At 38.8% G+C, this 72,089-nt stretch overlaps 1 protein-coding gene across 1 annotated transcript; it reads right to left on the bottom strand.

Annotated features, from left to right (window-relative positions):
- Nucleotides 1-30,687: 30,687 nt before the first annotated feature.
- Nucleotides 30,688-45,708, bottom strand: RAP2C (RAP2C, member of RAS oncogene family). Its single transcript, XM_011988808.1, has 4 exons — nucleotides 45,488-45,708; nucleotides 44,578-45,387; nucleotides 41,689-42,001; nucleotides 30,688-33,231 (listed from the first exon to the last, which is right to left on the bottom strand). Exons 2-3 carry the CDS (start codon nucleotides 44,848-44,850, stop codon nucleotides 41,723-41,725), a joined length of 552 nt encoding a protein of 183 aa, XP_011844198.1. The 5' UTR covers nucleotides 44,851-45,387; nucleotides 45,488-45,708; the 3' UTR covers nucleotides 30,688-33,231; nucleotides 41,689-41,722.
- Nucleotides 45,709-72,089: the final 26,381 nt, after the last annotated feature.

Genomic DNA, 72,089 nt, shown 5'->3' with positions numbered 1-72,089 from the left:
TTAAGATACTTCACTGATATTTTAGCTAAAGAGCAAGAGCAGTATGGATTCACTGCATGTGTCTGGGCTGGGCTGCCCATGGAGTCATTTGACTTGAGACTCCTGGGATTGACTATGCTGGGGGTGCCTATATTTGAAGGAAGTCAGTCTTGCCTCCCTTCAGATTCCAGGGATTGAATTTCAAAAAGCTGTGAAGGAAGGGATAGCAATTTATTAGTTCCTTTTCACAGCTTGAAAATTGTCTGTGGTCCCTGTACAGGCAATCCAGGTTCACAGAGGTACAGTGAAACTTTGCAGGAGAAGGGATGTTGCGGGGCACATTGCACTGCTGAGAAAAGCCAACCAAACAGCGTATATCCAACTGACTGTATACCAAGATCTCAACTTTGAATCATGAAGCATAGTACATTGTCTCTTATTTGCCCTCCAACCCTGGCTTCCTCAAACCCCGATCCCAAAGTCAGTATGCGGCTTTGTTCTGCAAGTCATGGATGCCCTCAATTGGCAAAACACAGCTAGGTCTTTGAGAGCAGATACAGTGGAATCCACCAGATGGTGATATTTCCAAACAAGGTGATGTGGAGCATGACTTTGAACCGTCTGGGAGGTCTGAAGTGTTTACTGATGCCAAACTAAAAGAACATTTCAGATGCTGGTTCAACAGTCAAAGGGCACCTCTAAAACCCATGTAGATGATGGGTCTATGCAGATGAAAGGAACAATCTGGTACAGGCTGTTTAACAACAGAGATCAATCATTCATTCTCTAGACAAGGAACCCTTTAGTTGGCCAAGGACTAAACCCACACTCCCTGAGGGCCCCCAGTACTTAATGTCTTGGAGAAAGAGATACATGACTAAAAACTAGGGCTGATGTCAGAGGTTGCAGCAAGAAAGCAAGTTCCAACATCTATCCTAAGATCAGCCCAGATGAGGCCCCACGTCCCGCATGATCTATATCAGCGGTTGGCAAACTTTCAGAAAAGGCAGGCCACAGCTTTATTTAGCCCCTCTAATTTAAGGTTGTGCATGCCAGGAATAATTTGAGCATTTGAGGTCTCCCGACTCAACCCTTCACATATGTACAGGAAATATGATTTCTTAAGTATTCAAGGACTTTCTTTTAAAATTCAACTGCAAAGGCGATCTGGCCAATTTTGTGTGATCCCTGCCTTGACTTTTTCTTGCAGAATGTCCTCATGGATGCTTCACCTGCCTTGACAAAATGTAGCCCCCAGCAGCCACCTTCCCCCTGGCCTATGCCACACTGCCCTGCAATTTCCCAGGGATTAGAGGATTTATTTTCAAAGGCCAAGCCCCTGGTATTCTCTTTTCCATGGCCCCCAAGGCCCTTGTCTATCAATTGTAGAGCACATGCAGTCCTTCCCTGTAGGCAGCCTCAATTCCCACTAGGAATGTTGTGCAGCAATCTGAACTCCTCAGCCCTAGCAGAGACCACTGAAGCACCTAGGTTCTCTCACCCTCTTCCTTGTTGTTTTAGCACTCTTCCACAGGCTAATTTACTCAATCTCCATGCCACTGCTTAAATGTCACTGCTGCATAAATGTCTTGCCTGATTCGCTGAACTAGATTTCCCTTTTATCTAGACTCCTAATCCCCTTTATAGCACTAATCACAATTCTAAACTTAAAATTGTTTAAATATGGTTTCATGTCCTGTGTACAGGACTTTAAGATTCATGAGGACAGGGGAAATGTCTATTTTATTTGCCATTATATCTCCAGTAGGTAACAAAATTAATAATTATAATATTTACTAATAACAAGCACTTGCCTGTGCCAGGCATTGTTCTATGTGTTTACATGTATTAATTTATTTAACCTTCACAACAATCCTATGAGGTGTGCCGTATTACTATCATTTCTTGGAAGGCAAAGAAATTAAAATATAGAGAGGTTAAATAACTCTCCTAAGGTCACGTAACTAGGAGGTAATTGAACTGGGATTTGTACTAAAGTAATAGGTCTTCAGAATCCATATCTTTAGTCACTATACTCTAGTGCTTTTCCCTGGGATTAATACATGAATGTGAATAAGGGAAATAAAATTACCACCTCTAACATATTCCCCAGCTATGATCAGAAATACTGCTCTTCTTGGACCTCAGAATGGCCTTTGGTGTTGGAAGCTGGAAGTCATACCAAGGAAGTACATATTGATTGGCAATCTCAGTTCAGAGGGGTCCACCAAGTAGAACTGCTTTCTGACAGGCTAGTGAGAGAACACCTTGGGCTCATCTTTCTTTTTATCACATATTGAAAACCACATCCTTAAAAGTCAAACAAGGATTAAGGCAAGATCTGATCTATAAGACAAGACAGAAAAGGCTGAACTATACTGGATTATTTGGGATTAAGCTCAGTTATGAGCAATGGAAAATCCACAAATAACAAAAGTTTTCATCTCTTTCATGTTCAATAACTTCCAAGGCCATCAGTCCAGGACTGGGGCATGGTGTTTCACAGTGACAGGGGTTGTGGATAAAGACATAGGCCAGGGAGCAGGAAAACAAAAGATTGGAGCTCAGTCAGAGGTCTGGACTAGTTCTACAGAATGAAAAGTCAGCAACAAAGAGAGAGCAACCAAAACCCTGGGAGTAGGAGACCAAGTCCCTTCTCTCTTGTTGCTCTGCCACATATAGCGTTCATTCCCAACGTCATCTTGTGGTCCAAGATGACATGTAGAGCTCCAGCAATTTTTTCTTCTATTCTGGTCAGCAGGAATGAGGAAGGAAAGAAGAATGGCATGCCGTTCTATCTTTAAGGACACTTTCCAAAAGTTGTGTATACCAGTTTTACTTATAGCCCATTTGTCAGAACTTAATCATAGGGCCACATATACCTGCAAAGAAAGCTGTGAAATGTAGTCTTTATTCAAGGTGGCCACATCCCTTGCTTAAAATTGAAGTTTTATTATTAAGGAATAAGGGGAGATCTGATATTGTGCAACAACTGGTGATCTCAGCCATAAATATAATAGATTCTAGACAAGGAAAACTCCAAGGAATACAAAGGGGCAAAAGACATATCTGGTTAAGGAATCAAGGAGAAACTCCATAGAGGAGTGTATGATGAAAATGGGCTTTGAAGCATGTAAATAATTTTGCTAAGGCAGATGAGTTGTAAGAAGGACATTTTAGATAGACATAAGAGCAAGAACAAAGGTATAGAGATTGAAATGAACAGAACTAGTTGTCTTGTTTGACTGGAGAGCTTAAGATCCAAGTTGAGGAGCAGTGGCAGGCAAGGCTGTAATGGAAGGATGGAGTCACTTGGAGAAGGGTTTGAATGTCAGAGCAAAAAGTTTGTGTTTAATTTTCTGGTCAAGGAGGAATAACTAAAGGATTTTGTGCAAAGTAACTATGTACTTTGAAATCTACTGTAGCAAGAGTGTTACAACTTTTGAGCAGAGGAGGAATGAGATCTGAAAACTATTATACAGCAAAAATATGTAGTTTACAGTAGAGGGAGCAGAGAGACACAGTGAGGTTGTTGTAATAGCTAAATGATAACACAGGTCTGAATCAAGCAGTGACAGTGAGGGTGAAGAGAAAGAGACGAATACAAGACGTATTGGAGAGACGGAATCTACTGAAATTCACTATTGATTGTGGAGTGAAGAATGAGTCAGATGATCCTGAGTTTTTGAATCTAAGTGGCTGGAAGGAAAATGGACTATTCATTACAACAGGGAACACAAGAAAAGAAAAGTTAGGAATGGGCATAGAAGGGAGATGGAGAGTTCTGTTTGAAGTCTGAGTTTGAACCACCTTTAGGGTATCTAAATGGAGATACATATCAGAAAGTAAGATATGAGGATCCAGAACATATAACAGAGAGTTGGACTACAGATACATTGAGCATAGAAGCAATAACAGAAGCCCTTGGACAGATGAGATTTCAGAATTTGAAAGTATAAAGAGAGAAAAAAAATAGGCCAATGTCATGAGGTTTTCAAAGAAAGAGCATTTCGAGAAGGAGGGGAAGAACGGTCAATAACATCAACTGCTATAGGGAATTCAAGAAAGATGAAGACTGAGAAAGAACATTAGAGGTAACTAGTGAAACTGAACTGAACTATCTTGGGTGGTAAGGCATTGTAAGAAGCATTGGGGAGGGGTGGGTGACTAGCAAAGCTAGGCAAAAAGCAGATAGACCCAGATTGCAAGGTATCAAGTGATAGTGAATGATAGGGAAGTTGAGGTGCTGGTTGTAGACCACACTTTGAGTGTTTGGTGTGTGAGTAGGGGTGGGCAACAGATGTGCTCACATTCAAGACAGCATAGGATGTCAGTACTGGAAGGGCCCTTAGAAATTGCATCTAATTTCCAACTGAACAGTATTAAGAACAAAATCTATATTCACAGAGAGAAACCTAAACACTTCAGCCCTTGGCTGTTACTAACCAAGGACAAGCCTTTCTTTGGCCCCATAGGAACTCATGTGAACAGGACTTTCAAAACACTCTTTAATCAGGGAGTATTTCTGAAGATTCAAAGTTTGACACCAGGGAACAAATTATCGGTCTTCGCTGAGGAGATACAATATCCCCTCTGGGGACACTGATAGAGAGAGATGTTCCAGTTACAGAAAACAGTATCCAGAATCCCAAGACAGACAGGATTGTTGGTGCCTACTAGGCCTTGCAAACTGGAAAGTGGGCCTAGTCCACTGGCTTCTTTAACTTACCAGGGGGCTCCCTCAGATCAGTCCTCAGATATCAAGGATGTAGTCAAGGATGGAGACCTCTGTGGATTTCCAGAAAGCACTTTCAGTTAGTTCATGGCAGAAGACCTAGAGACCAGGCAAGAGCTTTGTTCTTTATACATGTTCCTTTCTGATCACCTCCAAAGGAAAAAATCAGGCTCCAAGGCCCTGCAGATCATGGTAGAAGGCCACATATTATAGGAGGAAATAAAGACCACACATAAGAAAAAAGCAATGTAATTTTTAAAAAATTAAAAAATGTTCCACCTACCTGATTTTTTAAAAGTCAGAAGTGGAGACATAGAACCACTACTATTCAATAAATTCAACAAACACAAAAATACCTTAGGTCATCTCAAACAGAAACTCAGTAACCAATAAGCAATGACTCCTCATTTCCCTCTCATCTCACCTCCTGGTAACCTCTAATCTACTTTCTATTTCTATGAATTGACCTATATTAAATATTTCACACACATCGCATTATATAATATATGGCATTTTGTACCTGGCTTCTTTCACTTAGCGTAATATTTTCAAGTTTCATCTACGGGGAAGAAGGTGAAATGGGCATGGGAGTTGGTGATCACAGAATGAGGAAAAGGATTAGCCAGACCCTAGGGAAGATGGAAACAGATTGATGAAGACAGAGATTTTAAATTATGCACAGGGACAGGGAAAGGGGAGACTGGAGGAAATTCCATCTTAGAGCTGTGAGAGGGTTTAGGTCTATGAAGAGGGTGGACAAAGATAAAGTGCCAGTCCCAGACTTAGCAAAGATGTATCACAGTAATCACGTTGCCTTTGAAATGCTCACTTGCTCTGCAACAATCCAGGGACCATCATTTTCCCACTGGAACATAGTTGTGTATTTATTTTCAAACTGAAAGTTTATTTTTGAAATAAAAGTTCATTTACCCATGAAATCCTGAAGGCTTTACATATTTATGAAGGAATGTCTTGGTTTGTAGAGATATCCTTTAGAATCTTAGGGGTGTCAGTTTTTTAGCTTTAAGTTTAGCTGTTTATTATTGAAAAGTTTATTTCCTAAAACAACAATGAGACACCACTGCATATCTGTTAGAATGGCTAAAACCCAAAACATTGATAACAACAAATGCTGACTGGAATGTGGAACAACAGGGACCCTCATTCATTGCTGGTGGGAATGCAAAATGGTACAGCCACTTCAGAAGATAGTTTGGCATTTTTTTGCAAAGCTAAACACATTATTACCACACAATCCAGCAATCACACTTTTGGTATTTACCCCAATTAGTTGGAAAATGATATCCACACAAAAACCTAAACACAAATATCTACAGAAGCTTTATTCATAATTGCCAAAACTTGGAAGCAACCAAAATATCCTTCAATAGGTAAATGAATAAACAAACTGTGGTGCATTGATACAATGAGATATTATTAAATGATAGAAAGAAATAAATTATCCAGCCACAAAAGACATGGAGGAACCTTAAATGCATAGTGCTAAGCGAAAGAAGCCTGTCTGAAAAGGCTATATACTATATGATTCCAACTTCATGACATTCTGGAAAAGGCAAAACTGTGGAGACAGTAAAAGGTCAGTGCTTGCCAGGGGTCCTGGGAGAGGGAAGGAAGAGTGAGCAGGTGAGGTACAGGGGACATTTAGGGCAGTGAAGCTATTCTGTATGATACTGTACCTGACATTATGCATAGGTCATATGTATGACACTGTATATGACATTATGTATTATGCATGTCATATGTATGACACTGTACATGACATGTATTATGCATATGTCATATGTGTGATATGCATATATTAGCATTATGCATATGTCATATTTGTGATACTGTACATGACATTATACATTATGCATATGTCATGACATTTAGGGCAGTGAAGCTATTCCATATGATACTGTACATGCCGTTATGCATATGTCATAACTGGTAGAACTGCACAACACAAAGAGTGAACCATAAAGTGAACTATGGACTCTTGTTAATAATAATGTATTAATATTTGTTCATCAATTGTAACAAATTTACCACATTAATACAAGTTAATAAAAGGTGAAACTCTGTGCCTAGTCAGAAGGTGGAGGGGTAGGGAAAGGGAATATAAGGGAACTCTTTGTACTTTCTGCTCATTTTTTCTGTAAACCTAACTACTCTAAAAATAAAGTCTATTAATTAAAAGAGAAGGGTAGATAAAAAGGCAATAAAAAGGCCATGTACCCCCTAAAAATTTATTTCCCCTTTAATTATCTTGTGGTTATTGCTATTTATTATCCCTATAAGGATACAACCTAGACTAAAAATCTGGATTTGATTTGTAATAAGAAAAACACACTCAAAACAAAGACATAAATTTTTATTTCCAGTTCAAACTTTAAAAATTATGAACCCAGGTAGCTTAAATCTCTCCAAAAACAAAGATCATCTCAAATCCTTGGAATGTCACTAAGTCTTATACCACTTAGCTTGTCAATTCTTCTATCAGGTAGCCAGATGTTTCCATTTGAATGGAATCTTTGCAATAACCCCTCTTTGTGGGGATTTATTCTATTAACTGGAAGCTTGTCCCTAGAGCAATGACACTCTTTTATACTTGCTAACTCTATTCGTTTCCAAAACAAATATAGGTTTAGGGGTGCCCAAACAAATTACCACAAACTGATTGACTTAAAACAACAGAAATGTATTCTCTCACAATTCTGGACACTAGATATCTAAAAGTAAGGTATCATCAGCAGGACCACGCTCCCTTTGTGACTCTGGGTAGAATATTTCCTTGTTTCTTTGCAGCTTCTGGTGGTGACCATCAATTCTTGGCATTTCTTGGCTTAAGCTGCATCACCTAAATCTCAACCTCTGCCATGGCATTTTCCCTGTGTGGCTCACTTTGTCTCTTCTCTTCTTATAAGGAAATCAGTCATGTTGGATTATGGGCCTGCTCTACCCTGTTATGACCTCATTTTAATATGATTATATCTGCAACAAATGTATTTCCAAATAAGGTCACATTCTGAGGTACTGGCGGTTAGGGCTTCAATATATTTCTTAGGGGGACACAATTTAACTAATCACACTAACAGAATAATGAGGTCCCATTGTAAGCATGTTTTGGCCTTGGTTCTAAAGTAAGGGCTTCTCAAAAAAAATGACAGCTTTTACTTAGTATAGCTGTGGGACTCCAGAAAGACCAAAAGTCCAACTCTTTCTACCATGCCTAATCATGTTTCCTCAGTTACCAGGCTGAACAATTATTACAGCATTTTTTACCTAGGCCAGGAGCTCTGAAGAGGTTGCCATTACCAGCCTCACTGGGCAGGAGTGTGCAGTTCCTTGAAGTCCTTGAGCCTGCCAGCCCATACCACATTCCTACCAACCAAAAGTAGGCCTCTAACCCCCTAAATGTTTCACAGCTTTGTTTCCGAAGTTCTTACTCTAATTGTTCTTCCCCACTTACTTCTGACTCTTTCTGCTTCTGATCTCATTATTCCTTTTACTGATGGTTGTTTTACCTGCCCTTTGGACCAGATGTTCAGCACCATTTCTCAGCCTTCACCAATGTGTTTCTTTCTGGGCTCCAAATTGAACTCTGCTGAAGACTTTTTGTAGTCACACATTGTGGGTAAATACTCACATATTCATTTATATGCAAGCACAGCCATCCACAGAAAGCACTCCCAGCAGGTCATACCACTCTCGTGAACCACAGCCAAATATCAAGTCATGATTTCTAAGATTCTAGGCCATCCCTAATGCTACCAGAAAATTTTGACCTTTTGCTCTGGGAATGTACTACTGTATTTATTTTCAAACCTTAAAGTGTATTTTTTAAAGGTTTATCATGTGACCCAGCAATCCCATTATTGGGTATATACCCAAATCGATATAAATTATTCTATCATAAAAACACATGCACACATATGCTCACTGCAGCACTATTCACAATAGCAAAGACATGGAATCAACGCGAATGCCCATTAATGATGGATTGGATTAAAAAAAATGTGGTACATATACACCATGGAATACTATGCAGCCATAAAAAGGAACAAGATCATGTCCTTTGCAGGGACATGGATGGAGCTGGAAGCCATTATTCTCAGCAAACTAATGCAGGAACGAAAAACCAAACACCACATGTTCTCATTTATAAGTGGGAGCTGAACAATGAGAACACATGGACACACAGAGGGGAACAACATACATTGGGACCTGTCAGAGGGTGGGGTGCGGGGAGGGAAAGCATTAGGAAAAATAGCTAATGGATGCTGGGCTTAATACCTAGATGATAGGCTCTTAGGTGCAGCAAACCACCATGGCACACATTTACCTATGTAACAAACCTGCACATCCTGCACATGTACCCCAGAACTTAAAAATAAAAATAGGGCTGGGCATGGTGGCTTATGCCTGTAATCACAGCACTTTGGAAGGCCAGGGTGGGCAGATCACGAGGTCAGGAGATTGAGACCATCCTGGCTAACACAGTGAAACCCCATCTCTACTAAAAATACAAAACATTAGCTGGATGTGGGGTGGGCGCCTGTAGTCCCAGCTACTCGGGAGGCTAAGGCAGGAGAATGGCATGAACCCGGGAGGCGGAGCTTGCAGTGAGCTGAGATCGTGCCACTGTACTCTAGCCTGGGCAACAGAGCAAGACTCCACCTAAAAAAAAGAAATTAGTAAAAAAACAAAAGAATGGTGTATTTGCCCTTGGAATTCTGAAGGTTTCACATATTTATGAAGGAATATCTTCGGTTGCAGGATCTTAGCAGTGTCAAGCTTCTGCCTTCACGGCTTCCCTGGAAAACCCTAGGAAAGATCCCCAATAGCCTCCTGATTACTGTGTTAAATACGTTTTGGTTTTCAGGCCTCATCCTACTTGACTTCTCAATGCCATTCAACACTATTGACCACTCTTCATTTCTCAAAAATCTGCCCTCTCTTGACTTTGAGAAATAACATCTGCTACCTTCTCCAACTTCAATAAACCACTGCTTCACAGTCTCCTCTGATCTCTCTTCTTCTGGCCATCCTTCAAGGATTAGAAATTTCTCAGGCTCTCTCCTTGGCTTTTGGTTCTCATGCTACACACTCTCTGTGGGTGATCCCACTTACTACCATGGCTTCAGTTATATGTTAGTGATTTCCAAATCTGCATCTCCAGCCTCAGCTTCTTTTCTGAGTTCCAGACCTGTTTATCCAGTTACTAACTGGGCAATCCTGCTGGGTAATCTATGAGCTCCTCAAACTCAAGATATCCAAACAAATCTCACTGATTGCCTCTATTGCTTATGTCAATGAAAACCCCATTAGTCTAGATTTGTCTTCCTTTGTTTCTGCTCTAGTCTACAAGTTCTGCCTCTCTTAACTGACCATCTCTCTGTACTCACCATCTTTACTCTTGTCTGAGTCTTCATTATACTTTGTCTGGAACATTTTAATAGCCTCCTGTGTGATTTGCCTCCCACACCAAACCATTCTCCACCCAGCACCCAGAGTGAAAATATCATAGCATGAAACTGGCTGTTTCACCGGCTCTCCACTGCCTACAGGGTAAAGTTCAGTTTCCTTAGCAAAGCATTCAAGAGATGGCCTTTTGGACTTTGAACCTCATCTTTTGGTTTGGTTTGTTCCACCACTTCCTCAGAGCTTCAGTCATATCAGACTACTTATAGGACCCCAATGTGCATAACGGTTGCATGCCTTTACTTAAACTTTTCTCTCTGCCTGGAATATCCTCCTTCTCAACTCACAACTACTTAGGAAAAGGCTAAGGGCCAGATCTTCTGTTTGAAGATGAGATAAGAGAGGCAAACCTATGCGAGGGCTTACTTACTCTTGGGGGAAGTTCCAGCCGACTCGCTGTTGGTAAATTGCACCTTTTACATCTGGGCTCTGGAGCCCTATGGCGTGGTGACCCTGGATCCCTTCCAGGAGCTGCAGGGCAAAGACAACTTCTGTGGTGAACTCTTCTGGATGTGTGTCAGTTCCGGGTGAGGCTGCAAGGCTGCCAAGTTCTCAGGCTGGATCTCCCGCTGGCAGGCTGACAGTTTCTCCGTGCCCCAGGTGCCAGCATTATGAAGGCTTCTGCTGGGGGTTGCAGTTCCCCACAGCTCCACAGACAGCTAGACCTTCCCTTGTCTTACGGCCTGATTCAAAACAGATGGGTGGATGGGACCATTCTCATCCCTATTGGCTCCTAGGCACGGCACTCCACCTGCAAAAGTGCTGTTGTTTCTCTAAATAACTTATAGGATAACTTCTCTCTCTCCCTCTCTCTCAGCATTTATTCAATCAACCAGTATTTATTGACTAACACTTATACAGTAGGCATTCTACTAAATACTGAGGACGTAGCAATGTACAAAACAAGCAAAAAAGCACTGCCTTCTTTCAGTCTGCAGTCCAGTATGTGAGACAGACATTAAATAGAAAAACCTACAAATATTTATTTAATGACAGTTAAGAAGGAAAAAGTGCAATAAAGGAAAAAGGCAGGGTTCTATGAAAGAACTGGGTCTTTACAGCCTGATTTGTGGAAGAAATGACATTCCTCAAATGAGCACAAAGTAATGGTTTTTCTTGACCTTTTAAGTTTTTCTCCTCTATTTGTATGATTTTTTAAATACATTAAAGCTATTTTTTTTTTTTTGAGATGGAGTTTCACTCTTGTTGCCCAGGCTGGAGTTCAATGGTGCGATCTCAGCTCACTGCAAACTTCACCTCCCAGGTTCAAGCAATTCTCCTGCCTCAGCCTCCCGAGTAGCTGAGATTAAAGGCACCTGCCACCATGCCCAGCTAATTTTTTTTGCATTTTTAGTAAAGATCGTGTTTCACCATGTTGGCCAGGCTGTCTCGAACTCCTGACCTCAAGTGTTCCACCTGCCTTGGCCTCCCAAATTGCTGGGATTACAGGCGTGAAGTTATTCTTTTTACCATTATGTTATTAAGTATTTTAAGGACTCGTTCCTCACCCTGCTTAGACTGCAACATCCCACACCAGGCTGCCCCTCCATGGACACCATTCTCACTCAGGAATGAACAACCTCTTTACCCTGTTCAAGCTCTGGCCCCACACCATGCTGAGCTACTCCCATGTGTGGACAGTCTGACCCCCCTGCTCAGACTCTGACCCCCTGTACCTGCTTGGCATCTGTATTAGTTCATTCTCACACTTCTAATAAAGACATACCGGAGACTGGGCAATTTATAAAGGAAAGAGGTTTAACTGACTCACAGTTCAGGTTGGCTGGAGAGGCCTTAGGAAACACAATCATACTGGAAGGGGAAGCAAACACATCATTCTTCACATGGCAGCAGGAGAGAGAATGAGAGCCAAGTGAAGGGGGAAGCCCCTTATAAAACCATCAGATCTTGTGAGAACTCACTCACTATCATGAGAATAGCATGAGGGTAACTGCCCCCATGATTCAATTACTTCTCACCAGGTCCTTCCCATGACACATGAGGATTATGGGAACTACAATTCAAGATGAGATTTGGGTGGGGACACAACCAAAACATATTAGCATCTGACTCTGCACACCATGCTGGGGCTCTGCAGGGACACCATTCTCACTGTGCTCAATCTCTGACTCCTCCCTCCAAACTGCCTTTCCATATACCTTGCTCCAGACCTCATGATGGCCTGGGCACTGAATTATTCAGGAAGAGAAGGACAAGGAAGGGAAGAGGAACAAGTAGAATTCTACCCATTTAACAGGCTCCAACCACTCTGCTGCCTTTAGTTTCTGAGGCCACCATACCTCTCACCCAGGATTACCTGAGTTACTTCAAAAAGCTCCACCTTTTAAAAGAGTCATTTTAAATGTCATCTCTTTATGAAGCATTTTCTTCTCAATCTATCCACATGGCATGGACTACACTGGAGGCAAGAAAGACAAAGAGAAGCTGATGGATATAGAATACACGATGGAGGTAAAACTGACAGGACCATTTGATGGATTGTGAGAGGGAAAGAGAAGAATCAAGAATGATAGGTCTTGGCTTAAGCAACTGGGTGGTGCCAATAACTGAGACAGGGAAGACTGGGAAAGAGAAAGGTTGGGGTGGAAGGGGGAAGTCTAGAATTCTATTTTAGCAAGGATGAATTTTGAGTTCTATCAATCAGATATCCAAATTGAGAATGTTAAGTAGGCAACTGGATATAAATCTTTGAAATTTACTCCATTTTAAAATTTCTGTCATACCTGCCTTGCTAATCCTCAATCCTGGACAAACACAGTTATGTCTCTTTTTAAAAATTTGTTCCCTTTATGGGGTTCATGAACCCTCTGAATTTGTGTAAGAATTTTGTGTAAGAACTCTCTGAATTTGTGTAAGGATTTTCCATATATGCATGCATGTACAATTATATGGATAGACAATTCATCATAGTTATCACATTTGCAAAAAATCCAGGATGTAAAAAAAAAGTTTTAGAACAATTGCATTCAATGGCACTGACACATATTAAAAACAAGCCAGAACAATAATTAGTCTCATTGTAAATTCATGTTATTCAAGCTTAGCTGGTTTCTTAATGTTATTTAGTGATTTTTTTTTTTTTTTTTTTTTTTTTTTTTTTTTTTTTTTTTACTGCTTACTCCTGTTAAAAGTTCAGGTGTTGGAGATATTTGAAGATAAAAATATAGGTTTTTTTGAGACAGGGTCTCACTCTGTCACCCAGGCTGGAGTGAAGTAGCACAATCATGTCTCAGTGCAACCTCTGCCTCTTGGGCATGAGCAATCCTCCCACCTTGGCCTCCCAAAGGGCTAAGATTATAGGCATGAACCACTGTGCCACCTATACAATTATACTGAAGTTGATTCTTTGACTTATAGATGTTTCTCAAGGTATGCTGAATATTCAGCTAGACAGAGTAGAGCAGAAAAAGCATGGAATCAACTGACCCAAGTTCTAGTTCCATATCTGCCTAAAACTCAGGGTGTGTGTTTGGGCAAGTCATCTAACTACCTCTAAGCCTCACTTTCCTCATCTGCAAATAAATATAATAATATCTCACAAGGTTTTTAAAGGTCAAAATTGTAACCAATATTTATGAAAGCATTTAGTGCATATCTAAACTTTAAACCACACGCTGAAAATGAGAAATGTCTTAATTTTTGATGGTGTGGTTTGAGGAACTGCTAGACTGTTTTACCTGGGCAGTTTTTAGAATCTACTAATGCACTGCCCACCTCACTCATCAAAATCAAAATTTCCCCTTTTACAACAGGTTGAGAAGAAGGGTCACCAGAGTGAAGGCCTGGAAGCAATAGAAAGTGGACTGAAAATTCATAACTAGCAATTGATTCAATGTGTTTTGGTGTAAACATACTCCTGGAAATATTTTTGATCTTTAGCTGTAAATCTCTAGGCACTAAGCTGGGGCAAACAGGGAGGGGTTCTCCTTGGATAAATGATGAAATCCAGGATGTGTCTTTTTGACCCTCTCATGCCCTCCCCACCCCCACACTCCATCCCTGCCCTCAGTGTCCCCTACTGGCAGAATCAGAATATATCTCACCCTCCAGAAATGTGGGAATGTGGAACAGCCTGAGGGCCGAAAGAGGCAGAGAGAAGGCAAGCAATCGTTCCTGCCAATTTCCCTTCCCTTTACCTCTTGCCCAAAAGAAGTCATGTCTTTACCTGGTTCTCTCTCTGTCTGTCAACTTCCTTTCTGCCAGGGAGCTTTGCAGTTTCTTAAGAAACTTTTGAAGACCCATAATCTTTCCAGGCCCAAATGAAGGAATTTTTTCATGGTGTTATTCTAGGTAATGTGACAAGCAGTATGTGGAAGCCGGGCTTTCTCAGCACATTGAAAATTCAGCCTGATATTTGCTGTCTTTCTTTCCTGCTTCAATGATGAGTCTTGGTGACAGAAAGAGAGCTATAAGTCTGGAAAGTCCTAGTCAAACCTTCTCTTCCCAGAATTATGTCACTAAGTTAGTTGACTTAGCTAATGAATAAATATTGAAGCACCACTGGCTTCTTGTTGAATCCTTGCAGTTGATAATTATTCAAAAATAGCTAATATTAAGTAGTGCCATGTATCAAATGTCATTGAGATTACGGTGTATTGCAATGGTGCTCAATGCAGGGTGCACAATGGAGTCTACTTGGAGGGTAAATTATTGGAATCAAGTGACACCCAACCCTAGCAAGTATGATTCATTTGGTCAGGGTTGGGGGATAAGTGAGGTGGGCAGTGCATTAGTAGATTCTAAAAACTGCCCAGGTAAAACAGTCTAGCAGTTCCTCAAACTATTAAATATAGAGTTATTATATGACCTGGCATGCCAGTCCTAGGTATATGCCCAAGAGAAGTGAAAACATATGTTCACATACAATATTGTACACGAGTGGTTTATAGCAATGTTATTCACAACAATCAAAAGATGAAAGCAGCCCAAAATCTATCAATGGCTGAAGGGATAAACAAAATAAGTACATACATACAATGGAGTATTATTTGGCAATAAAAAGGAATGAAATACTGATACATACTGCAACTTGGATGAACCTTGAAGACATTATGCTAAATGAAAGAAGCCAGTCACAAAAAGTCTGGATATTATGATTCCATTCACATGAAAGCCCAGAATAGGGAAATCTATAGGGATAGCCAGGAGATTAGTGGTTGCTTAGGGCTGACTGTGGAGGATGGGGGATATCAGGGTGATAGCTAGTGGGTATGATATTCCTTTTTGAGGTGATGAAACATTCTAAAATTAACTGCAGTGAGGAATGCACCTATCTGTGACTATATTAAAGCCATTGAATTGTACACCCAAATTGTACGGTGTGGATTATATCCCAATGGATTTGATTTAAAGAGAGAAAAAAATACTCCCCAGATGATTTTAATGTGCAGCTGAGTTTGAGAACCACTGATGTAGTTGAAAGAGCATGCACTTGAAGTTAGACAGATTGGAACAAAATGACTGTGTCATTAGGTGACCCAGCTGTGGCTTTCTGAGCCTCATTTTCCTCATCTGGAGAATGAGGATAATAATTACTGTCTCATAGGCTTTAGAAAGAGGATTTGGTGTGGAAAACAAATGAAAGTATGTGTAGAGTCTGACACTTAGCAAGCCGGTACTCTACCAAAGGAAGCTATTGCCATCATTGTTTTTCTTTTCTGCCTGAAGGCTCACAGGGCCAGCATTAGAAATATGCGTCCTCACTGCACTGACCCGGGAGAAGGTGATCTGGAGTAGAGGGGACCAGGCCAAATGCATTATCTGCATGCAGACTCAATAAATGTCCTCTGTGCTCATAACAATTTTTTTGGCCCCATCACAAAGCCCACATTCTTCCCATGAGTAAGACTGCAGTGTCATTGTTCTCTAAGGAAATGTGATTGCTTTTGTGTGTGTGTGGTTTTTTTTTGTTTGTTTGTTTGTTTGTTTGTTTGTTTTGCCATTAAAACTTATGGAAGACCAAACACAGGTCCGCAGTGGGATCTTACTGGTAGGCCCTTGCCTTTCATAATATATTTGTCATCAAATTCTATCAAATCTACTGCTATAATACGCCTCTCAAATCCAGCCACTTGTATCCATTTCCACTGCAACTACCCTAGACCAGGCCTCTAGCATCTCTTACCTAATAATTCTGATCTTCTTTAACTGCCTCTACCCCTTTTCCCCTCCAAATCCTTCTCCGCACTGCAGCCAGAGTGATTTTTGTAAAATGCCAATTTGATCAAATCTCTCATTTAAAGACCTTAAAATGGCTTAAAATCTTTCAATGATCCCCTATAGCTCTAAGAGTCCAACATCTTTCTAACCCTCCAGCCTTCTCTCTTACTACTCTTTGTCTCCTAAATATCTTTTGAAATTGGCCATTTCTTTGTTGCTCTACACCGTGAGTCCAATCTGCCATCATACTCAATCAGGGCTCTTGAACAGCTTGCAAACAGTTTTTCCTAGCTTCAGCCGTGCCCCCTTTGAATCCACCTTCCACACAGCAGCCAGCTCGACTCCTTTGCTTAAACCCTTTTTATGTCTCCCAATTTGCCTAAAAACAAAGATCAAGCTTCTTATCAGGGCTATAAGACCTTCCATGATTTGACCCTGCTGACTTACCCCCTTCATGCATAATTACTCAGTTTTCCGTACACATTACTTCTTCCTATCCACAGACCTTTGCAAACATTCTTGCTTTCTGGAATTTCCTGCCTCTGTCCTTGCACGTCCAAGTCCACTACATCCTTCAAGGCCTAGTTCAAATAATACTGTATTCAGGAACTCTCCCCCAACTTCCCCAAGGAACAGTTCTTCCTGGCTTTTAGACATCTCATTTTGCATTATCTTTGTCTCATCACTTTCTCATTTAGTTTATCATCATGTCTAGTATGGATCTCTCTGCCTCAAATCTAAGATTGTTGAGATTTAACCACAAATTTTGTTTGAGCCACAAATAACTGAGTCTTAAACAAAAAAAAACAGAGGATCTGGGCAATACCTGAAGGTATTGATTGGGGGGGATATGGCTATGCAAGTGTGAGGAGTAACAAGCTTAAATATATAAACTCCTTGGATTACTAAAATAGATTAGAATCATCTCGGCTAGGTGGTCCAATGTGTGAATTTAGATCGGCGGGGAGTTAAATCAAAATGAGAGAAGTTGTAATAGAGTTGAAAAACAAAATCAAGATCGGTGGCAAGGAACTAGATCTAACAAGAAACGTGTTAGAAGGATGTGCTGGGCGTGTACCACTGAATGTGCATATGTATACATAAATGTGCACATGCATGCTTTTTTATAGGTATGAGTGATTACATATATACGTGAGTTTAAGTGTATGAATGCATAGCTCTACACGAACAGACATGTATGTATCTGGATATGGTTATGAATATTTTAAATGTGGTTTTATATGTGTGCATAGTTGGGGAGCAGGGAGGGTCCTAGCTTGAGCCTAAGCTCTGTCAATTGCTGACATTCACACATGCCTGGGCATGGCTGGGAAACTGGTGGGGCAGGCCTGTCAGAAATATATTTGTATCGAAGGACTAAGGATCCTCCTGGGAGATAATTTATCCTGGAAAAAGAAAGAGGTATACAAACTTGGCCCAGTTAGAAAGCTTTAGTCACTAGAGGGGAGGGACATTTCTGAGTAGAGCACAGTGGCTGTCACTTGAGTTTGTCTACAGACTTAGCACCATAGATTCAATGTCTGAGCCTTATGGGTATGTAAGAAGTTGTAGTCAATAAAAACAAAAAGAGTTGTTTTACAAAAAATATTTTGTCATTAGGCACATGCATGACTGCTTTGGGACTGTACTAATTCATTCATTTCTTTCAGTCAACAAATATATTTATCTAACACCTGCTCTGTACCAGATACTATGCTAAACATTGGGGATGAAGCAGTAAACAAAGTGACAGCTTACATTTGAGTGTAGCCCCCAAAAGAGAGGCATTTTCTGCCACATCCTCCCAATTATCATATACCTGGACATCTACAGGCAGAGTTGCAGCTAGTCTATACTGTATCTGTACAAATTAGAAAATGGCACTTGCTCTAGGCAGCCCCAAATCTTGGAGAGGGGACAATGCACTCTCTGAGCAGGTGAATTAGAAATAGGTATCCATCTTCTCCTCTAGGACAGATTCAACTCCACAGGCATACTGCATGACAGGGGAACACGTAATGAAATTGACAACTCCTTGTCCTCTCAGAGAGGCATCTCTTGTGCAGTGTGCAATCTGCACAACAGTCCATGGTGACTGTGGCTGCAAGTCTTCAAGGTGTCAACAGTTGCTCTGGGCACAAGATAGTGATGCCCAGCACTAATTTTGGTGGGTATCTTAGAAAAGCTACTACTAAGGGAAACTATTATTACTCCATAGAAGTAACAGCAGTTTCTACTGTGAATTGCAGAAGCCAGCAGAGGCAGCTGATATCCAGTTGATGTGGTACCATGCCTTCCAAATGCAGCATTACACAGCCTAAGTGTCAGCTCTGCTTAGAAAATATAGCAATGCTTAGATCACATAAGAGCACCTAGAGGATATAAGCTGGAGCACAATAATGGGAGAAAGAAAACACAAAAGCCATGTACTTATTCTGACACTACACATTCATGATCATGTGTGAGAACCCCCCTAAAAACACCCAGAGAAAATTTATTGTGGTACAAACTCTTCAGGGGGATAAAGGAGAAGGCAAGAACTAGGAAAGTGTGTGTGTGTGTGTGTGTGAGAGAGAGAGAGAGCGCACATGCATGTGTGCAAACATGTGTGTGCACAGGCAGACCAGGGGCTTCTCTTTGCATTTCGCATAAAGGGTAGAGCCCAAAATGTGTAGCTACAGCTTTCCAGCCTCTCCAAGAGGAGGGGTAGTTTTCCCTTGAGTAAAATAAAATCCATTTGTTCAGCTATGCAGAGAGTTTTCCTCAATACTGGTTGAACGATTGAATTTAGATCCACAGGACTCAAAGTACTATTGATAGCAATATTAGGATATTTATATCTAGAATCTTAAGGCTTTGTTTAGATTTATGCGAGTTCTTTGTATAATAAGAATATCAACCATTTAAAGAACTGCTGTAAATATTCACGGTTTTTCCTAATGTGTTGCTTTTTATTAACAGACTCTTTTCTGATTTTAAAAGCAGTATATGCTAGCCTGAAGAGTATGTAAAATTTATAAAGAAGGAAATAAAAATTAGCCATAGCCCCACCATCTACACACACACACACACACACACACACACACACAAATACTATGTAAATAGTTGTTATACTACATTTTTTATTTTCATTATTTTATATATATATGAATAGTTTTGATCAGCAGTTGGTTGATTCCACAGATGCAGAACCCATGGATATGCAATCCATGGTTACGGAGGGCTGGTTGTATATATACATATATATAATCCATATCCACGGATTATGCTGCTATATACAATTTTGCGTTCTGATTTTCACTTAACCTTATATATATATACAATCAGCCCTCCATTTCCATGGGTTCCATATCCATGTGTTCTGCATCTGCAGAATCAACCAACCGCTGGTCAAAACTATTCCAAAAATATATATAAAAAACAATAAAATAATACAAATACAATATATAGTATAACAACTATTTACATAGCATTTTCCTTGTGTTAGGTATGATAAGTAATCTAGAGGCAACTTAAACTGTACGGGAGGATATGTATAGGTTATATGCAAATACTATACCATTTTATATCAGGGATTTGTCCATCACAGATTTTGGTATCCACGGGGGTACTGATAGCAATCCCCTAAAGATACTGGGGGACATGTGTGTGTGTGTGTGTGTGTGTGTGTGTGTGTGTGTATCCGCTAATATTGTGATGTTTTTCCCTGCATACACACACACGCACATTAGGATTATGCCTCTATATACAATTTTGTGTTCTGATTTTCACTTAACCTTTTATCGAGAACATTTCTCCGTGTCAAATTGTATATTCTTTTTTTTTTTTTTGAGACAGAGTCTCGCCCTGTCACCCAGGCTGGAATGTAGTGGCACAATCTCGGCTCACCGCAACCTCCACCTCCAGGGTTCAAATGATTCTCCTGCCTCAGCCTCCCCAGTAGCTGGGATTACAGGCACCCGCCACCAAACCTGGCTAATTTTTGTATCTTTAGTAGAGACGGGGTTTCACTATGTTGGTTAGGCTGGTCTTGAACTCCTGACCTTGTGATCCACCCACCTCGGCCTCCCAAAGTGCTGGGATTACAGGTGTGAGCCACCGTGCCCGGCTGTCATATTGTATATTCTATAAAATATATTTAATAAATGGCTGCATAGTATTTCATTTTATGAATATGCCATAAAGATTTTCTTTTGCTATTATAAATAACATTTCAATAAACATCCTCAAATATACATGTTTATGAGTGTCTTTGCTTAGTTACTATTACATATTATTGGAAGTGGAATTATTCGGTCGAGTTGATGAACATTTAAAAGATTCCAGATACATATCACTAAAGTGTCCTCTATTTAAGGTTAAGCTAATTTACACTCAATGTACAGTCTTAGCAGTAGTGTATAAGTACTCTTTTTACCCCATGTCTGTTAATAATGAGGATTATCTTTTTATAAATATCTTTATTAATTTCACTTATAACAATATGTATGTTTTAGTTTCAAATAGTATGGCTGTCTAGGAATTTGGACATATTTCTGCAGGCAGAAAATAGTTAAAACTGCTGGATAAAGTATATGCATATTATGCTATGTACAGTGTATATATACATACATAGATAGTGTATATATGATATGTGTGGAGAAAGAGAGAGAGAATATTGTTAAAAGTGTCAAAAAGCTAATGAGATGGAAATTACCAGGCACGGATCTAAATGAAGGCAGCAACCCAAAGAAATAAGCCAAGACCTGAAATTTTTCCCTAAGGACATTTGCCAAAACAGCCTAATTTGAGCTTTGCTCTTTTGTGTCTATGTGATTTATCCAGAGATGGGGACAGAACATAAAGCTCAGGGCTCTACCAAGATGGGGAAACTAATTAGGAGTCCCTACCACCATAAATCTAGTGTCCTAAAGGAATATGTTCTTAGTGTAAAGGTGAACCAGAAATAAATACATATCCTCAGGAAAATGTAAGGAAAGTTTCTTTGTTGCCTATCACAGCTAGTTGGTGGGAAAAGGCGAATAACCATTCCTGGTAAATTATAACCACAATTTAGTTATTGTGTGGGTTTATTGCCCCAAATTTACATTACAAGTGAGAACATGTGGTATTTGGTTTTCTGTTCCTGCATTAATTCATTTAGGATAATGGCCTCCAACTGTATTCATGTTGTTGCAAAGGACTTGATTTCCTTTTTTACGGCTGCATAGTATTTCATGTATGTACCACATCTATGAAAATATCTTTGAATCTTGAGGATAAAATACAATTTTCAAACAGAGACTTTGCCACCAGCAGACATACAATATAATAAATGATAAAGGATGTATACTACAGGCAGAAAATGATTTTTGATAGAACATCTGAATACCAAGAAAGGTTGATAAGCAAAGAAAATGACAAATATGCAGGGATAAGGAAACATTAACTATATAAAACAATAGTATCTTGTGGAGTTTTTTAAAAATAAGGGAAGTTAAGTACACAATAATGAAATAATATTTCGCTGTTGTATTATTTGCATATTTTTGTTACCAGCAAGCTTGAACAATTTTTGTATGTAGCCATATATATCTTTTCTATGAAATATTTTCTTTGTCTAATTTTCTCTTGAGTTTTAAAGTTTTTCTTCTCAATTTGTATGAGTTTTAAAAGATAGATTAAAGCTATCAATCCCTCATTTATCATATTTGTTACAATATTCTTCCAAGTTTTAAAAATCTAGTACAATCTAAAAATCTTTTGTTATGTCATCCATTGCTTTTAAACTAAAAAGGTTTTCATTATTAGCAGATCTGATGAACAGTCCTTTTGTTTTTTTTTTCTATTGTTTCTGTTCAGTTCTTCACATTCCCTTTTTTAGATCCTTCTGGATTCTATACTGATACATATTGTGAGATGAAGCTCTAAAGAAGCCATGTTTGCTTATTTTTGCTTGCAAGCATAATTTCACAAATACCCTGACTCTGTGATAATGCGCATCTCTCTGGAAAGATGCTTTGAAGACAAAACAGGATAGAGCACATGGTCCCCCACTTCTCTTGCCTGAGACCTATATTCCTTAAAACATGAATGACCTTAGTCCTTGCCTTTTCAGCACGGAAGATAACATCTGACTGGGTTAGTGATTATGCCTCTGTATTGATAACCATGTGTATTCTTTCTTTCTTTATTTTTTTCAGACGGTGTTTAGCTCTGTCACCCAGGCTGCAGTGCAGTGGTGTGATCTCGGCTCACTGCAACCTCTGCCTCCTGGGTTCAAACCATTCTTCTGCCTCAGCCTCCCAAGTAGCTGGGACTACCGGTGCACACCACCACACCCGGCTAATTATCTGTATTTTTAGTAGAGATGGGGTTTCACCATGTTGGCCAGGCTGGTCTTGAACTCCTGACATCAAATGATCCACCTGCCTTGGCCTCCCAAAGTGCTGGGATTACAGGCATGAGCCACTGTGCCCGGCCCCAGATGTACTCTTATACCCAAACAGTCATATGATTGGAATGTAACTTCTGAGCAAGTTTAACCCCTACAACCTGTATATAAGCAATAGGCTGAAATACAGTATTTAGGCCTTGGTCTATAGTCCTCCAGAAGACTAAATAAGACTAACTTCATTAATAGGCTTGACTTTTTTCTTTAGTCAACAATAGTTATCTAATTATGCAAGCACTATTTGTAGTATAATTTCATACTTCCCCACATATGTTAATATCTTCTTATAATGTATTACATTGTATGAACAAGAAATCTTTGGGGGGATGATCCTTCTGTTTCACTGATTTATCTGTTCATTCTTACAGTTGTGTCAACCTGTTTTAATTACTATAGCTTTGTAGTATATTTTCATGAATGCTAAGGCTAAGGCTTTGTGCTTCCCATTACTCTTAGTTTTCCAAATAATTTGAAAATCAAGATGAACAGTAAATTGGTTTTCAGAAGTATGTTGATTGATTTGATCTTGAGGCCATCTAATTAAATGTTAATAGATCATCAAATAGATAAAATACAAGGTAATTAATATGCCTTCACAGAGTGTGACAGAACCAGAATAAAACATTATATCTAATTTACCTGTCTTAGGATACCCAGAAGAACATGAGACTTGGGGCAGACAAAAATGGCCTTTCCTTCCTTATGCTAACTTTTAGGATCATAATAAACTCTAAAAGAAACAAATGTGCTATTGTGAAGCTAGTACAGTGTACATGATCCTGATCTTAGGTGGAGGAAGGCCCTGAGGTAGCTAAGTGCAGAACTACCCATGTGGAGAGGTGCTGTTTCTTGAGTCAAAGAAGGTCTTTTAGGTGTAGCCTTGTCTTCTTTATGGTATATTTCTATAATGTCCATCATGGGGTTTCCTAACGAGACACATTTAGAGAACAAGGCACAATAGGATGAAATCCTATGCTAGACAGTGTAGATGCATACTATAGGATGACTATCCTCTACAAGGTGGGTGATCTCTACACTCAATTTTATAACACTGCTATATATTATTTTCTAACAGCAAATAAATAAATATATCAGAGTCAGAATTATTTGCCAAAGGCAATGCATATATTAGTTTCTAAAGCCTCCATGGAAACCTTAATAGGAGGCTGAAGCCCTTAAGTTTGTTTACATCAATGAAAGATACTTAAGCACATCCAAATAAAATATGGAAAAATACTCACTCACTCAGTAACAGACTAAGAAGCATCTTGATTTGTTGGAAGGAAGGGAAAGGGAAAGCGGGACTGGAATTTACCCATAAATGTGCAAGGTTTGCAGCAATAAGAGATCCTGATATTAGCTTCACTTGACTTTGGCTACAGCCCCACTTGAGGCTGATGGAAGAAAAAAAATCTTTATCATCCTATTCCAACCCCCATCTTCAGGCACAGAGCCAGAGGCAGAGAGGACTAGAAATTTGGCGTGGCTGACTTTTCCACACTGGGTGTGGATTTGGTGTTGATGTAAATTGGGAGGCTGACATCCACCCTTCTTAAATAGAAACGGTGTTTGGGTCTGCTTTAAGAGTGCCACTCCATGAATGGGCAGAAGACAGAGGCTTGTCCTTGAGATAATTAGGGAAAGTACCCACCGCACCTCCCCACCTGTCACATGCAGTTCGCCATGCTCCAAGCTGAAATTACACACCCCTTTCACCCATTAACTTCCTTTTGCAGTACGAAAGGTCTACTGATAGTATTATCATCTACCCAGCTGAGTTCAGTTCAAAAATCTTTATTGATCATCTATTTTGTGCTGGATACTGAGATAACTAGTAAATTACACATTAACCTTTCTCTTTTAGAGCTTACAATCTAGAAAAGGAGACAGACAAGCAATTTCAGTGTATGAGTAGAATAGGAGATAGGCAAAGAAGAGGAAGGAAGTTTCATATGGAGGAAAGACACTAAGCAAAATCTTGAGAGTGTATGCAAGAAGCTATGAACTCATGTGATAGTCAAAGGGAAAGTGTGAGGATAGAAGCAGTGGAAAACAGAGACGAACAAGTAGTCAGGGGCCAAGTCATTCTAAGAAGTCTGGACCAAGCCTGATAGTGATAATGAGACACTGGGGAGCTTTTGACTGGGGAGAGTCAGGATTATATTGACATTTGTAAAAGATCACTGTGGCTGTTTCATAAAGAAAATACTAGACTGGATCAAGAGTTAAAGCAAAAATACTTATTTAGAATCTAGATTATTTAGGCCTGTCCAGTTACCCAAGCTAGAAATTGCTTACTTTATACTTCCCCCTTTTCATCATAGCCAATAATCACATCAAGTTCTCCCAGTTCTACTGCCAAAATTCATTTAATCACTCAGCGTTTATTGAACTCTTCTATGCATCCAATGCCATGATAGGTGAAAAATAATTCATTTTTCTCCTGAGAGGCTGATTGTCTTGTGGGAGTGGAAAACATGTAAACAGGTAATTTTGAAATAATATAATAAGTATTTACTGGGTGCTCTCCAAGCTGGAAGTGTAGAGAAAGATGGTGGGGGGGGGGTGAGAGATAGAGAGAGAGAGAGAGAGAGAGAGAGAGAGAGAGAGATTCTCTGTGAGGAGAATGAGAGAGAAAAATAAGGGATCCATGGAGATGAAGTATGAGTTATAAAGATGAGTAAGAATTCCCTAAGGGGAGGAAGTTGGGAAGAGGGTATTGCATGTGATGGGAATAGCTCACGCAGAGGCATGGAAACATGATTGAGTAGGGCTTGGTTTAGGAACCAGCAAGAAGTTTGGAGTCGCTGAAACTGGAGCTTAGGTTATGAGAGTTAGCATAAAAGGTGAGGTTGGAGAGATAGGCCAAGTTGGAATGCGAAAGCCCTCATGTGATGAGGTGAATCCTGGAGAGTCATGAGAGATTTTTAAGCTTAAGAATGTGATTGATCAGATTTCAGACTTGACTCCATATCTTAGGCCACTATAATTTATTATCATCTCTTCATTCTCCCTAATTGTGCCCTATGAAAGCTCTTGCTCTTTCTTATTTATATGATTGCAGTGGTCTCCTTACAGATATCCCTGCCCCAGGTAAACCCCTCCAAACTATCCTTCACTTTTGTGTCTTTCTAAAACCCCAATCTGCTCCTACCACTCTGCTGCAGCAGGCCAGTGACTCCCCATCGTTGCCAGGAGAAATCCTCAAAGGCTCAATATGGCATGCAAGACCCTCATGTTCCAGCCTGTGCTGCTTTGTACCCTCATCTCCCATCTCTCTTTCTCACTCTTATTCTAGTCAGCCCCTCTTGACATCCCTGCTAACTCCAGGTCTTCCAAACCTGCCAGGCACACTCAGGACTCCACGCCTTTCCTGAGTCTCCTCTCTCAAAATCTATCTGGAGATGTTCTTACTGCAAATTGCTCCTTAATCTTCAAGAATCAGCCCACAAGGCAAGTTCCTCTGACCTTGCCTTGACTCCTACAGGAAAAATAAATCCCTTTCCTTCTCTGAGCTCCCTGACATATGGCACATGCTGATATTAGCGCATACATCACATTGTCTCATAATTGTTGCTTAAAAGTTTGTGTCTTAGGCGAGAATATAAGTTCTACCAGAGGATGAGGCCATATCACATTCCTCCTATAAACTCAGCTCATAGCACCGTGCCTGGCACATACTTAGAAGCTTGGCAAATGTTAAAGACATTGATCTTCTTGTCCCATTTTTGTCTGGAATCTAGAATCTTCCTCACTAAGCAACTACTTCCTGTCCAAGGGAAGTCACTGTTTTTTGGGCTAGGTTTCCATCGCTAGGTCACTGCAATTATTCTCTTTAACCTGTCGGACAGCAAAAGGCCTGTAGCTGAGACATTTTTTGAGTTAGAGAGCACGGGCCTCATTCTCCATGCCATAGCTTCCAGAGGGACTCAAGCACCCAACACAGTCTCAGCTTGCAACCAGGCAACATGATAAAGCCTGTGTTTGTCTTTTAAATGTCCACCCCTTCCATTCACCTCTGTATATTTTGGGGCCCAAGCAAAGGACCAAGAACATTCTCAGAGCTATCGTGGGGCATGGCATAACGTCTATACTTCAGCTGAGATTTTTCTAAGGATAGCCACACATATGTCCCAAAGAGGGATTACAAAAAAACAGGGGAAACTATGTCTGCTAGTATCCGGGCTTCCTATGGCTCCCTCTTAAATGGAGGAACAATAAACCCCCAAACTGGGGTTAGTTGAAGGGTCAGAGCCCTCAGAAATCCTTCTATTTCTCAATTGTGGATTTAACATCCACCCACTTTCAAACTCCAAGTAAAGTTCAGCAAGGGCTCTAAGCCACCCCCCACACCATTCCCTCAACTTTTAACACTTACAGCAGCTGGTAGGAACTTCAAACTACTAAGCCCAGGGCACTCCCTGGAGCTTACAGCATGAGTAAGAACGTATCTAGTGCCTCAGGAGCCAATTCCTGGAGGGCTTTCTGGGGCACCCAGGAGTCTCTGGTTACTTGGCAGACTGCACAGGCTACTCATATTGAAGCACACATGTAGGGCTAACATTTTGGGGGATAACCTTAGGTCGGTTTAAGGGCAGCCTGAAAATGTCTCTAATTATTGCTGTCAAAAGAGTTGAAGACTGACTTTGGGAGGCCAAGGCAGGCGGATCACCTGTGGTCAGGAGTTCGAGACCAGCCTGGCCAACAGTGAGACCTTGTTCCTACTAAAAATACAAAAATTAGCCGAGTGTGGTGGCAGGTGACTGTAATCCCAGCTACTTGGGAGGCTGAGGCAGGGGAATCGCTTGAACCCGTGAGGCGGAGGGTCCAGTGAGCCGAGATCACGCCACTGAACTCCAGCCTGAGCGACAGAGCAAGACTCTGTCAAAAAAAAAAAAAGTTGGAAACTGAGTCTTGGGGCCTGTGGGAAGCAGAGTAAGAAAATTTTACTTCCAATAGCTTTAGTGCTCATAAAACTATCCATGATTCATATAGAAAAAATGGAAGGGACAGGGTAGGAGTTTAGTTACATGAGCGTACACATTAGTTTGTGGGTACAATGAGGGAATGGGGCAGAGACAAAGGAAAAGCAGAGGAATTGACTGCAGGGAAATAGGTGGGGGATCACCCGAAATTTTGGAAGGTTTGAAGAACAGGTATTATTGCCTCACTAAGGGGACATACTTAAGATGTTTTAGGAATCCACTATAAACATTTCTCTGATTTGCCTAAGAATGAAGTAGGAACAGGTCCGGGTAAAAGCTTCAGGATCTACTGGAGAGGAAACCCAGGCATGGATAGCAAATACCCTTTCTTTGATTGTATTCTTGTCCCTATAGTCTTAGGGAATTTAGTTTTAGACTCAAGGCCCTCTAGTCCATATTCACAGTGTGACTGTATGGACCATCTCTCTATAGTATACATTTTCCCTGGAAGTGAGTTTAGAAACAACTATTATAAACAAAAACAGGAAGCAAAACAAACAAGCAAATAACAATTTAGCACTGCAGAGGATGGGGGAGAGAAAATGCACTTCCCACACTACCTAAATGTTATAAATTTAAAAAGACCAGCAGAAAATGGCAAGGTTAGGATTTTCTAAACAGCAAACACCAACTGCTTTACTCATTCTGTTACTATAACTTCATTAAATATTTATTGAACACTATAAAGTACCACAGATAAGCACTAAGGATGAAGAGGTGACTTAAGCAAAGTCCTTACCTTCAAGGAATTCACAATCTATGGGAGAACACTCATAAATTATAACACCATACCAGGACCATTGAGCTTGGGAGTGGGATGACCTCACCCATTGAGACCAATGCTTTTAAGCACAGGGATATGGCTCTGTGCTGACAAAAGATGAGTTGAAGATCAGCTGCACTTCTGGTTCTCCATTCAAACTGTAAGTTTAGGTAGAAAAGGGGTGCAGCTGAGCTTTGCGATTGATTCAGAATACAGCTGCTAAATCTAACTACAGTTCTTTTGGCACTGCTTACCAGGTTGGATTCTGCCTGGTGGTCAAAGACTGCCAAATCCTAGATTTAAGACATTGCCTTTCCAAAGAAAAATAGCTATAACGAAAATAGCTTATGACTTACATAAATTTTAGTAATATAACACACACATTACCTTTAAAAAGGATGCTAGTATTTTGTTACATATGGACCATCACACTGACTTAAAATAGTTACTTCCTGCTGTCTTTTATCTTGTTTCCATAAGCTTTATAATTTTAATAGTACCCATCTGACTCTACCTAATGATACATTTTTTTGAAAACTTCTCCAAAAGAAACTTTCTCAACATTTTAATCATTTGGCCTTACCTTTATGAACTTAAGGCACAACTTTCCTGAGCCTTGGTTTCATCAACTATAAAATGGGAACAATAAACTCCAAAACACCAGCTAGCGGTAAAGTTCAAATGAGATTAATATGTGTACAAGCTGAAGTTTAACTGAAAAATGGTCTCTACTTTAAATCTAAATGAGAAATCTTATAGCCTTGAAGCTTGACCCCAAGATGCTATAACCTGGAAAAGTGTTAAGACTAGGTCAATCTTTTCCCAGGAAAAGAATGGCATGAAGAGGACAATGGGGAAGAGATAAAGGTAGTCGGCTCTGACAGAGTCCCTTACTGATATTCAATGCTGATTTGGCTCATCAGGCTAGTTTTCCTTAGCTCTTACCTTCCTCCGTCCTCTCACCCTGTTACTCACTTGGTTAAACACGTTGACCTTGCTGGATGAAGGGATACCACTCCTTTAGTGGAAAAAAGGTGGAAGGCCCTGAAATCCTGAGTGCCTTCATTTTAGAAAAAAATTATGTATTGACTGCAAGGACAGCATCTAAGGCAGCACATATGGAGTGTCTGGAGCCCAATTGAAGGCTAATAATTGATGATGATAAACAATAAGATATTTTCTATGATACAGGTACATAAAACTACCCATTCATTTACAAATATTTTAAAAATGAGTCCACGTACATTCGGATAGACAGAACTGCCCAACTTCAAAGAAAAGATTGATAATGATTTTTAAAAATTAAGGTTAAAAAATCTATTTAACAATTTAAAAAATATTGAATTGGACAGCGAATTAAAGTGATTGTCAAAATGTTTCACTGGATAAAACAAAATAATTGTGTTAGATTTCCTTAACATTTTCAAATTTAATTATATTGCTTAATATTGTCTGAAATCTGGGCTGGACATGGTGGCTCGCCCCTGTAATTCAAGCACTTTGGAAGGCCAAAGCAGGAGGATTGTTTAAGCCCAGGAGTTTGAGGCCAGCCTGGGCAACATAGTGAGATGCCCCCATCTCTACAAAAAAATGGAAAAATTAGCTGGGCATGGTGGCAAGCATCTGTAGTCCCAGTTTCTCAAGAGGCTGGGGCAGGTGGATCACTTGATCCTAGAAGTTCGAGGTTGAAGTGAGCTATGATCGTGCCACTGCACTCCAGCCTGAGTGACAGAGCAAGACTGCCTCCAAAAAAATATATTGTCTGAAATATTTTATACATGGACAATTCCCAGTGAACAAATTTGTTGTTTGGCCACTTTCTGCATGTAGATCAGGTTATATACATCATTCATTTTTAGCCATTGTCTATAATTTCTGACTTATTTACAAATTATTCAAATTGATTACATATTATATTTTAGGGCATATCATTCTCAGTTTTCCCCAAAAATATGCCAGAATGGTAATTAAGGAAACAGGCAAATGAATGTTTAACTTTGTTTAAACATGTACTGCAATACACATGATCATTTTGATAAAAAGCAATGACTTTCAGTTTTGAGAAAGATTTATAAGTTAGCAAATCCAGAACATGAAGCAATACACCAAATAATTAAAGAAACCAACCTCAGTAATACAGATGTCTATTTTATTAAAAAAGTTACAAACAGGTGGACTGCAGGGTCGTCTTACAAAATGACAAGAATGAAATCTATTGGAAAAATTTTACTGTTACAAATCTTTATAGGTAATTGTTCAATGTTTGTACTTGTTATTTGAGATTTTACCTTTCACTGATAAAGTTACAGTACATTAGATCCATGATAATAGGTTACATTATTTTATTTGCAGAGCCCTACTGCAGTGATTTGAACAACTCCTAAACAGATGCCATAGTAAAGACAAGACATATATTGCATTTAATATTAATTTATTATCCTAATAAGCAACATGCAATCTATTGAGGAAGCTAAAATAACTTTTGGTCCCTTTTCTTAAAATGTGCTGGAGAAACCACCTTTAAAATCACTTTCCCCTGATTCCTGTGATTCTAAGTGAATTCAAGTCAAATTTGCTGCTGAGGTCAATGACAATGAACACTGTAATTGAGAGCGAGAGAGAGAGAGAGAGAGAGAAACAAGAACACAATCTATAGGAAAGAAACACTACAAAAAAACCAAAATCTCTAGAAAATTTAAATCATGATGAATTATTTGATTCCTTTAGAATTTCACAAAGCCACAAAGCTAATAACAATGATCCATGATCACTTAACCTACTTTTAAATGAGTGTTTGGTTTTAAGTTTGGTATTAAAGTGCAAACTTAAATTAAGTATTCATCTCAAGCAGTTCATAAATAAGGAACAATGTTTCAATTGCCTCTATCTTTACAATCTCACCATAAAATTCAAAATTTAAGAATAAGAGTTCACTTTGAGGGAATTTGCTCAGGAATCAAATGCAACACGATTTAAAAAAAGGAAATCAAAGTTTAATCAATTTCTACTCAATAATTAATGGTCATGCTGACCAATAAATCACATGAATGTAGATACCACTTTATTTGAACATCACACACAATATAAATTTAAAATTGCCACACCCTTTCATAAACCATCACTGCATATATTAGAGCTTTCCTTGACAAAGTTATTGAGCTATCATTATAGATCAAAAGTATAGTTTTGGTTTGGTTTTGTTTTATTTTATTTAGAAGCATGTTCAAATGACTAAAGCTGGGCTCCTAAAATCGAGAACTTTGGTGCAGTAGATGAGCTGCAGTTACTAACTTCTGCAAATGAAAAGCACACAACTAAAACCAAATAAAAACCCAACAATAAAATACTGTCAAACTTATACAATTTAAAAATCATTGCTAGAAAAAGCCCTCATTGTCACGATGTTAAAACTGAACCAAAATATTACTCTTCATAAGTTTCCTTTCTGATTCTATACCTGCGTTACTGTTAAAATGTTCAAGTATTCAGACAAAATGTGCTGATTAGGTAAACAACATGGAAGGCAATGGCTATTAGAAAGCACATTTGCAAAAATAAAAAATAGCCCAGAGACTTGGCGCTATTCTCCCTCCTGTTACACAGATTTTGTCTCTACTACGAACATGCTTCTTGAGAAATAACTAAAAAGCAATTGTGATAGTGCAAGAAAACTTTAACAAATATTGCTTTAAACTATTATTCAGAAAGACAACTATTAAGAACTAGAAAGTGTATATGATTTTATTTGAATTCAATTTTACATGTGCAGAAGTCTATTAGATGTCAATTACAAGCCTGATAGGCAAAGATGAGCTATCTCTGTTTAGGTATACAATTAATTTACCATGGATACAATATCCCTTTTCAAAGGCATTGCTAAATAGGTCATAACTAAATTTAGAACTTCACAGAAAGGAAAATGTTACTGCCGCAATTCAATGCTGTAAATGAGATTAACACATGTGAAAACCTAATGGAATTGAATGCTTAACTCTTCAACTAAATGCTCTACAGTCAATTTCAAATATCAATTGTAACTTTCAGAACATGTTAATTACAAAAAAAAAAAACCAAACAAAACAAAACACACACATCACAAACTGCACTTGAAGAAAAGGGATATTCCATCCATACAGGTAAAATGTGATCTTTAGTTTCTTTTTACAACACTGCCACACGTAAACAAAGTCTCAAAGTATTAACCAATAATTTTAAAGGAGAAAGATTTTACAAATAGGATGAAGCACTGGTACGAGGTAATATACAGAAGTAACCATTTGTTTAAGGCTCAATTTTTTCTCCATTATAACTTTCTTTTAAAAGGCATTGAGTAGGTAATACTGAGTTTGAGTATTTAATAAATACAAGTCGAGAAACTGATTAAAGAAATCAATTAAAATATTAAAAATTAACCCTTGCATATTAGCCATCAATAAGAACTTAGAAAGCTATAAAAGGACTGATTGATAAAGAATAGATTTTAAACGTATGGTAAACGTGCTAAGCATTCCTGTTTAAGGTCGATGGATCTTGAAGGCCAAAGACCTTACACACTTAAATAGATGTATGGCAACATGCTGTAATAGAGACAGGTTTACCAAGGCTCAGTTCTGCAACCCAGGTTGTAAAGTTCTCCAAAGCAGCATCTGTGCAAATTTCCTCTGAGTTTTATCTGCAATTAAGATAAACACGTCATAAAAATGTAGAAATATATAGTTTAAAAAGAGAACACTGACAACAGATCTATATACACAGAGAAGTGGTAACAAAAAAAAAAAAAACAAACACAGAAGTGATGCACTGGATATAATGTACTTTGTGTGTGCATGTGTGTAGCTATCCTAGCTTATTTTTATAATATTATTATGCTTTGTACTTGTATTATACTTATGCAATATTAAAAATGTCCTTACTGGTTTAAATGATCTTACAGTATAAAAGTTGTTGCAAATGCTGCTTCTACTTTGAACTTGATCGCTTCACATTTTAACTGGAAATGGTATTGTTATCAAATGCATGTTAATTATGAGTTAATTGGCAGTATGTTAGACTTTTCCCAAATCTAGTGTTTTTAGAGATTAAAATGAGAAAATGTCATTCAGGCCGGGCACAGTGGTTCATGTCTGTAATTCCAGTACTCTGGGAGGCCAAGGTGGGAGGACTGCAGAAAGAAAAGAAAAGAAAGAGAAAAAAGGAAGGAAGGAAGGAAGGAAGGAAGGAAGGAAGGAAGGAAGGAAGGAAGGAAAGAAGGAAGGAAAGAAGGGAGGGAGGGAGGAAGGGAATACAATTCAATCGAGGTCTAGATATTGAGCACCTACTAGGTGCCTAGGTTAGGTCAGATGCTAGGTGATAGCAGCAGTTCACATTTTCCACTTGGGTCTTCCGTTTTTGGGGGACATCCTCCCAACCACAGGATCTTCTTTTATGACTGGAATTCCTCATTCCCTGCTCTTATAGCTCACAGATTTCTGCCCTTCCAGCTAATACTAGGGAAAAAAAAAAATCTATCGTTCAGACAGACAGAGCGTCCTTCAATTGTGCTGAATCACCAAATAGCTTCTAGGGGAGTAGAGTTATGTTTGTTTTCGAATGCATGAGATAAAAAATGTTATCATAAAGCCAGAAACAAAAGTAGAACAGCAACTATGAAAGAATGCCAAGGGAAACCAGTTTATAATCATTTAAGGGCTCTACCAATGTTTATAAATGCATAATTTTAATTTCATTTGACAGCTACACTTGTATTAGTGTTCAAAGTGCCTGACATAGTGCTTTATTAGCAGCTATATCATAAAAATGATTATTATTAAAGGACATCACTCTGCTCATTATTGAAATTCTGCTACCTAAACACATTAGGAAAAAACAGAACAAAAATCTTCCTCTTTAGAAACTATTATAGAAACATTTTTCCAATTAAAAGACATTTTGCATTAAATTGTTAATTAGGACACCAGTTATTTAAGCTTGGGCATATCCGGTTTCCTCATCATTGAAAAACGGATAAAAATACTTTCTTCACAGGGTTGCTGTAAATTTGTTTTCCTTTTCCAACTATGTTATAAATTTCTAGAAGACCAGGATTGTACTTTTGATATCTAGACTAAGGACCTTTATATTTTTTAGCCTAGCTGGAATTTCTATACCTACTTGAACACAACAGTATTTCATTACATATGCAGTATCCATAATGAATAAAAAGTATTCATTATGAATACTTTTTTGTAATTTAGACAAGACTTCCTTCAATTAGTTTGAATTAATGAATTTGCTATAAATTTTCATTTCCCTTTTTAAATCAAACAATTATAAAGATGTTGGGATTTTCAAAAATGATTATTTCTCTTAAATATTGAAGACCTGTTCAAGCATTCTCTAAAATCAAATTGAGAAAGTAGTTATTTCTAGCCAAAATATTAATAATCAAATCATTTTACTAACCATAATCTATATTGAATAAAACGTGATATATTAATCACCTCCCACCCTCTAAAAACCTGGGTAACATTTGGTCTATCCACATACACAGGATGACAATACTCCTGTGAAATCAAGAGATATAGATAAATCCTGAGTTAGGCTCAATAATATTAATATTAGGCATACCTTTAAGCAAACAAAGTATTAATACTAGCTACTTTTCAAGAGAGTAATAAATTATAATTATCTGCAGTAAAAAATCCTGAAGTAAAATGCTTGCATTAAACAAAAACAACAGTCTCTTTCAGATTAGAATTTCAAGTGCAAATGTTCTTGCTTCACAGTGACAGCAAAATTTTCAATATACTAACACTCTCATGTATGTAAAAATAAATCGCTGAAGGTTTAAAGGCAGCTGGTCAAATCAGTACTTTTTAACTTGCAGGATATCACATCCAAGCACGTTGCAAAGGTATAACTTGCGGCTTTCAAGACAGAACCCAAGTTATCCTCGACCTCGCTCTCAAGTTTCCAGCAAGACACTCAACAAATCTTAACTCTGGAAGCTTCTATTCAAACTCTTACTTGTTTGGTTCTACTTTTTTAGCTTTTTACTAATGCAATATTATAGGAAAGTACAAAACAAAACAAAAAACACACACTAATCCAAATCTTTTGCTCAGGAAATTATGAAATAAATAGGGTCTGTCAAGTGGGGTAAATTGGTATATGAGAGTACCAAACATAGAACAAAAAGGAATAAAGATCATTATTTATGTCAGCCTGAAGAAAAAAAGGGGATTTTTGATTCAAAACTAGCACATCATTTCACATGGCAGCAGAATGCCTGGTATGTTAACAAAGGCTCCTGAAAGGCTTAGCAGTTTATGAACGTCTTTTTAGCTTAACTGGACTTAACTTATCTAAATACAATGGTATTTACTAGCACTGTCTCTCTCTCTCTCACACACACACAAATATTAGCGTGTAATCATAATCACTTTTAATTTTTTTCTAGTTTTAGGCATATGATATTCTTGGGATTTAACCAAAATACTTTTTTTGAAAACGAATTTCCTTTCATGTTTAATTATCATTTCATATACAAGTTAAAAGTTAGTTGTATTAGCAAAACATCAGACTGGAATTATAATTTTCATAAATCATTATTTTAATAATAATGTTAATCATCAAAAGTGCTATTTTAATAAATCATTAAATTATTTTAATAATAATTTTAATCTCAGAGACAGGATCTTGCTCTGTCATCCAGGTTGGAGTGCAGTAGTGCAATCATAGCTTACTGAAACCTGGAATTCCTGGGCTCAAGAGATCCTCCTACCCCAGCCTCTTGAACAGCTAGGACTACAGGCACACACCACCACACCCAGCTAATTTTTTTATTTTATTTTTTGTAGAGTCGGGGGTCTCATTGCATAGCCCAGGCTGGTCTTGAACTCCTGGCCTCAAGTGATTCTTCCACCTTGGCCTCCCAAAGTGCTGGGATGAGAGGTATGAGCCACTGCATCTGGCCTTAGGCTGGAATTCCTCTGATACAGGTTATGTTTTTGTTAAATATCTTTTGTTTTGTTTCTCTATCCTAATGTGCATAGTACTCATGAAGCTTACTGGAGTTGGAATGGGAGGACTAGGTCTTTAAACGTGTTCACTGTCACCCATTAAACACAGAGAGCAAAGGCGGAACCTATGGCATAGAATCCTTGAATGGAGATGGAATCACACATGAAGGAAAGCAAGCTCAAAAAATGTTTATGGTGAACCCAGGGTAGAAGGGATGGGATTAGCTATTTTTATGTACTAGATCTAAAATCTCTGAATGTTTAAATTAATATGATGAGTTCAATTCTGAGATCTCAAATATTATAACCAAGTCCAGTGATAATAAACAGCAGTGTGAGCCCAATGATCCAATTCCAGTTGCTAGCTTTGAATTAGACCAGGTAAGTTAGTACACCCCTCAACTCTAAATTGCTTTTTCTGAAGTTGATATTCCTAAGATTGGCTAATCAAAAGAACTTGGGAGTATGTTTTTGATTGGATACGTTTTTCTAACAGCTGACAGGACTTAAGTTTTTCTTACTGATACTATCTTCTGAATTGTAGAATTCTGCTGAGAAGTAATCCCACGGGGACAATCTTTTCTGTAGTATGGCTAGAACACTTCCTTGGTGGCAATTCTCCAACTCCATGATGCAATTTTTGTTACTTCTACCGATGGTTCATTCTAAGCCAGAGAGGTAATGGAGTAAAACTCATTGGCTCATATGCATTTTATTCTGCAATAAAAGCCTAATCTTGAGGTTAAAAGGAAGTAATTAAAGAGGGAACAGATATACAAAGAGTCATTCTAATCACCACACACCTCCAGATCTACAGCAGGTCTAACTAGGCACCTGTCCACTCTCAAGTCTCAAACCATGAACCAACCCTACGAATTCAGTGAAGGTCTGGGAGAATTAGGGGTAGCAGAAAGGGCAAGGTGGCTTTGTTTTTCCCTTTTACCCAAGGTTCGCTGAGGGCCTTTATGGTACATACCACCCCCAAAGCATGCTTCTTCCTCCATTCAACTCCTCTGCTCCACTTTGACTCACCATGTGAACTGGATGACAGATGAGCATTTTAAATAAGCCATTTTCCCCATTCAAAGTGACATGCAAATAGAGCAGTGGGAAAAAAAGAAGTATCTAACAAAACTATAACTTCTACAACAGAATTCCACCCCAGCGTTTTACAGATATTATTAATATTTACCTTGTATAGGAAATTATAAGTACATGATGTGATTTGAGGATTTTTCTCCTCACATTTGCTAAAGCCCCAGCATACCATAAAAAATTAAAAACTAAAATTAAAAGCTAAAAAAATTAAAAACCATTCTGATTCTACTTTTTTTATTTTAAAAAAACATGAAAATGTTAATCAATTCCACTGTATTTAGGAATAGTAAGTCTACCTAGACTAAAATGATGTTCGAATATGGTTTAGCCTTTCAGTAGCCTTTGTTAGCATCTCAGGCATTCTGCTGCCATGTAAAATGATGTGCTAGTCTTGAACCGAGAACCCCCTTTTTCTTCAGGCTGAAATACATAATGAACTGGGGCTGACATAAATAGTGATCTTTGTCCTTTCAGTTTGCTTCCCTGTGTTTGGTACTCTTATGCACCATTTACTCTAGTTGGGAGGACCTGTTCCATAGTACACTGAGAAAAATGGTATAAAATCTTACAGGAGACCTTCAAACCACAGTGAATAACACCCTTTGCCCCCATTTTCTTTCTTTATCACTTTCATCAATACTGGACTGACATAAAGGAATCCTTGAAAAATCATCTTTAAAACATTCTATTTGCCAAAAGGATATATCAAGCTGTCACATTTAAGAGACATCTTTACTGCACTTCCCCCCTTCCTATTAGGGAATCAACAGAATATTTTAGGATATGATTATGCTCCTTCTTGATATTCTTTCTGTTTGAAAGTCAACACTGACACCCCCCACCGCCACCACCAATCCCCTCAAGTCCTACCCATCTTCAAAGCCTGATTCAAATGCTATTGCTCCCAATATCGCTAACTCAGTGGCTCTTAACTAAGGGCAATTTTTGTCCCAAGGGGGCATCTGGCAATTTCTGGAGATATTCTTGTCATAATGGGGGATTAGGAAGATGCTACTCTCATCTAGTGGGTAAAAGCTAGGGATGCTGCTAAACATCTGACAACGCACGTGACAGCCCCAAACAGCAAAGATCCCAGAATGTTAAGAAACTCTGTTCTAATTGGTTGTGATCTCCCGTTTCCCTGAACTCCCACAGGACAGTGATTTACTTCTTTTATAGTATTACGAGATTATTATTAACAAAACATTGATCTTTCTCCACAAAAAGATACCAAAACAGTGAACTGCCAATAATTTATACTAGCACAGAAGAGCTATGACATAGTGAATGAAACCAGAACAGGGAGACAATGCTGACCTGAGTTTCCATTATACTGCTGCCATACAGCAAAAGAAGTCCCTTCAAAGCACTTGATCATACGCTCCTCAGATCAGTAAAGAAATCAGGATGATGGCAGTGTATAAGGAATCTGGTTATGCTTCCAAACTTACACTAAAATTACTAATGGGAGGGTAAAAGGTGAGGAAACAATCCTGGGAGCCATGCAGATAAACAGGTGTTAGGGAAGAGACTAGTGACCCAAATTGAAAGGTGTTAAGACATAAATGTGAGGAATTATCAGAAGCAATTCTTAGAGCATTAATAAATTTTCCCTCTCAGTCAAAAAACAACCAATTAACAACAGTAACAGTGTTTCTGACTTACATCCTATTATTTCTAACTTGGACAAGGTACTCTTCTAAATATTAGGGACAAACATTTCTCAAATCACCTTTACCTGTCAAAATTTGATATTCAATTTAGATCTGGGTCTAACAGATTTCAAAGCTCCATGACTCAAGCTATAGTATTCAAAATCCACCATCTATTTTCTTTTCTTTTCAGGTAAATGGTGAACAAGGACAACCACAAATTTTACTAGCCTCAGATTAGAGATTCCCATACATGGGAATCAGTTCAATTTTATTTGATGTCAGAAAAAAACAACAACAACCCTGCATATAGTGCACTTTGTTCTAAAAGATCTTGGTCAGGGAGTTCCCCTTAGTATTTTTAGAAATTCAGCTTATTGGATATTTTATTTCAAGGCTAACATCTTCATTTATATATTCTGCTTACAAAAACAAGCAAAAACCTACACACTATAAAAAACCCACTACTATAAAAATGAATAATTATAGGTATTAATAATTTCCATTTTTAGTATGTTAATTAACCAAAAATATATAGTTGGCTTGAGATACTAAAAAAAAATCTATGTACTCATTCCTGTAGGTAACCAAATAGGTTAAATATAATTCAGATCACAAAAAGTTACCAAATGAAATAAACTCAGAAATGATTCAGAAGAAAAGAGGTTCAAAAATAGCTTTAGAAATTATTCACCTGCCAATTTGGCTGAGACAGCTGGCTCTTGACATGTGTGAGACCAATTTTATTCAGTTAACCTTCTATAGCTGTCTACACTAATGATGGAAGGAAAACTGAGAACATTTCGTGGGAGTTGATTAATTTTTAAAAAGATGATAAAACTAACACAAAATGTGTATGGACACTTACATCATCTGCCCAGTAAGTGTCAGATAGAAAAATAGAGCAAAACAGTAAAGATGCAATCACCCCACAGAACTTGTTCAAATGTGAAGCTGGCTTACAATTTAAGGAGAGAGATTACAGCAGCAAGAATATGGGACTTGATCCATAAGCCTCTCTCCTCCTCAAAAGACTATAATGCAAGTGCGATGCTATCAACCAAACATAAGCTGGACTATGGTCTGAAAAGTGACTTTATAAAATAATAGATGTAGCTAGACATAAGAAAATAAATGAGTTTTCACCATATTCTGGTATGTGAAAGAATGATGAGTGAAAGCATTTTAAATAAAGCATTGTTGTCATCCTTCATTTTTAAAGATGACATTATCTGACAGGAGACCTTGTCTGAAAAGATAAATTAGGGACCGTTAGTCTTTTCTCCAGGGAGCATACACAAAGCCAGACCCTTGATTAGGAATCATTGCTCCAATCTGAAATGCCTGTTGCCATTTGCAACACTGCCTCCTAGACTCGAGGTCAGCCTTGGCTCAGGAAGATCAATTTCATTCCTGATACTGCTAGGCTAGTCTGGCATTTGCTGCGGTTTCTCAGTCATTCACAATATTGGCTGTTCTATCTTATCATCTAAGTGTTACTGTCTAAGTGAGACTATTTGCTCAATTACAATCTAGACTAAAAGATCATGACATGAATAATCTTGTTTTAAATGCTTCGTAGGTTTTACATAACCTTACTTTTAAAAAAAGTATGAGTTTAAAAAAAAACTCATTCATTTAAAAAACTTGTAAGTTATTTAACTCAGTGAAAGGCCTGAAGGTTTGTTACTGTTCCTATTAATCTCATAATTTATTAAACTGAATAAATTTTTTTTAATGCATGAAACTGTTCCTTCTAACACATCACAGATAATTCAACCAGATTATCATTTGGACTGTATATTTATAATGAAGTCAGGGTACACTGTGGCACTACAATTTGTTATTATCAGAGGTCACGTAAGTCCCTCAAGTGTTAGGTACAGATGAATTTGATTAAATAATTGTACTGTTAATCAAGCACTTGGTGATTAGTAAACTAGTGATTTTAATTGCAGCAATTTGCTTGCTCAGGACATAAAAACATAAAAGTATAGAAAATACCACAAAACTTCTGAAATTATTACTGAGTGCTCTCCTGTGCATTTTGGATGCTAAATCAGAAGAACAGGGAAAAAGTGTGTTATGGTTTAACTCAACCCAAAGAAATGTTACCAATAAAGCAGAGAAGGAAGAACAATAACTCACTTAAAATCTTGGTGATGGGAATATAAGCAATTTTTTACCTACGCTTTGCTTATCTGCATTTAAAAAAATTTTCTTCATTGAATGTTGACTATTTTGTGTGATGGAAAATGTTATTTTAAAAATAAAGAAATTTAAGACAGTGCCATGTGTATTAACACCAACCAGCTTTTTGTTATACTTGATCAAAAAACAAAACACTACCTGATTCACACCGTTCCATCAAAAACTAACCTGCTCGGTATGGCCATGATTGAGGTTATCTTTTTTACTGGACGACGCAAGTTGTACAACACTGATCTTGCTTCTCGGGCAGGGATGAATAGTTCATTTGCCTGACGATCTCAGCAAAAAGTTCATCCACCATTGATTTACTTTTTGCCGATGTCTCCATGAAAGGACAGCCCCATTCTTGAGCCAGAGCTCTGCCTTCTGAAGACATAACCTCTCTTTCTGGTTCCAGATCCACTTTATTTCCTACTAGGATTAGTGGGACTTTTTCATATCTCTTCACTCTGACAATTTGATCTCTCATTGGCTTGATATCCTATTCAAGCAATCACAAAGAGAAAGAAAAACATTATGCTGTTTGTACAACCATAACAGAAATATTACAGTATTACAAAAAGTCATACCTCAGTGAGTATACAAAGCTGAATCCAAAATGAAATCACACCTAAACAGAGAAAACGTCACCATTTTGTCCACAGGACTAAGAACTAGATAATTTTCACAGACCCTACCTGCTGGGTTTGTCAGGAATATAAAACATGGGTTGCACACTAACCTTGACTCATATAATCACTTTTACCCACCTCCAGTCTATACTGATTTAAAAAGCAAGTTTCCAAATGATTAATCCATTCGTACATAAGGATGTTTGGCCATCTCCCTAAACCTGCCTGCTTGTCATCACTCCTTGTAACACCTGTTATCCTAGCACAGGATTGCAGCATCTATGCATTCCTAGCCATGTAGCAAGAGGGCTTGAGTGAAAGTGTTTTAAGTGGGAACAAAAACCACTCTGTAATGCCTAGAAGAAAAGCGTTACAACCAGATGGATACACTTAAATGTTTTATTTTAAACTGAATGGTATGCATTTATTCCAGTAAAATCAAACACCTTAAAATACACTTAAATTCGCTAGGAACTACTATAACAGTTAGTAACTCCTGGGAAGGACAGTGCAAGGGGAGTCTGGGTGGGAAGAAGACAGTTTTGTTTTGTTTTGTTTTTTTTGTTTTCTTTCTTTCTTTCTTTTTTTTGCCTGTGTTTGTTTTTACTGCTTGATTGTTCTCCCATGCGTATTACTTTTTCCAAGTAGTTACAACGAATTACAAAACATAAGATCGTTAGCAATCCTCCAGTAGCATCAATTTTGGGAGGTGGGAGTAAGTATTGATTTAAGACAATATTATAGATTTAATTATAAAAATCACCATTTTTTGTAATATTTCATAATTTTAAAAGTTTGCCTTAAATAGAAAATGTATGTTTAATTGGAAGTCACAGTAAGCACAGAATATTCACATGTGGGTCTATGGGAAAGCAAGGGACTGTGAAAATCTATAAAAATATAGTTATTTGATATTTACATCAATTTGGTTTGATCATGTATCAACTCAGTCTTCTAGGTTACGCTTATTTCCCGTTGTCTTTATGGAAACATAAATTCAGCTGAAAATCCAAACTTATGGCATTTGGGCTCAAAGGAGTTTACATCTCCACTGAAATAATGGCACAGTTTTTCACTCCCAATTCATGTCTACAACAGAAATGGATATAACAGAAATCTTATGAAACACCCTTCAAAAGACTCTCAGCCTCCAGAGAGTAAGCTGATAGAATAACAAATCTCCTGAGGATCCTTTAGGGAAAAAAATGCCTGTCAGACAGCACCTTCAGTACTTTGGTACTTTCTGGGGGAAAATGCTTTTATGATACTATTGTTTGGGAATTTACGCCCACATAAAGTGAATTTAGTTTGGTCTCAATAGCTTTGATTTATTTCCCCAGAATTTATCATCTTAAAAAAAAAAAATCTCTGAAGTTGTTCTATCAGGTTACTGGGAAAGTTCACTATAGTACTTTAATTTAAAATACTAAAGAAAGTGGAATTAGCACATTGTATTGGATAAAGCACTTAAGGTCTCTTAAGTAAGCTACATTAAGTGCATACCTTTAAATGCAGAAAAAATATATCCATTTCCTAAATCAATGGAGGTCAATATAATGGGTCAATATGAGGTTATTTATTTTCAAGGAATAAATAGAAACATACATCGCATCTCCTAAGATAACGTTAAACCTTCAGTCTGTTTCCCAGTGAAGGACAAGACAGATTTTCTAAGAGATTGGACCACATCCAGTTTGGCCACCCAGCCGGAGTAAGAAATCTGCACTTGTTCAGTGTTCCCAGACCCACGTATTTTCTGTAAATACAGGCAGTTACCAGAAACAATTTGGATCAACTACAGAAAAGGAGTCATCCCTGATTTTTGTTGGTTATTAATTCTAGGTACTAGTCTTTTCTATTAGTAACTTTCCTTCCTACTACACGCCCCAAGTAATTAAGTAAAATGCCTAGAAGGCAGGTCTTGAGTTCTTCATTTTGCAACACTAAGATTTATGAATCTAGTTGAGAAACTTGAGAGAGAAGGGGAGGGCGGCGGGAGGGGGTGTTGCGGGGTGGGAGGGGAAGGTGTGGGTGGGACAGACAGGACTTATCTGTGCAACAGATAATCGGCTCCAAATAATTTTTTCCAAGTGCTCTATTTACCCGAGATTATTCGTTAGATGTTTTGTTGAATGAGTTAATCAATACTTGTTGAATTGAGCAAGCAACTTCAGAAGGTTATATTCCAGGCGAAATATACACAGACATTTTTTTCACTTTTCTTTCACTTAAAAATAGCTTTAAAATATTTGTTGACGCTTGTTACTTTACTACGCTCTATAGAAACAACCCGATAGTCTTCCATGCCTGGAGTAACCTCAAAAATGCGTCATGTCTAACTTTCAAAAGCAAAACACAGTCATTAATGCACGTTTCAAGCAACCCAGAAGTCGATGTCGGATTACCACACCCCCTTCTAACAAATTACGAGACTTGGTTTGGTTACCTGAAAAGACTGTTGATTAACCAGGCTATAAACCAGGATGAAACCCTGGCCGTTTTTGATGTAGAGATCTCTCATGGAGGCAAACTGCTCAGTTCCTGCGGTGTCCAGAATTTCCAGCACGGAGGGGGAAGAGTCCACTTCGATCTCTTTGCGGTAGAAATCTTCAATGGTGGGGTCATATTTCTCAATGAAAGTCCCAGTGACAAACTGCACAGTAAGGGCAGATTTGCCAACCCCTCCGCTCCCTAACACCACTACCTTGTATTCCCTCATGAGTCTCACCTTCACCAACTCCTACCAGAGGGGGGGAAAGATCACCCCGCTAGCTGTGGCGCGGCTAGACTAGGCGGAAGGTGGGCGGAAATCTGCGAACTGGGGAGGAGAGTGCAGAGGAGCAGAGGGCCCAACCGGGGAAGAAGAGGAAGTTACAGGAGGGGGAGGGGAAAGAGCGTAGAGTCAGGGAGGGTGGGGAAGGGATGGTAATGCCCTTCCTATAGGAACTGCGGCCCGAGCAGGGGGCGTGGGGAGGAGGGCGAGTCTGGGAAAAGCCCGGCTAGGGTGGCGAGGAGGCGCGTGCTCCCGGGAAGGAAAGGGTGGGGGCCGCGACGAGGGGACCCCGCGGCGAGGCGGACGTCAGAGTAGCCCGCAGCCCGGGGCTGCCCGCAACCCTCCCCCGCCCTTCACACAAAGGGGCCCGGGGACCCCGCTTCCAGCTCGCGCAGCCCAGCCGGCCCAGGCCTGCGGGCTCCGTTCCAGTTACTGCTGCCCGGGCGGGTTTCTGGGCCCCGGCTCCCGCGGGGGTCGTCCGGCCTGTGAAGGGGAGAAGGATGCACATTACCCGGCTGACCCCCGCCCCGAACCTGCGGCGCCGGCCGCCGGCTCCCACCCGGATCAGGCTACCGCCGCTTACCCCGCCGTCCGCACCCGCCCGGCCGCCGGGGAGGCTCTGTCAGGCCAAGGCCATGGCCACCCGCTGGCTCCTCTGTCTCTCCGCTGCCCCAGCGCTGCTGCTCGCGGCGGGGAAAGGGGCGGGGGCCGTCCGGCGGCGGCCGCAGGGACTCCAGGCGAACCCACCTCTTTTTTTTCTCACCCACCCCCCACCCCCCCAGCACACACCCGGAAGGGTTTCCCTGACACACTGGCTGAGGTGCCCCAGTTCCCCGAGACTGGACGGGATCACTTCCGGTGGGGAAAGTCCCACCTCTTCGGGGCGAGCCGGGTGGCTCTGGGGCCGCGCCCTGCTGAGCGAGCGCGCCGGCCAGGGACGGTTTCGGGTCGGGACTCCGGCCTCGGGAACAGGCCTCTGGGAACCTGCGGCGTCAGTCCTTACTCGCCCGCGGCTGCCGCGGATGCCGCGGACCATCCCACCCCCAAACCCTAGAAGCGCCTCCGCCCCGCAGCCTCCAGCCGCCCGGCTCTAGGACTTCAGCCGCTCCCTGGCCGGTGCGGGACTGCGGGCTAATAATCTAGCGACCGGGAGAACGCCAAACATCCCTGGACTAGAAGTTACAGGGGTAATCAAACAGCCCAGAAAGTTTATTCTCCTTGCTGGTATTCCTTCCACTTGCTATTTTGCTGAGAGATGCATGCAAACTACCCTTAGACTTCGGACGCAGTGCGTTTTACTTAGCCGTGCCTGACAAACACACACAGTACTTTTACCGTGTGGTAGACCCGCCTTGACTTTAACAGCGAATACTAAAGTCACTTAAAAAAAAAATCACAAGACTCGAAAACAGCAGCATTAGAAGTAGACTTTATGGTACTCTGCTCAGCTATGTTCTCATTTGATTCCAACCACTACACGGCAGAAAAGGTAACCAATATTCAGGAAAGATTTGATTGGAAACGGTTTAGACCTAAAGAGTAATTTATTTTAATCGTTGATTATCTGTATGTATAACAATTTGCTTGGCTGGCTCTTACATGCTGAAGTTTTGTTTTTAAAGGCCATCCTTTGTAGTCTTTGAAATTCAAAAGCAAGTAGTAACTCTGGTGTTAGATTCTAAGTTTCTATTTTTAGATAAAATTGTTACTTCCGACTATATTTCCCTTTGCTAGCTTTCTATTTGTAAACTTTGTGTCGAATCCACAGATCCCCGGGGCCAGGAGTCTAGGCTGTATTTTAGGTATGTCACTTTCTTTTCAGTTCAAGCATGTACCCAGAAACCTGCGAGACTCAGTGGCCAGCCTAGCAAAAATGACTCCAAATTCCCTTACTTGCAAGCCCTAAATGGTCAAACTCTATAAAAAGAGATTTATTACTCAGCCTAAATTGTTAAACATTAGAACACAGACGAATCACAGTAGTGTGAGGTCCCACTGTCCCTCCCTGAGTATTCCCCAATGTCACTTACAGTCTTCAAAGGAGAGTTTAGTTCAGTTTCTCCTTGACCTCAGGCCGGTGCTATCTCTCCAGCGAAGTTCCCAGCTCTGGCTCCAGCTGGCCTGGGCCCTGTCTCATATCAGAGGCACTGCCCTCTGCTGGAAGAGGTTTGGTCTGTGAGTTATGAGTTTCCCCACAGGTCACTGCTCCTTTCACACGTGCTGTTGCCTGATTTGGAGCTCTGCTGCTCATCTCCCTGTCTAGCTGTCTCCAGACTGTCTGGTGGGATTCACAGCCCTCCACCAGCGTGCTTGTAACTGAGTCTGGAAATTCCTTTTCTGATCCAGCCAGTGTTGAGCAATCGTGGCAAGTCTTTGCTCTATTACTAAACTGTCAAAACAAGGAGTTCTTTTTCAGGTCATCCCACCTGTTGGCAATCCTAATATCTCTGAATGTGTTGGTCATGCTTAGGAGAGAGCTCTTTGTTTCTCCACGCAGTGAAACATACTCCTCCCCTCAGTACAGCGTCCTGTGGGGTCACTCTTGTCAACTACAGTGGACAAATATCACACTCAGTCTAAAGATCCTTCTAAACTTTCTTAGGAAGGGTATTTATTACAGCATTGATTAGGAAATCAAACAATTGGGAGAAGCTTAAATGTCCTTCAGCAGGTGATTTTTAAAAGTTTATAGCTCTCTATATCTATTATCTATCATCTATCTATCTATCTACCAACCTACCTACCTGCAGGATATTATGCAGCTACTTTAAAAGAGAAAAGTAGATTTGTAAGTGCTTGTATAAAAAGATGGCCAAGGTATACTGTAGGGCTGAAAAAGCAAGATACTGAACAAATGTCTAGTTGCTACTGTTTATGTAAAACGCGGGTAATAATTACATAGCCATTCAAATCTGAAACAAAGTAATTATGGGTGAGGACTATTATGAAATAGCTTTTATTTCTCCATATTATTTTAATTTATAAACAATAATCGGGGAAAAAGGAAGTAAATATAACTTTATAATATTTTTTAAAGGAGGAACAAAAGAAAGTTGTTGATCTAAAAATCCTAACTGTCTAGGGGTCAGTGGACAGGTCTGCCCAATTTAAACAAATTCCCTACCCCTGCCTGCCCTACCCAAACATCTCTATACTTAGAAAAGTATTTTCACATACATTATCTCATTAGACTCCAGTTGTTTTCAGTGTACTATCATTAAGCAATGAGGGTATAAAGAGCAACTAGAAGAGTGTGGCCTGGCAGTTGAGACCTAGGGCTCTGAAATGAGACAGAAGTACATTAAAATTGCAGCTCCCCCACATTCTAGCTCTGTGTCTCCAAGCAGTGATTTCACTTGTCTGAGCCTCTAACTCCTCACCTGTAAAAAGGAGATAAGAAGTTAATGTGAAAATGGGGCTTAGCATAGTCCCTTGCACATTATAAAGCCTCAATAAATGCTATTTGGTTTTTATTTAAAAGATTTAATGAAGTGTTAATTTTTTAAAAATAGCAAACATGGGGGGAACAAAATTTTAAAAGCTCAAATATCTGCAAGTGGCACGAAAATAATAATTCAGTTACTCTTCACAAAGATATTTATTGTTAGAAGCTTCTTATGTTTTTTTTGGAGGGAACATTATTCATATGTCAGTATATCAATCTACCTTCTATATATATATTTAAAAATTACTGCACTACAAAAGTAATCACACTATACACACTATTCTGTAACTTGCTTTTTAAAATTTAATTTATTTTTTTTTTAAGACAGTGTCTCCCTCTGTTACCCAAGCTGGAGGGCAGTAGCATGATCATAGCTCACTGCAGCCTCGACCTCCTGTACTCAAGTGATCCTCCCACCTCAGCCTTCTGAGTAGCTAGGACTACAGGTGCATGCCACCACACACAGCTAATTTAATTTAATGTATTTATTTTTTAAAATAGAGATGGAGTCTTACTATGTTGCCCATGGTGGTCTCCAACTCCTGAGCTCAAGGGATCCTCCCAACTTGGCCTCCCAAAGTGCTGGGATTACAGGCATGAGCCACCATGCCTGGCCTTCTTAATTTTTATTGCATGACAGTATCGTAAGTTAATTAGCCAGCTCCCCTTTGAAGGACGCTGATTGCTTCTGGGTTTGTGCACTAAACGCCTTGGACATATATCATTGTCAGTTAATGTTTAGGGTGAATTTCTAGTAATTCAATAATTGAAACAAAAGGCACTTGCACTTAAAATTCTTCTGGTAAGTATTGCCAAATTGTCCTTCAGAAAGGTCACACCAATTCACATTCCCACCAATGCAGTATGACCATATCACTTTATAACCTCACAGTAGGTATTACTAATTTTAGCATTTTATAGTGATTGTTACTTGCTTTAGGGTATTTTCAGGACTAACAAATGCAGGGAAGTGTTTTAGAAGGAATTTGGGCTTCAGAGCCAGACAGTCCTAACACTGCCCTTTTGCAAGCTACACCTCCATTCCTTCATTGGTAAAGTTGGGCATAATAGCAGTATCTAACTCATAAAGAATAAATGAGAAATCAATTCAAAGCATTTAGCCGTCCAAATACTAATTGCTCAATAAATAGAAACTGCTCAAGTAATAATTTTCCACTCCAAAGGCTTGAATATGGGAAGAGGGGAATGGAGGACTTCTCTAGAGATCATGCCCTCGAGATTCACAACTTTTGCTTTAATTCTGCATCAACCTCCTCTCCAAAGTATTGCTCAGGTATTATTTTAAAGAACACAACCCATTTTTACCATAGTGTGAAGAAACCACAGTGTGTGCACTATATGCAGATAATACAAGTAATAGGACCATAATCTCATTTTGTGAAATTAGTTTGGCACAAGTTTAAAGTGCTGGATGTTTGCTACAGATGCCAGTTGCTTACTTATCCCTTTCTTGTTTTCAAGTTGTTACCTCCTTAAGTTGCAATCCTTGGGGCCACCAACTGCCTGGGATATTTTACCCTAACTTTTCACTCTCCAAATGAGCCCTCTTGCCTTCTAGGTCCTGGGAAAAAACCCATGGCTATCCATCTATTTTCTATACATGGCTATCTATTTTCCATCCAGACTCTTGCCTTCTCTTTTGCTAGAAGTTGCTCTTGAATTACCAGAAAGCTTGAGCCAGTAGTGTCCTCAATCTTTGCCTACAGAAATCTTATTTCAATGCTTTAGGGGCCCCATTGATATCAGCTAAATTGTCCTGGATTCTTTCTAGCTCCTACCCTCTAAGATTCCAATCTTCTCTTTCAAATCCCGCCTCCAGCTACACCAATCATTAGTTAATCATTAGTTCTGTATGTCAGGCTCCCCCAGTACACAAAACCAATTTTATACCTTTATTATTATCTTTTTCTCATAAAAATAATGTTATTTGCAAAAAAAATTATAAAATAAAAGTATAATCCCACTACTTGGAGAAAATTGCTATTAACATTTTAGTGTCTTTCATAGTTTTTTTTTTTTCTGGAGAGAGTTAAAGAACTTTTTTTTTTTTTTTTTTTTTTTTGTAAACTAACAATCAGTTCAGATAAATTTGTGAATGGCTTCTTTCACTTACGGAAACATCATGTCTGCATAAAGCACTAAAAAATACTCGTATATCCCTTATCCCCTACATGAGTAAGCCTTTCTTCCTATAGCTTTAGCTTTCCTACAGCCTCAATGAGAATTTAATCACATTCAATTTTGCTCACCTGGAATCCTTCATCCAACCAATGAGATTTCACTAGAGGTGCTGCTGACCACAGAGGACACTACCCCAACCTGGCCAGGCAGACACTCCTACAAAGACACAAATTTCCTTTTCCATGTGTGACTGCTGACAAAGTTAGTTTCTCAGAACTGAGAGGCGTACTAAATAGGGATGTGTTTAAAATAGATCTGAATTCCTTAACGATTTTTCCCTCTCCATTTCATCCTTGATTTGAAAGATAGTAGTTAGAAAATTATTTTGTAATCTATCAAGTACCAAATAAATTTAAAGAATTAGTGCTAATAATAACTATACCCCTATACTCCTAATATGTGTACATCAGAATCACCTGGAGGTGATGTGAAACCACAGACAGCCAGGTCTCAACCCCAGAATTTTGTATTCAGTAGGTCTGGGTCAGGATCTATAATTTGCATATCTAAGTTCCCAGATGACACTGTTGTTGCTGGCCCAGGGACCACACTTTAAGCACCACTGTTCTATAAAGCGGTAGGACATTATTTGGGGCTTTCTTGCTTGATATTCATTAATGTATCCACTCATTCATTTATCACACATTTATTGAATTCCTACTCTGTGCCAAGCACTTTACCAGCATTTTTGAGGAATATAGGCAATACAATCAACACTTACAGTGTAGCGTGGCACATCCTGTGATACAGATATCAGCCAGGGTTTTATGGGAGACTTAGGAAGGGTATCAGGGAAGATTTCCTGGAGAAGGTGATTAGGCAGTAGGCAAGGGGGCCAGAGGAATCGGTAGGGGCTCGAACCATAGGGGAAAGCCTTGAGTAATAAGCTAAGGGGTTTGACTTTTGCCCTGGAGGCTGTAGGAGGCCATGGAATGTGTTTTTACAAAGATCTGAACTGCAATACACAAAATCAGGGGCCAGCGACATCCATGCCAGGTTCAACCATTGACTGTGCTGCATATGTAGCCTGAGGCAGGTTACTTCTTACCTTCTCTGAGCTTCCCTTTCATCATGTGTGAAGGGAAAATATTAATAGATCTACCTTATTCAGGTATTGTGAAGATTAAGTAAGAAAAAGTGCCTAAGTATCCAGCATATGGTAAGTGTTTAACAAATGGTGATTATGATCAGGTTTAAGCCACAGAAAGAAATGACATGTAAGACATGCTTCTCAGATTATTAAAATCCATTTGAAATTGCCAAGCTAGTCTCAATATCAAGGCCATATCTGATGTGAAGATTAAGTAAGAAAAAGTGCGTAAGTACGCAGCATATGGTAGGTGTTTAACAAATGGTGATTATGATCAGGTTTAAACCATAGAAAGAAATGACATGTAAGACAGGCTTCTCAGATTATTAAAATCCATTTGAAATTGCCAAGCTAGTCTCAATATCAAGGCCATATTTGATGTGGTGGCAAGTCGGATGATTTAATCATGCAATGATAGTAATTTATCTTGTCTTTTGTTTTGTTTTGTTTTGTTTTGTTTTGTTTTGGAGACAGTTACTCTGTCGCCCAGGCTGGAGTGCAGTGGTGCAATCTCAGCTCACTGCAACCTCTGCCTCCTGGGTTCAAGCGATTCTCCTGCCTCAGCTTCCCCAGTAGCTGGGGCTACAGGTGCACGCCAGAATCCCTGGGTAATTTTTTTGTTCTTGTTGTATTTTTTAGTAGAGATGGGGTTTCACCATATTGCCCAGACTGGCCTCCAACTCCTGTGCTCAGGCAATCTACTTGCCTCAGCCTCCCAAAGTGCTAGGTGTACAGGTGTGAGCCACCACGCCCAGCCTGATAATAATTTCTTGATTACAGATTATTTGCCAGGCACTGTGCAAAGTGATTTACACACATCATTTCATTTAATCCTAGCAATAACCTTGAGTTAGGTATCATTATTATTATTTCCAATTTTACAAATGAAGGAATTAAGGCTCAGAGAAGACTAGCTTCTCTGATCTAAGATTATGTACAAGACTGTGTACAAGATTAGCTTGTACATAGTGGAACAGTTGGGTAGTGGTAGAGTTTGAATTCAAACCTAAGTTAGTCTGAGCCTATCTTATATTAGCCACTTTGTTCCACAGAAAGCAGTTTTGTTTCTTTGAAGGACAGGGCAGTGAATGGGCAGTGAGGCAAGGTTAAAGAATCTAGACTTTATTACCCTGTTTCTCTGCTCTTGAGTAAGACTGACTGTTCATACTGATTTCAAGTGCCCTCTGGAAACATGCCTCTATGACCTCCCAGGGGCCACTTGACCTTGGATCTGTGGCATCTTGTACTGAAGCTGAGGTGGTCATAGTTACTTTCCAAGGTGCTCTGGAACATTTACAACAGGAGCCCCCTTCTTTTGACAGCATTAGACTCCATAAGAGGAGGCATTGGGTTAAGCCTAGTTATTTTTAATGCTGCTATTACTGCTATTGTTTATTGAGCACTTGCCATGTGTCAGAAATTCTGTAGAATACTTCAATCCTTACAGCAACCCTATAAGGCAAGCACATTATCATCATCATCTCTAGTTTAGCGATGATGAGGAAACTGAGGCTCACACAACTAAGTTCACACAGCCAGTAGATGCAGATTCAAGCAGAAAACTGGTTCATTCATTTTTACAAACCTTACATTTTCATTTCTTCCTTTGCCTCTGTAGCTATAACACCATCAAACACAGATGTAATCCTCCTGAATTCTTTTTCTGCCCACAAGTTTTAGTTACCACAAATAGTTTAAGCCCTATTTGTAATGATGTATATACAAATCGTGTTTCTCCTCAAAATTATTTCATACCATAAGAAGTCACTCTTCCCTCCCTTTATTTACAAATTCATTCCTCTTTAGAAATGAGCACTTATAATAATTACATGAAAGGCTAAATGTTTGCTGTTTAGTGTAAACCCATAATGTGAAATTGAGAATGGTTGAAAAGCATGGTTATGAAAACATCGTGGACTCCAGACTCATCCCATTCGATTTCCAAGGGGAATTTATTCTAAGTGCTTTAAAACTTACAAAGAGTTAAATTCTGAACTACTTGGGCCTCTATGCACTCTTAGCAACTCCCCCAGCAGGGAACCAAAAATGAGAATAGGAAGAAATTGCCTCAACATTGAATTCTTAGACATTTAGAAGGCCTGGAGTCTGAATACTTTAAAAGGCTGTTATTTAAATGTGGGAAATGATGTGAAAAGTATAATGTAAAGATAAGATAAATATTGTTTGCTAAAATAAATCATCTTTTTTGTCAAATTCATGGCAATTTAAAAATCCTGTTAATTCTATTTATTTTTTTCTTATTTGGAGCAGGTAGCTGAATATGCAGAGTTCTGGCACTAGGTGTCAGCAAAAGATTAAATTAAAAACACCCACTGTGGGTTTTTTTCTTTTCTTTTTTCTTTCTACACATATATATTTGAGACGGGGTCTAACTCTGTCACCCAGGCTTTAGTGTGGTAGCATGATCATAGCTCACTGCAGCCTCGAACTCCCTGGGCTCAGGTGATCCTCCCAACTCAGCCTCTGGAGTAGCTGGGACTACAGCCATGTGCCACCATGCCCAGCTAATTTTGTGTATTTTTTTGTAGAAATGAGGTATTGCTATGTTGCCTGGGCTGGTCTCAAACTCAAGTAATTCTCCTGCCTTGGCCTCAAGCAATTGAGAATTGCCTGGCTCAAGCAATTCTCCTGCCTTGGCCTCCCAAAGTGCTGGGATGAGCTACCGTGCCTGGCCTAATCTTCCATATATTTCAAACTTTATAAAAATAAAAATAAAATACATAGTCTGGATTTTAAAAAGAAGAGAAAACACACTTCCTTATTGCCATGACAGTGTCAGCATGAGAGAGGCTGGGTTGCTGCTGCTCAAGTAGGCACCTTACAGAGATACTCGTGGCTCAAGGAATTCACTGTAAGGCTAAGTTTGACCTTTAGCATTGAATGGCTGGGGACTTAATTTTGTGTCAGCTAGAAAGCTGGGGAATGAGAAGTTTGGAGGGTTGGATGAAGTGGTGAGATACACTCCTGTAAACAAGATCCTGAAAGTCTAAATATTAAATTATTTTACACAGAAATGTAGTGTTCAAACCAACCACAGTGCTTGTGCAGACAAATTCAGTGGATGCTTTTCCCACATGGACAAGATTAACAAAATTAGCTTAGAGGCTAGCTTTGAGAACCCAGGCTGATCCCAAGGGTTTCTCAAACTTACTATGTTAATATTTAGCATATTATAGGGGTTTTTTTTTTCCTTTTAATATCCAGAGCTTTCCCCGCTTCTTGTGTTTTGTGTCACAGTAAATGGTGCTACCATCCAGCAGTCGTTGAAAGTAGAACTTAGGGTAGGATATTGCGTTAGGTCATTCTTGTGTTGCTAGAAAGAAATACCTAAGGTTGCGTAATTTATAAAGATGTTTAACTGGGTCAAGGTTCTGCAGGCTGTACAGGACACATGGCACGTGCATCTGCTGGCTTCTAGGGAGGCCTTGGGGAGCTTTTACTCATGGTGGAAGGTCAAGCAGGAGCAGGCAGGTGACATGGGGAAGGCAGGAGCAACAGGCCGGAGGTGCCATACACTCTTACACAACCAGATCTTGCAACAACTGACTCACTATAGCAAGGACAGCACCAACCCATGAAAGATCTGCCCCCATGATCCAATCACCTTCCACCAGGCCCCACCTCCAACACTGGGGATTACATTTCCACATGAGATTTTGTGGGGACACAGATCCAAACCATATCAAGTATCACTCTCAACTCTTCTTTTATCCTCATTTCCTATAACCAAACAACCATTAAGTCCTGCCAAGTCTACCTCCTTAGTCTTTCTTATATCTGTCCTATCCTATGTCTGCTCTAGTGTGTAGAGGGACTGGAGAAACATTTGTATGACAACTCTTTCCTGAATGTGGTAATAGCCTCCTAAATTGTTTGTATGTCTCTGGTATTTTCTGCATACTTTTACCAGTGTTATGAAACAAGTCTGTTTGAAACAAGTCTAACTACATATTTCTGCTCATTTCAACAACTCTCTATCAGAAAAAGCCCAAGTTTATATGCGTGAAATATAAGGTCTTCTATATTCTTATCCCTACCTATCTTCCAAGCACATCTCCCACCTTCACATCCTTTATGTTCTAGTACAAATAAAATCATCATGGTTTCAGTGAATTTGCACCCTGTCTTATGGCTTTATATCATCCTAGAGTCCTCTTTTCCCCTTATGCCATGCAATCCAACCCATCTGGAGATACTGAAGTTCTTACCTTCATAATATGTCCAAAATGTGACCATTTCTTACCACACCCACTGCTTACAATCTGGTCCAAACCACCATTTTCACTTTTCTGAATGATTATTGTATTCTTCTGGTTGCTCTTGCTGTTTGTGAACTTAGCCCCTTCAATCTATTCTCAACGCAGTAGCCAAACTGATCCCGTTATAGCCACAAAATCCTACAGTAATTTCCCATCTCACTCAGAGCAAAGTCAAAGTCCTTACAATAATCTGAAAAGCCTTACATAATCTGGCTCTTCATAAATGATAGATATATTTTTACACTAGCCTTTGTACTTGCTGTGCCATCTAGAACGTTCTTCCCCCAGATTCACTGTTTCCTTCCTTTCTTCAGCTGTTTTACTCAAGAGCTCCTACTTTGTATAACATTGCACCCCCACCTCATGCAATACCTTCAAGTCTTATTTATTTTTTTCTCATTAGCACTTAAACACTTTTCTAATGTACTATGTTCTTTAGGGATTTTAATATGTTTCCTCTATTACAGTGTAAGCTCCACAAGGATAGCTACTTTTGTAAATTTTGTTCACTGCATATCCCATGGTCTAGAAAAGTGCCTGCAACATAGTAGGTGTTAGTGATGACGTTATTAAACTGTTTACACTGTTCTGCACATATTTTATTTGCATGTGCCTTATATGTATTGCCTCTGCCCAGAGGGCTTTCCCCTATCTTCATTTCCCACGCCCGCCCCCCCCCTCATGGATTGGCAACATTCTTTTTTCTTAAAAAAATCAACTTTATTGAAATATAATTTACACAACACATAATTCATCCCTTTAAGGGGTACAATTCAGTGATAGTATTATATTCACAGAGTTACGCAACCATCACCACATTTTTTTTCTTCAAATTCTATTTTAAGTTCAGGGGTACATGTGTAGCATGGGCAGGTTTATTACATAGGTAAACATGTGCCACGGTGGTTTGCTGCATAGATCATCCCATCACCTAGGTATTAAGCCCTGCATCCATTAGCTATTCTTCCTGATGCTCTCCCTACCCCCACCCTCCCCTCTGACAGGCCCCAGTGTGTGCATCGACACAATTTTAGAACATTTTTATCACCTCAAAAAGAAGCCAGGTACTCTAGCTATTGTCTCTCTATCCCCTATTCCTGCAGCCCTAACCAACCACTAATCTACTTTCTGTCTCTCTACATTTGCCTGTTCTGGACATTTAATATAAATGGAATCATATAATATGTGGTGTTTTGTGACTAGCTTGTTTCACTTAGCGTAATGGTTCTAAGCTTCATCCATGTGAGATCTTGTATCAGTACTTCATTCCTTTTTATAGCTATATTATATTATATTATATTATATTATATTATATTATATTATATTATATTAATATACCACATTTTGTTTGTCCATTTTTCAGTTGATGTACAATTGGGTTGTTTCCACCTTTTAACTATTATGAATAAGACTCCTATAAACACTTGTGTACAATTTTAAAATGTGGACAAATTTAAAATGTGTTTTCATTTCTCTCTCTCATTTTTTTTCTTTTGAGATGGAGTCTCACTCTGCTGCCCAGGCTGGAGTGCAGTGGCATGATCTCAGCTCACTTCAACCTCTGCCTCCTGGGTTCAAGCAATTCTCCTGCCTCAGCCTCCAGGGTAGCTGGGATTACAGGCACGCACAGATCATCTCATCCCCTAGGTCTTAAGCCCAGCATCCATTAGCTATTCTTCCTGATGTTCCCCTTCCCCGCACCCACACCTGGCTAATTTTTGTATTTTTATTAGAGACAGGGTTTCACCATGTTGGCCAAGCTGGTCACAAACTCCTGACCTCAAGTAATCTGCCTGCCTTGGCCTCCCAAAGTGCTGGGATTACAGTCCACCATGCTCGGCCTAATTTCTTTTGAGTTGAGAATTGCTGGGTCATATGACAACTCTAGGTTTAACCATTTGAAAAACTGCCAGACCATTTTCCAAAGTGGCTGCACCATTTCACATTCCCACCAGTAGTGTATGAGGGTTGAAATTTCTCCTCATCCTCTCCAATATTTGTCATTATTTCACTCTTTGATTCTAATCATCCTCATGGGTGTGACATGGTAACACATTGTAGTTTTGATTTGCATTTCCCCACTGACTAATGATGTTGAGCACCTTTTCATGTGCTTATTGGTTTATTTGTATATCTTTTTTGGAGAAATGTCTAGATCCTTTGCCTATTTTCAAATTGGGTTCTTTTTCTTTTTATCATTGAGTTGTAAGAGTTCTTTATATATCCTAGATATAAGTCTGTATTAATCTGTTCTCACACTGCTATAAATAACTACCTGAGACTGGGCAATTTATGAAGAAAAGAGGTTTAATTGGCTCACAGTTCCACAGGCTTAACAGGAAGCATGACTGGGAGGCCTCAGGAAACTTACAATAATGGCGGAAGGTGAAGGGGAAATAAGCACCTTCGTCACATGGTGGCAGGAGAGAGAGAGAGAGCAAAAAGGGAAGTGCCGCATGCTTTTAAACCATCACATGTCATGAGAACTGACTCACTATCAGCAGAACAGCAAGGGAGAAATCCTCCCCATGACCCAGTCACCTCCCACCAAGTCCCTCCTCTGATTCAACATGAGATTTGTGTAAGGACACAAATCCAAACCATATTCAAGTTCTTTATTAGACATATACGATTTGCAAATATGATCTCTCATTCTCTAGGTTGTCTTTGGGTTGATAGTATCTTTTGGAGCACAACATTTTTTAAGTTTGATGAAGTATAATTTATCTATTTTTTTCTTTGGTTGCTTGTGTTTTTGGTGTTGTATCTAAGGATACTTTGCCAATTTTGAGGTCATGAATATTTACCTTATATTTTCTTCTAAGGGTTATATAAGTTTAGCTCTTACATTTACATCTTTGATTAATTTTGAGTTAATTTTTGTATATGGGGTAAGGGTACAATTTAACTCTTTCACATGTGGCTAACTAGTTGTTCCAGCAGTTTTTAAAAACAACTATTCTTCCCTGTTGAATGGTCTTGGCAAAAATCAATTGACCATAGGTGTATGGGTTTATTTCTGTACTCTCAATTCTATTCTATTGTTCTATGTCTATCCTTATGGCAGTAAAACATTGTTTTGATTACTACTGCTTTTTAGTACATTTTGAAATCAGAGGTGTGAATCTTCCAGGTTTTTTCCTCTTTTTCATGATTATTCTGGCTATTCTGGGTCATTTGCAATTTCGTGTGAATATTAGAATCAGCTAGTCAATTTCTAAAAGGAATCCACCTGAGATTGTGTTAGGAATTGCATTGAATCTATAGATCAATTCAAAGGGTATTGCCACCTTAACAATATTAAGTCTTCTCATCCACAACCATGGGATTTTTTCAATTTATTTAGATATTCTAAAATTTATTGAAGAATATTTGTTAGTTTGCAGAGTGTAAGATTTGCACCTCTTTTGTTAAATTTCTTCCTAAATATTTTATACTTTTTCAATGCTAGTATAAGTGGAATTGTTTCTTAATTTCATTTTGAATTGTTAATTGCAAGTGTATAGAAATAAAATTGAATTTTGTATATTGATTTTGTACCCTAAAAACTTGCTGAATTTGCTTATTAGTTCTAAAAGTTCTTTTCAGATTCCTTAGCATTGTCTACATACAAGATCATGTCATCTGTGAATAGAGATCATTTTATGTCTTCCTTTCCAATCAGGATGTCTTTTATTTCATCTTCTTGCCTAATTGCCCTGCCTAAAACTTCCAGTACAATGTCGAATAAAAATTGTGAGAACAGATCAATATCTTTGTCTGGTTTTCCATCTCCTGGAAAGCATGCAGTCTTTCACCACTAAGTACGCTGTTAGCTGTGGGTTTCTTGTAGATACCCTTAATCAATTTGAGGATGTTCTTTCTAATTCTAGTCTGTGGAGTGTTTTTTAAAATCATGAAATAGTGTTAGGATATTTGTCAAATGATTTTTCTGTGTCTGCTGAGATGATCATGTAATTTTCTTGTTTCATTGATGTAATGTATTATACTAATTGATTTTCAAATGTTGAACCAAACTTGCATTCCTGTGATAAATCTCACTTGGTCATGAAACATAATTCTTTTTTGGATTTTGCTGGATTCAGTTTGCTAGTGTTTGTGGTGAGTTTTGGTATCCATATTCATAAGAATATTGGTCTGCAGTGTTTTTTTGTAATTGTGATGTTTTTGTCTGTTTTTTTCTCTCAGGATACTATTGGTCCCATAGAATCAGTTGGGAGATGTTCTTTCCTCCTTTTTAATTTGGAAGAGAATGTGATGAATTGTTATTAATTCATCATCATATATTTGGTAGAATTCACTAGTGAGGCTATCTGTGCCTAGGTTTTTCTTTGTGGGTAGTTTTGCCTTTTTTTGTTTGTTTGTTTAACTATCTCTCAATTGTTATAGGTCTTATTTGTTATCTCTTACTTGTTATAGGTCTCTTCACATTGCCTAACTTTTCTTGAGTAAATTTTGGTAGTTTTTGTCTTTCTAGAAATTTTTTCATTTAATCCAGGTTATTTATTTTATTGGTAGACAATTGTTCATAGTACACCTTTATAATCCTTATTCCTGCAAGGTCTGTAGTAATGTTCCCTTTTATGCCTGGCTAATATATATTCCTCATTTGAGATCCAACTCACACATCACCTATTTCACAAAGCTTTCTTTCACACTCCTCCTACCCTATCCCCACCCCAATAATCTTTCTGAAGTAATATTCTAATACCCCTCTTCATTCCCTCATCATATCATTTTACAGACTGTATTATTTCCTCTTTATTATGTCTGTTTTCCTCCTAGACTGTGAGAAACTTGAGGAAAGTAACTTTGGTCTTAATGACACAAGATGCTTAATGAATGTTTTTGGAAATTAACTAAAATTAGTGACTGTTATGAAGCTCCCTTAGCCTGATGCATCTATATCTACTATTGAACTACATTTGCTATTCCTATTTTCTCATCAGTGTCCTCTCTTATTCTTATTTCTGATCTCTCTCTTTGCCCTTCTCCATGATGACCTTTCTCTCTCATCCACAAGTTGCCAAGAACTTCCTTAAAAAGCTAAATCTCAGTTATCCATATTCCACCCTTCTAAATCATTCATGGTTCATTGTAAAATCTCTGGCTGAAAAAAAACATAAAGAGCCCTAAACTCATGAAAAGATACTCAGTCTCACTCCATAATAAGAAAGGTGTAAATTAAAGCCACACTGAGATACTGTTTTTCACCTATCAGATTGGCAAACGACAAAATGTTTAATAATACACTTTGTTGGCAAGTGTGTGGGAAAACTAACACTCAGAAATTGATAGTGGGACTGTAAACTGTTAACTTCTATGGAGGGAAATTTGACAATTTCTATCACCATTAGGAATCTACATATTCTTTGATCCAGCAATCCTAGTTCTAGAAATTTATGCTACAGATATACATACATGCATTTTAAATGACCTCAAAGCATTTATTATAGCACTGTCTAAAACATCAGAATATTGAAAACAATCTAATTGTTCTTCAGTATTGGACTGGTAAATCATGGCCATGTAGTGGAAAATTATGCAGCCATAAAAGAATGAGGAACTCTTTAATGATTGGCAATAATCTTTAAGATGTATCATTGAATTTTTTTAAAAAGCGAAGTGCAGAACTTGTGTAGAGTATGCTGCCATTTGAACAAAAGTGGAGAAAAGGTATGCACCCATATTAAGTTATATGTGCATGAGATATTTTCAGAATGATAAATCAGCTAAAATCTTTGGTTGCCTCTAAGGAGACGTAGTGGACGTCTGAGAGACTTTACTGTCTCTTTAGTTCTGCAATTTGAATTTTGACAATATCAATATATGCTTGTCTATCTTGAGTCTTGAGTCTGTGTGATTAGGGAATTCAAAGTCATGATGTATTAGTTTGTAACCAAATGAGACTAAAACATGATCCTCATGGCCTGTCTGCTGCAAAAGATATGACCTATTTCACTAATAGTCCAATGGTTCTCAATGTGTGTTCTCCAGACCTGTAGCATTGGCATCACCTGGGAAATGTGTTAGACATATAGTCTCAGGTCTCACTGCAGACCTACTAAATCAGAAACTCAGGGGTTGGGCCTAGCAATCTGTGTTTATCATAAGCCCTCCAAGTGATTCTTATGCAAGATCAAGTTTGAGAAGCACTTCAAAGTCAAATCACCTGATGAGGCACATGTACTTAATGAACACCTGTTGTGCAGATCATCTCCCTTTCCCTCTTTCACTGGGTCAGGCCACTGAGTCCTGTTGACTCTTCCTCTGAAATGTCTCCTGCATGCATTTGCCACTGCCTCTTCTCATTCTCAGCCTCACCATCTTAGTTCAGGTCCTCGTCACCTCACATTACAAGAGCATCCTAATTCCCCACTCTCCTTCTAACACTGTCCTTTCTAGTTCAACCCAAGATTCCTAGAATACTGTTCTAAAAAACTAGTTTGTCCACATCAATCAGTGCCCTACTCAAAAAAAGTGATAAATGCTTCATCTGCCTCCAAGATGAGGCACATCTTTTTCAATTGAGATTCAAGGATTTTCTTAATTTAGCTTCAAACTGACTTTAAAACCTTTTTTCTTTTATGAATCCTCAACTATATATCCAAATTAATCCTTAAATTATACCATGAGAACTTTTGCCTGTATATCTTTCCCTTCTCAACTCCTTTCACCCCACACTCACCACCCTTCCCAGCTAACTCCTACTTACCCCTTAGATTTTAGCTTAGATGGGTTCTTCTCTTTCAGGAAGCCTTCCTGGGTGCTTCAGACTAGGTGAGGTACCTCTGGACTCCCATAGCACCCTGTACCTCCACACTATATTTTAAATATCTGTTTATCTTTCTCCTCCACTAGTATGTAAACTCTCTGATGGCAGGAACCTTGTTCATTAACTCAACAAATCTTTACTGAACACTACTATGTATCAGGCCCTGTATCCCTGGCACCTAGGAGGTATTCAATAAATATTTTCAATGGATTTAAAGAAGATTTATTCTCTTTTTATGTTTTCCCCTCCAGTCACATATTTCTCTGTTAACCATGATTTCAACGGATAAATTTTTGGACACTTAAGATCACATCCAAGGGCAAGTAAGTGGTATAAAAAATATAAGAGCTATGGAGTTAGTAGCAAAGAGGAAGGGAAGGAAAGAAACTTGTAACCATCAAGCAACTACAGTGGACCAGGCACATTACAAGACATAAGTGATTGATTTCCTCCCTCTCCATATTTTATGTGAATTTGCAAGCTAAAATGAAGTATGTACAAATAAAATAAATTTTGCTTGAAAAGTAAGTTATTTCTGGATACATATTTGTGTATCAGAAAATATGAGTGTTTCATATTAAGATAAGGAAAGAGTGTGAATTAGGTTCAACTATACATAATTTACAGATAGATTATAAATCTTTTTCCCTGTCTTGCCATATGCTCCTCCTAATCCTCATTAGTTAAAGACATCAAATGAGAATGCATGTAATTTCGAAAAAGATAGTAGAGAATAAAAAAGAGGATTTCAATGAGTTTTCAGACAACCTGGAAAGTTCAACCTCCTTTCAGTGTGATCAGGAAAGACTGAACTATGAACAGGATTCCAGGTTCATCTAAAGTTAAGGTCGAAATTTCTAAAAGTGGGGCTGTGGATCTCTTAGAGGCTTGCAAATCCCTACATTGAATTGTCTGTACACAATAAATAGATCTGGTATATATGTGCAATGTTTTAAATTTATATTGTTGTTATTGTGAAGAATAAAATATAAATTCACATATGTTTTTAAAAATTTTAGTTTTTTCTTTTTGCAAAAGCAATACATGCTAATTGTCAAAAACTATGGACTGGCAAGAGGAAGAACATAAAGTTCACCTAAAATTCTACCACCCAGAAGTAACTATAGTTGTATATTTTTTGATAGAAATAATTTAGATTTACAGAAAAATTGTGAAGATAGTATAGAGTTCCCGTATAATGTACACCTAGTTTCCCCTGTTATTAACATCTTATGTTAGCATGGTACATTTGTTATAATTAGTGAATCAATATTGATTCATTATTATTAACTTAAGTCCATACTGTGTTTGAATTTCCTTTGTTTTTACCTAATGCCTTTTCTCTGTTCAAAGATCCCATCCAGGATACCACATTACATTTAGTCGTCATATCTCCTTAGCCTCTTCTTGGCTGTGACACTTTCTTTGACTTTCCTTGTTTTTGATGACGTTGACAGTATTGGTTAGATATTTGTAGAATGTTTCTCAGTTGGATTTGTCTGATGTTTTTTCATAATTTGACAGAAGTTATGGAGTTTGAAGAGAAAGACTATAGAAGTAAAGTCCAATTCTCATCAGTAAAATGCCATTCCCATCACACCATATCAAGGGTATTACATTATATGTGTGTGTGTACATTACATATATGTGTGTATGTGTACATTGTAATTATATATAATTACATTGTAATTATATGTATATTTATATGTAATTACATATAATTACATTGTAATTATATGTGTATATATATATAATTACATATAATTACAATGTACATACTGTTTTGTACTCCGCTTTCACTTAAATACCTGGCATGAAACCCTTTCATGTCATTAACAGCAACATGTTAATATCTACAAGTTCATTTTAAAATGTTAATGATTTCAGAGGAGGTTTATGTCTCCATGTCTTTCCTCAAATGATGGATTCTCTGGGTCTACTTCCTATCATGTGGAAGACAGTGTGATTTGTTTACATTATAGAAGGGGGTCTGATTGAAGAGTTTGCTTCCTAGACTCTGACACTTCTCTTTGAGGCTGTAGGTTGTGTTGGGTTTTGTGAGCTATTTTGAATATTTTGAATTCCTTTTAGGATCAGTGATAAGTGAGGAGGTAAGAGAGATAAATATAGAGGATACGCTATGTAGAGAATTCAGAAAAACAAGAGACTTTTGGATTTATATCTAAAGGGAGATAATCCAGTTCAGAGTCACTACCTGAGATACTATTGGAATTGACAGTCTCCAAAGGCTATGTTTTGCTAAACCACAACATATTTCCAAGAATTAGGACACAAGGGATGGGAAAGATTTGTGGCATTAGATATTTGCGTCATTTAGAAATGTCAACTAGAACTCATGGTATTTTTTATGAATTGAAAAGTGACCCCAAATAACTAGCCAATTTGTACTTTGTGGTAGCATTTTATTAAATATTAAAATTTGGTTCTTCTGGGTGGACTTTTACCTAAGATAATAATTACAATATATTATCATTTAAACCAACACTGTGGTTGAACACAATGCCATATTTTGAGTGTTACTGCTATTTGGACAATGTTTACTTACTACTCCCTATGGGTTAGAGGTAAACTACATTATTTGTTTGGGCTTATCTCTGCTTATGTTGATCCAAAAGATGTCATTAATTTCTGCTAACATTATTGTTTGAATGAAGTCAAATTAAGGGTATGCTATGATGACTAATAGGGTGAATGTATTTATTCATTTATTTATTAAGTATTTGAGACTGACTCCTGGGGATTACAGGAGGAGATTCTGCTGGCTTTTGCCTACACATCAAGAAAAGTATGTATGCAGTATCATGCCAGGAAATCAGTGGCAGGGGTTTGGACTGGGAACATTATACCAAGTGTAATGTATTTGCAGCAGTAAACTAGAGGCCAGGGGAGTTACAAAAACAAGACTGCCAACTCACACCGAATGTCTATGCAAATAAGCAATTGAGAAACCTTAGTTTATTTATTCAAATGTGGTATGCTGACAACAGCAGTGGACTGAGAAGTATGAAGGTCTGAGTTTGGAAGACTTCTCCTATAACACCAACTCCCTGTGTAATCAAGACTCATCACCTCCTCTCTGAGTTTTCCACTCCCAAGGCTCTTTCTAGATCTAGCAGCCTATGAATCCTATGATTCTACTAGGTGTGAAGCACTAGGTGCTTTGTGAGAGCCAAAATTATAGTTCTTAAAGTTCTTTTTTTGGAGGCTATATATTTTTAATAGAAATATTAAAAATTTCTCTGTTGTTGTGTCACACTCTGTCACTGTGTCACCCAGGCTGGAGTGCAGTAGCACAATCATGGCTTACTGCAGCGTCAATCTCCTGGGCTCAAGCAATCCTCCTGCCTCAGCCTCCTGAGTAGCTGGGACTATAGGTGCACACCAGCAGACCTGGCTAATTTTTGTATTTTTTGTAGTGACAGGGTTTTGCCATGTTGCCCAGGCTGGTCTTGAGCTCCTGGGCTCAAGCGATCTTCCCGCCTTTGCTTCCCAAAGTGTTGAGATTACAGGTGTGAGCCGCTGTGCCTAGGCTCAAATTCTCTCTATTTTTTTTTTTTTTTTTTTGAGACAGAGTCTCACTCTGTTGCCCAAGCTGGAGTGCAGTGGTAAGTTCTTGGCTCACTGCAACCTCTGCCTCCTGGGTTCAAGCGATTCTCCTGCCTCAGCCTCCTGAGTAGCTGGGATTACAGGTGTGTACCACCACGCTCAGCTAACTTTTGTATTTTTCGTAGAGATGGGTTTTCACCATGTTAGCCAGGCTGGTCTCGAACTCCTGACCTCAAATGAGCCACCTGGCTTGGCCTCCCAAAGTGCTGGGATTACAGGCCTGAGCCACCGTGCCTGGCCCTGGCTTCAAGTTCTTAAAAATCAAAGTAAGGAGTTGAATATTCCATAGATATTCCACAAATATTTGCTCACAGGACTCAAGAAGGCCCCAAGTACTGAGGCAGAGACAGAGCACATAAGTGGACAGTTACACAATTCTAACAATGAAGCAAGGCTACAATGTTTGTCTTCACTTCAATTCCATTTGTTTTGCTCCAAAGACCTATCTATACACAGCTAAAAATTAGTGATAACATTGTCTCTTATCTGTTTTGTGCTGCTATAACAAAATGCCACATATCTATACACAGCTAAAAATTAGTGATAACATTGTCTCTTATCTGTTTTGTGCTGCTATAACAAAATGCCACAGACTGGGTAATTTATAACAAACAGAAATGTATTTCTCACACTTCTGGAGGCTGGGAAGTTCAAGATCAGGTGCTAACATCTCGGGGCTGGTGAGGGCCTATCATGCTTCCTCACATAGCAGAAGAGCAAAGAAAGAGCAAACCCACTCCACAAACCCTTTTTATAGCAGCACTAAACACCTCTCATTAGGCTGCACCTCCCAGCAGTGTTGCATTAGGGATTAAGTTTCAACATGCATTTTGGAGGGGACAAAAACATTCAAACCATAGCACATTGGTTTAAAACCAATATACCAGAACTTAAGCACAGTGTATCATCTCTTTGAAGTAATTGAACAATTATTGAAAGACACTTGGAAACTGCCTACATAACCTGTGGCGCATGTTCAAATTTACTTGATTGGGATAAATTTTGGTCATTGGAGAATAGAAAAGGTGTGTGGGAATAGTCAAACATCACTTAGAGCCAAATGAAGTGAATATGATGAGTGATAGACTGGGTGCAGTGGCTCACACCTGTAATCCCAGCACTTTGGGAAGCTGAAGCAGGTGGATTGCTTTAGGCCAGGAGTTTGCGACCAGCCTGGCCAAAATGGCAAAACCCCATCTCTACTAAAAATACGAAAATTAGCCAGGCATGGTGGTACGCACCTGTAGTCCCAGCTAATCGGGAGGCTGAGGCAGGAGAATAATTTGAACCTGGGAGGTTGAGGTTGCAGTGAGCCAAGACTGTGCCACTGCACTCCAGCCTGGGTGACAGAGTGATAGACCTGGTCCATAATAAAAAAAAGAAGAGTGATAGACCTGGTCCATAAATTTTGAGTTAAAAATGAGGTATGATAATTAAGAAATGAGATTGGTTTTCTTGAGGGCCTCGTAATTGGCTCTGAAGGCAAGTCTTTTTTTTTTTTTTTTTTTTTTTAAGATGGAATTTCGCTCTTGTTGCCCAGACTGGAGGGCAATGGCATGATCTTGGCTCACCACAACCTCCGCTTCCTTGGTTCAAGTGATTCTCCTACCTTAGCCTCCTGAGTATCTGGGATTACGGGCATGCACCACCATGCCAGGCTAATTTTGTATTTTTAGTAGAAACTGGGTTTCTCCATGTTGGTCTTGAACTCCCAACCTCAGGGGATCCGTCTGCCTCGGCCTCCCCAAGTGCTGGGATTATAGGCGTGAGCCACCGAGCCCGGCCAGCAATTCTTATTCCTACAGATGTTTTGAGCATTACAGAAATAAGTAGACTTCCTCCCGAGGGAGGACACTTTGAAAGGCAACAGTCCTTATCTGACAAACTTATGATTTCAGAGTTGATTTAATTAGAAATAATAGCTATGTTATTAACGGTTACCTATTGTACTTCACTGATCCTCATTGTTAGATTTTTGGTAGAAGTAATATCTTTTACTTCTGAAGGAAAAAAAAATTTAAAGTAACATTTACTGAATCTCTCCACCATTCAGCTATTCATTATATGCTATATGCTAAGCTAGATTAACTCCCACAGCAACTCTGTATGAAGTAGATATTCATTTTCCCCATTTGGCAAATGAAATGGCAAAACTGAGGTTCAGAAAAGTTAAGTGGCATCTTGGTAAAAATAAGAATCTTCCTTCAAGTTTGCCAAAAATCTTTTAAAAACCCACCTCCATAATATATTTCAGAAGTTCTTACACAGTAATTAGCAATGTAGCATTAGTACAATTGACTTTTCCTTTTTTTGGTATTTTAATACCATTTTAATTGACTAGAGTACACCATTGCTTCCATACCTCCCCACCAGAGACTAATGTAACAGAAATAAATTTTCATTGATTTAATAAATAGATGAACAATAACACTGTCACATTTGTCAGTTATCTACAAAGGGTTTCCCCTCTTTTGTTATGTGGTTGGTTTGTTTTATTGAGCTTCAAGTGTGTTTGACCTATATTGTATATTCTTCTTAGCTACCGAAAAAAATTATTTTAAGTAGTCTCTAGGTTTCTGACTTTTTTTTACAACCAAGAAAATAGGAACTATCTAACCCTAGGTAATTTATGTAATCATTCTGAACCGGTGTTCTTGTCTTTCACATGGGGATAGAAATGTCTACCTTACTGCCCTTCAGATAATTGGTAGATGGTCTGAATGCAATACTGTATTTGAATGAACATTGAAGAAGTAAAATTTGTGGTACAAAAATGCACAGTATCATTTTTTTCACATTGATTATGTGATTGACTAACCACTAAGTCAATGTCTATGTATTCTGATGTAATTTGATCCACATTCTGGGATGGCTCCAGAGAAAGATTACTTCCTCCTGGTAGCTATAGAAAACAGAAGTCAAACATTACAAAAGTCCAGGCTCTGAAAAATTTCCTTTTGACAGTCAAGCACAGCAGCTGTTACTACTCACCGTCTAAGACATTCAATGAGGTGGTTCATATCAATGGAGTGAATGGGGACATTTCACCAAAAAGGCACCCTTGCACAGAGAAGCTCATCAGTCTAAACAAAGATAACAAGGAGAAGGAGTAAAATATCTCAGTGCAAGGAGCAGGAGGCCCCCCAGGGCTTTCAACCCTGATTCTTGCCCACAGTTTGAAGGTGAGTCAGGCTCTGTCACGTTACGATAATCAGTTTCTTTGACTAAAACAAGATGAGGGACAGAGAGAATGATACTTGCTTTACTTACTCCATTGGGGTACTGTGAAGAGCTTTGCCAGTTGTAGAGACCTACACACAAGTAAAGAATTAACTCAACAAATGTTTATTGAGTACCTACTGTGTATAATGCACAAAAGGAAACATTCATCTGCCTTCAAGAAACTATTAGCCTGCTAGAGAAAGAATAAAATATATAAAAATGAGAAATGTGAGGTAGAAAATCCTAAGTGCCAAAATAGAGGTAACATTTCTGAAAATATTGCAGTTACTACATTTCTGAAAATAAATTAAGTAGGTGGTTATTGGAATTGATCAATACAATGACTACAACTATAAAAATGATCTTTTTAAGGCACACAGCTTTAGCATCACATTTGCTTTATTCCCAGTACTTAATTAAATCATTTTCACCTGACAAACATTTATTGAGCAACTACTATGAGCTGGTCCTCGTCCTAGGAGCTGGAGATAAAGTTAAAAATGCATTTCCTTGCTCTCGATGAACTTATAGTTTAGTAAGGAGAAACAAACATGCACAACAATGATAAAAATTTACAGGTGCAGTGGGGGATAACATAAGGGAAGCAGTGGTTAGTTTTAGCTGATGGTGGAGGTTGAGCAAGGATCTGGGAAACTTCTTGGAGAAGGTTGTGTTCAGTCTTGAAGGAGAGGGAGAACTCCCTGAAGCAGGCAAGAGGCAAGGAGCCACGGATATCTCTGGCAGAGCCAAGGGCATGAACACAAATGCAAAACTGCAAAGAGCCTGGGAGTGAGGGCAACTGTAAGTGGTTTCCGGTGGCACTATTGAAGTAGGCTGAGGGAAGAGAAGAGCCACGGAAAATATGAGACACCTTTTGATTTATTTACAACTTTGCCCAGATTCAGGCCTGTAACCATCCTTCAATCTGAATTCCTTTTGTTTTATATAATAGCTTCAAGTCTGAATGATGTGCTTTGGTTCTGTGTGCCAACCCAAATCTCATCTCGAATTGTTATCCCCACGTGTTGAGGGAGGAAAGTGATTGGATTATGGGGGCAGTTCCCCCTGCTGTTCTCGTGATAGTAAGTGAGTTCTCACGAGGTCTGATGGTTTTATAAATGGTAGTTTTCCCGTACTCACTCACACTGTCTCTGCCAACATGTAAGATGTGCTTGCTTCCCTTTCTGCTATGATTGTAAGTTTCCTGAGGCCTCCCAAGCCATGCAGAACTGTGAGTCAATTAAACCTCTTTCCTTTATAAATTACCCAGTCTTGGGTATTTCTTTACAGCAGTGTGAGAACAGACTAATACACTCACTTACACACAGTTGAAAACACCTGCATTTGCCAAAAAAAAAAAAAAAATGTTTTCTTTCCAAAATGTATTACAAGTATTTTCCATGTGAACATGGTGTTGAATGGCACAACTGGACTTGGGGTAGTGCATTACTCTCTACTGCATATTCATCCAAGCTGGTTAAAGGCTTTCTGTGTGAACTTCTTTTCTTCTAGGAAAAAAAAGGAGTCTGAAAATTTTTAATTAACCATTCAGGTTTCTAGAGCTCTGAAACAGTTGTTAGCTCACTAAATATTAGTATTATTCTAAAACATTTTTCAACTAAAGTCTGCATTTTCTGTGTTTCCATTCCTTTTTTCCCCTCACTCTGTGGCTTCACCTGCTATATTGCTTTCAAGTTTGGTGAGAATGGATCCTTTCCCTTTTACTGTGGGCCAGTTATTATTGTGTGTTAGAGCTCACTGGAATAAATGCTTGGTGCCCCTAAGAAGTCATGTTCATGCTCTTTTGTGATATACTCCCCACTCAAAATTGGAGTGCCTGCCTGTATCTGCTGTTGACTACAGGCTATCTTGCATGAGCATCATTCCTGCCTTTTGAACAGGAGCTAGTCTAACGCAATAGCCATTTGCCATAGGGGAATTCCATTACCTCTCCTTACCAGGAGGATGGATTCTGTCTGGTGTTTACACTGAAGATGGGGGAAATTTAATTAAATTCTTTCAAGTGCTAGATTTACTTACACTATCAATTTACTGCTAAAACCACCATTCTCATTTTGGAGAACGAGAATAGGACCATATGTCTTAAACTTATCAACTGTCAACACTTCCAGTAATAGTTTTCTGCTTAGAATCAAAGAAAGATTTGGGTTTTTGAGTTCCCAAAGCCCTCTAGTTAGAACCTTATGGACCTCATGATTTGGAACTGAATTTACTATACATTTTTGCCCATTGGAATGAGTTTTGCAATAAATCTAGTATCTTATTTGGAAAATGTCTCGGGGTGAAGTTTGGCAGCTTCTTCAAAGAGTAGTTTGTTCCTCCCATCATTGCCTGGTAAAGACTGCAGAAATTAGATTAAACAACACCACTGCCAATAAATCATCCAGATGTTTGGCCAAATAACAAAAAACTGGACTATGGGGAAAGCTAGTGAAAGCTAGGATAAGTACACACAATAATTGGCATAAAAATAAATCAGTATAAAGAGAAACATGGTAAAAATTTCAGATGCCAGAGATAAAG

This window comes from Mandrillus leucophaeus, unplaced genomic scaffold (genome assembly GCF_000951045.1).
Source record: "Mandrillus leucophaeus isolate KB7577 unplaced genomic scaffold, Mleu.le_1.0 Scaffold339, whole genome shotgun sequence".
In the NCBI taxonomy this organism is placed as follows: domain Eukaryota; kingdom Metazoa; phylum Chordata; class Mammalia; order Primates; family Cercopithecidae; genus Mandrillus; species Mandrillus leucophaeus.
This window is presented reverse-complemented; position numbering and strand designations above follow the sequence as displayed.

Coding starts and splice junctions, on each gene's coding strand:
- RAP2C (XM_011988808.1), bottom strand. CDS start 44,850: ATGAGGGAATACAAGGTAGTGGTGTTAGGGAGCGGAGGGGTTGGCAAA. Junction 42,002..44,577: donor TTAATCAACAGTCTTTTCAG/GTAACCAAACCA, acceptor TTGCTTGAATAG/GATATCAAGCCAATGAGAGA.